The sequence below is a fragment of the Tachysurus fulvidraco genome, chromosome 23, assembly GCF_022655615.1.
Source record: "Tachysurus fulvidraco isolate hzauxx_2018 chromosome 23, HZAU_PFXX_2.0, whole genome shotgun sequence".
Classification (NCBI taxonomy): domain Eukaryota; kingdom Metazoa; phylum Chordata; class Actinopteri; order Siluriformes; family Bagridae; genus Tachysurus; species Tachysurus fulvidraco.
Window position 1 is genome coordinate 18,847,924 of NC_062540.1, and position 72,089 is coordinate 18,920,012.

Below are 72,089 nucleotides of genomic sequence, written 5' to 3' on the forward strand. Positions count from 1 at the left end.
GTCTTCGGCCGTTTTTATTATTACAAACCGCTAAGGAAATCTCTTAATCCTCCTGAAGAGGATTTCTGATTCTGCTCTCAGAGAGCTCTCGTCCATCCTCATACCTGTCACAGTCACAACCTTCACACTTTATAATGTTGGTAAATAAAAGATTCCCTTCACGTCAAAGTGTTTGCACCAGAACAACAGCTGGTCCATGCCTTCATTCACCACCAACAGCGGAAGACAGGCTTTTCTCACAATGTTTATTTCACGTTTGAATTTTCGAGTAAACTCTTTGTCAGTGTTCGAATGAGTGAAACTGTTTACATGAACGTTGACCAAACTCTTATCCAGAGTATCTTACAGAAGTACTTTCAAAAACATGACCTCATGCTGTTAGAAATAGTTTTTTTTTAAGTCTATATGTATATATGTATCTTGTTGAAGTACGTAATGCAAAGACAGATCTTCATTACATTTGTTAACATCTTATCTGTACCCTGTTTTATTCCTCTTTTACCACATCAGTTTATCAATTTTTATATAAATGTAACACATGCTATTTTTTTCCATATCATTTAACATTCTTGCTATCCCTTCTGTTATATCAGCTACAAACTTTGTACCATCAATAGTCTCTATTTGTTGTTGTCATCATCACTAGCGATGCAGCTAATTAGCTAGCTAGGCTAAACACTGAGACTTAATCCACTTTTTTAGCAGGCCAGCTTACAGAATTGACTGTTTATGGTTGGCTAATGTTACGTTCACTCTGCGATGACAAAGCCACCAGAGATCATTCATTTTTAACAAGTGCTGGAGCATTCAAGCGACATGAGTAACATTGAGAGTTGATGTAAGACTAGATGTGGGTGTGTCACATGGCATGTAGACAAAGAAAGTAAACTTTATGCAAATATGGAGCGACTCGGTGCAGCGACAACCAATGAGAGTGAAGACAGTGGGGTAGACGGAGTAGAACGTTTAAGAGTATACATTATTACCATAGCAACCGGTTGTAGGGTAGGAACACCTCCTGGAGACATCGTAGAAATATTTGAAATATCTGATCTCACTGATCATGTGGTTATGTGTGGTGGTGCCAGAAGGACAGGTTTGAGTATTTCAGAAACTACCTGGAAATCCATGCACAAAAATCTCTAGAGTTTACACAAAATAGTGCAAAAAAAAAATAAAAAAATTAACCGTAGATATGGTTTGAAACATCTTGTTGATGAGGAGAATGGTTAGGCTGGTTCGAGCTGACAGGAAGGATGCGTTAACTCATAAATAAATAAACACTATTTACGTCCGCGGTGAGCAGAAAAGCATCTCACAATACACAAAGTGCTAAAATGTGAGATGGATGGGCTACGACAGCAGAGGACACAGGAACTACAGTACATTGTGTTTTTAACTGCATCCTGATTATTTGATGTGGAAATGAACTCATGAACGAGCGTGAATAATTAAATGTTCTTATGAAAGTGGCCAATAAGGGTATGCATAAAGTATATAACGTAATATTAGCTCTGCTCAGAACAGCGTGGTCTTCATATTGTTCTGGTTCTTATAAGTGTGTTGACGGCGGATTTCACATCCAAGCTCAGAAACTTTGACTTGATCTGATGTGTCTTTTTACTTCCCAATATCACAGTGCGCCTATGGAGGAAGGAAGTGGCTCTTAACCACAGCCGCTCTTCCAGCTAATTTCTAATTTCTTTTTAACGCATCTCACGAGTGCAATCTCTCAGCCCAGATGCATTGTGGGTGTGTAAACTCCTAGCAACCCTTAAACCCATAACCCAGCAATGTATGAAGTAAGGGAGTGTCTGCGTCTCAGAGGGTTAGGAGATTCAAATGCATTGAGAATGCATTTAGAAGCAGGCTGAGATGCAGCGTAATGGGATTAACTGTTAAATGGATTTCGTATTCATTGTTCAAATCACTATAATGAGATAAATCCTTTAAAAAATGACAGTGCAGAGTGTCTGAGTCTGACGTCTCCACCCATCAGCTCCAATTATACCGTGGATAGCAACATTCGTATATTCATTCATTCATTCATTTTCTACCGCTCATCCGAACTTCTCGGGTCACGGGGAGCCTGTGCCTATCTCAGGCATCATCGGGCATCGAGGCAGGATACACCCTGGACGGAGTGCCAACCCATCGCAGGGCACACACACACACACACACACTCTCATTCACTCACACACTCACACACTACAGACAATTTTCCAGAGATGCCAATCAACCTACCATGCATGTCTTTGGACCGGGGGAGGAAACCGGAGTACCCGGAGGAATCCCCCGAGGCACGTGGAGAACATGCAAACTCCACACACACAAGGCGGAGGCGGGAATCGAACCCCCAACCCTGGAGGTGTGAGGCGAACGTGCTAACCATTAAGTCACCGTGCCCCCCAGATAGCAACAAACAAACAAAAACAATAATAGATAGTAAATAACTAGCATTACAAGGTACAAGAAAGAGAAGGAGTCTAGCTGGCTAACATTACACCGGAGGGTCGCTGGAGAAGATACATAAATAATAAATACACGAATATCACTCTTTACATCACACTTTTAACATTGTGCTTTTACAGGAGCTTGTGTTGTATGAACTAAAGGTCCCAGTCAGTTTTCCACCACAGGAAAGTCTTCAGGACCGAGACGTTTACACATTCAGGCTTCTTAATACCATGATAAGCTCTTATAAACGCTGTTACTGTATAACAGGAACTAATGGGTTTTGTGGATGTTCCACAACATTAAACTATACACACATTGAAAGTACGTCATGTCATTCGTTAATAAGTGGGAAAGAAGGAACTGTTGGGAATTTGCTCTGCTGTAAGAGAAATAAAACACTTCAGGGTCTGCTGATATCTTTTAAATAAGATATCACTGAAGTAATTAAACATATATACATACATAAACATACATAGCTATATAAGCTAACTAGTTAGCTACAGTAAGGCAGTCATCAGAAGATTCAGGATTATCTATGGACCTTCTGCCAGTTACGTGGTGAATGGGTTAGGCATAAACACTGTTCAGTATTATTTGTGTTTCCATCACAGGGACATTTTTGGAAGTCGGAAACTTCACTATTTTTGTTTGGCTTTGATATTCCAGGATCATTTTCCATCCTTCTACAAAGCTCAGCCGAGCTTATTATACAGAAGACACTTTCTTAATGTGTTTTTCCATTTTCTAACCTGTTCTTTGCTGCGGTGCTCTATATATGTTTGCCCTGTTGTCTTATTTATTGCCAGTCATAATTTGTGATGTCGTGATGTAAAGCTGTAAGGCCGGACGCCATGTTATCCAGGTTATTATGCTAGATATGTTTTGTTTAGGTCATTTAGGTCATTAGTTAGGACACAGTTATAATTTGTCATTGTTACGTTTCATGTAAGTTGTGTTAGTCTTTGTGCGTTAAATAAAAGCAGTGCACGCATTGAATCCCTCAAATATTTCTGAACTGCTAAATATGGGAGAATGACACATTACAACATTGATTGTCATGCATCAGTGGGACTCGTTTGGTACCACAATTAACAGATAATTGCTAAATTAGCATGATACCTAAACACAACATTGTGCTAGCACTATCCAGCTACATACTGTAGTGAGATGACATTAATGTCCTACACTAGCTGTAGCTATACAGTATAATAATGAGCTGCTTTCTAAGATTACTTCTGATCTAGCTAACATTTTTAATCAAAACTAGCATCCAAGCAAAAACTGCGGTGATACATAAAATTTGGAACTCATAAATACGGTATTTATCATGAACTTTACTGTTTCTTAGTGAAACCAGGACATGATGACTAACAATCCATCTGCTTTAATTAAGCACCATAGGTGAGGATTCATCACAATTCCCACTAGAAAGCCAAGACCAGAAAATCTCTAGAGTGTGAAAAATGGGTTGGTAGGGGTGTGTGTGTGTGTGTGTGTGTGTGTGTGTGTGTGTGTGTGTGTGTTCCCTCTGCTATTTCTAATTTCGTAGGTGAAAACGTTCTCTCAAGGGCCTACTGATACATATTGTCTCTCTAGACTTGTGTTTTTTCAGTTAAATGGTGTGAAAAGTCATAAATAGTAATCATTCGTGTATGCTACTTATTGTGGAACTGCATCGCCCCCTAGTGGAAGGTAGCATAAATGACAGCTCAAGTTTGGTGTGTAAAGTCAGACTTTATTTTGTGTCTTTTATATAAATTCTCTTAGCATTAATTATCTTAGATACTCTTAGCTAGAAACTTGACTACCATGTCTGTTCATTTATAATATTTATGTTAAACAAAAATGGCAAGTAAGCTACTTTATTTATGTGGGTATATTTCAGATTTGTAATATTTGCCTATTAGCTTACTGGCTTGATATGAGTCTGGGTGAACAGTTGTTCTTCACTAGACCTTTGCTAACCTTCTTGAATAGCATGTTTTTGTTTTTATGTTTAATAGTAATAAAACATGAGGAAAAAGTTAAGAAAGCTACCTAACGCCATAATTTATACACAGCAACTCTTTTTGATTAGGAATATTAGCTGGTTAGCTAGTTAGGTTTTAGCACAAGCTGTTCGCTTTCTCTTGGGAGGGAATCACAAACAGACTTTGTAGGATTTACTTCACACATGCCGCAGGTTTCAGGCTTAACATTATCAGTTAGAATCAGTCTACAATGATCCAGATGTATGTGTGAAATTCAACACAGCTGGACATCTAATCATTAAACGTTGCCTCGTCGTCATAATCGAGCTTTAACCCCTTTCAGTTTTGAACTTTAACAAAGAAAATATTATCAAAACAGCAACCAAGTGGAAAATCTTCGAATGATGTTCATCATTCCAGCACACTTCCACAAACTTGTTGAATCAAGCTGTTCCAGTTTTATGGTAATGCAACACTTTATTTATGTACTTTATTTTGTTTTTTTCCTTTAATTTGTGATCAGTTGAAAGTCAGAAAACACCCCCTTTGTTTAGATTTCCACAATGAAATTATTATTTCTTTCCATGTTTTTTTTTATTTATCTGGTTCACATTTGCAATGTAATTCTGTTCATTATGTCAAACAATTCTTGTCTTCCCCATTTTTTTTTTTAGATCAAATGCAAAAGGTGTGGTACTGTATTAATCACTGATTTGTGTGCATTTATTTATTTCTTTATTATAATAAGTAAGAATAAAACCCTATGAGGCATGGTGTTACAGGAAAATCATCATCAAAGATGGTACGTTGTGATGCAGCCTAATTTGGAGCACTTTACCAACAATTATCATTTGTAATTTATTTAACACACGTATCATTAATTACACTAAAGTACAACACTAATGACTTTTTAATTAATTTCATATTGCTATAATATTATAGTTGGATTTAATGTTAAGTTAGTTCCTGTTATCACTTACATTAGAGCAGCTATAGACAATCAAAATCCCTCAGATAAATTAGAAAAAAAATGAATCAACATCTTCAGACTAATTGGATTCATTCGACATTGCTGTGATGTGAGAATAATATTTTGGATTGGAAGTCTGGAAATCCCGATTTGGCAATTGAGTGCAATGGAATGAGGCATACCTGTAACAAGAAGGCAGGCAAGTTAGATTATGACGTGAGAATATAGCCATGTCATGTAAAATAATAATGTTTTAACGTGTCCTAGATAAGAATATTGACTGGTAATAAATGATTGAGACAGTAGACAAAAGACTGTTTCATAGTATTGATTTATTCAATAACACACACACACACACACACACACACACACACACACACACACACACACACACACACACACACACACACACACACACACACACACACACACACACAGCTCCCACAGGTCCTCATCTATCTCTCTCTTCCTCTCTGTCATCATCCCCAGGATGTGTAAACATCCTCTTGGATAAAACATGGCCACTCCTTTGCACGCCAGTTCCACAGCTCACAATTCCAGATGTCCATATCGACCCGAATATCACACCTGATACATCCGAAAATGTTTTAAAGAATAAATTGTGTGCTTTGTTCCCTTTAGCCTCTATGTAATCGATCAGCCATGCCATGCTTTGTGTCTGATGAAACCACAAAGCTAATGTAGCTAACAAGTAGAGGAAGCTTATAGACACTGTGGTTCACTTCACGTTGCACAAGCTTCATGTCTAATCATCACACTTACCTTAAATAGCTTTGCGGAGTTGTCGATTTTGTTTCCAACACCACTGAACACAATATAAAGTAAATAAAAAAGGATTTCTGTGGTAATAAATATTGTATCTTAGCCGTAAATCTTGAAGCCAGCTTGGAGCTACTGTAGAGAGCTCAGTTATGTAGGTAATGTCGAACTTTCAGTCAGTTTAGTGGCTCTTTTTTGATGTAACACACTAAACCAAGCTAGCTAGTTAGCTAACATACTTCACAGGCAGGGTTTTCTTTTGTAATACTAGGCAGTTAGCTTTATTATACAGTATGCATCAGTGCATGGTGCTGTAATCTAGCTAGTGTTAGTTAATGTAAAGCTAAATATCTTTTATAATCCTGCTAGTTTATAAACCAAGCTAAGCTTAACAAACTAGAATTTTAATAAAGTGTGAGGACCATGTTATACTTCTTCATCTCTGGGTTTAAAAGGCTAATAATTGTGACGTGAAAATCTAAAAATGAAAACGTTATATACGCTAATTTGTCTGTAACGCTAACGATCAACACAGATAAATAGTTTTCTGTCGCTGTGTTCTAGTTAGCATATGCTGAAGAATCAGCATTTCCTTCCCGCGTGTAAAGGTTAGATGGACGAATGACAATGACATGAAGGAGAGGTCATGCTCTGAAGTACTGAAGTGTTTAATAAATAACAGCATGAACAACAACAATGACACAACATATGCTTGTTTTCTGGATGTATACTGTATATACACATACATTTAATAATTTTGCCTGTATAAACTATATAAATATGTCATGCAGTCATCATAACTTAACAGACCAATAATTTACAGTGTGAGGTAGGGTAGGACATGGGGCAGGGTGCTGAAGATAGACCAAAAAAAAAAAAAAAAAGGAAGGCAGGAGTCTGGTATGTTGAATTGGCAGTACGATGCTTGTTTTGATTTGTTTTGTTTTTTTCGGAGTGGACGGGTGGAGGTTTGAACAAGCAATCAAAACAAATCCGCACTTCTAGAGAAAACATGTTGTTGAAATAGCTTTCTCTGGAAGCACAGACACGATTTGATTTGCTTAGTTACCTTGTTTCACTTGATTCATTTAGTGAATCAGATCACGAATCGGTGCATCCGCAATTTGATTTGTTGATTCACTTAAGAAAAAAAGTGAATATAAAGATTAATTAGTACTTCCACTGTTCGATCTGGATTTCTACGATTCAAAATGACTTGCCTGCATCAACGAGCCAATACTGTGTCAATCTGATTCAATGATGCACTTGAATGACTAGCAAGCCGAATCATGAATTATCGAGAACCGTTTCTCTTGATTTACTCATTGAGGAAACAAACGAGTCAGATCTTGAATCTGTACTTCCACGATTCAATGAACTGATTCACTCAGGAAACAGGATAAAGGACTAGTGAATCAGCGCTTCCATGACTTTCGACTGACCACACACACGCACGCGGCATTGATTCGGATGAACCTCCAGGTGACCTGATTCTTGAAAGATGTAAGCGCCCGGACATACGTGTGTGTGTTGGTGCAATAGGAGTTCCAGCGCTTGTTATCGATCCCACGGCATCCGGTGGTTCCCGCCTTCATCCCACGTTGGGTGGAGCCACGGTTTGTGACTCGGCACGTGGTTTCATAAAACATCTGCTTCTTGACCACGTTGTTGATGCGAACATCAGGCAGCACCGTCACTTCGTTTCCCGCTAAGTCTGTAGCACGGGTCATGTTACCCACCCAGTGATTTTCACTATCGCAGGCCGAATATTCACCACGGTTCTGGAAGTCTCGCACTTTCCGCCGTGTACGCGGACTCCGAGGCTCGGTATGGCCATCGAAGGGCACTACGTCGCTGAAGTGCACACGAGGTGATAGATAACGCCGCTTGTTGAACAGCTTAGGGTCAACTGTGGGGATGAGGTCATCGTGGGTCGAGTCCTGGGTTCCTGCGTTCTGTTTGGCTGTTTCCTGTGAGTGGGCGTTTCCCACCGTGTTGAGTGCAGCCTGGACGCTGATCAGGAAGAGCAGGACCGGCGTCGACGACCTCATGGGCACACGAGCTACAGAGACAGAAAATGGTGTAATAGACAAAGCAGATCGAACATCTATCTATCTATATATATATATATGATTTGTGTGTTCACCTGTGAAATGTTCCTGGTTGAAGTGAACGTCTCGTGGGCTCCTAAAGCCAGTGTCCAGTGCTGGCTGAGCCCCGAGAGCCTGCCATCAGGACCGGCCTGTGTGTCTGCTTCTCTCTGTAACACATACACACACATATTTATGGTACAAAACATGAACTTTCCCCTCTCCATTTCCTTCTTGGTTATGTGACCATATGTCATGTACCATATCCTAGAATACATATTTTGCTTAAATTATAAAAAAAATCATCCCTGTTACTAAGCAACCAACATCCTAACCACAGCTCACTAATCAAAGACATAGTATATCTATGTTATCACAGTTGAAAATGCAGAACATGAACACAAAGGTTAGTACGAAGGATTTTCTCAAAGATTGATCTTTACGAACGTGACTTGTGGCCCAATAAGGAAACACCACCATGACACTTGTGTTATGTCTGACTAGCAGCCTCCAGTCTGCTCTCTTTTTTGACATTTTCACACACGTCACTTTCTACAGTCACCCTATTTTTATAGTCTGATGCTTAGTTCACATGTATTAGTTTTATCTAGTTAATTGATGGTTTACTGCTGAACCAATACACAGTCAATCGATTATGGTGTCTATCTGTTTATTCTATTATACCACCAGAGGGCAGTAAAATACTTTAAATATTCTCTCTCTCTCTCTCTCTCTCTCTCTCTCTCTCTCTCTCTCTCTCTCTCTCTCTCTCTCTCTCTCTCTCTCTCACTCACACACACACACAAAACATTATGTAGTATTCTAAACAAATCAAAGGTTGCAATGATTAAACGATGGGAATTTCTGCTCATTCCAGTGATTCAAATCTCTCGGCTCAGCTTGCCAATAAGAGTCGACTCTTTCAGCTCATAAAATTATTTATCTTACTAGCTTTCGAGTTTGCGAAATTTTGCGTTCGTTAATTTATGTCTGAATATTTATACATCTTATACTATATTTAAATCGACAACAAAAAACTTAAACAAATTACATTACAATACATTCTGTGTTTACATTAAATGACTCTGTCGTGCTGTCATATAAACACATCCGAGTCCAGCACAAACCTTGATGTTCAACTAACGAACAATATGTTAAGAGAAAAGACATCCACTGAGCCCTTGCGACTGAAATGAAAGAAAAAGTTGCCTCATATATACACGTTCACCTAAAAGAGCCGACTAAAAGAATCGATTCGTATCGAAGAACGTATTACTACATGCTTACCACTCTCTCTCTCTCTCTCTCTCTCTATTCTATATAATCTCTCTCTCGATATCTTCTATATATGTTCAATATCTCTGTTTATCTTGGTTTCTATAAGATCTATATATCTTCTCTCATCTCTCTCTCTCTATCTATCTCTCTCTCTCTATTGTGTCTCACTCTATGTCTTGTCTTGTCTTTTGTTCATATCTTCTTCTATCTCCTATAATATATTGTGTCTAACTCTGTCTAGTCTCTCTATCTATGTATTCTCTCTCTCTCGCTCTCTCTCTTTCTCTCTCTCTCGCTCTCCTCCATGTTCTTCTTCTCCATTCTCTCTCTCTCTCTCTCTCTCTCTCTCTCTCTCTCTCTCTGTGTCTCACTCTGTCTCAGTCTCTCTCTCTCTGTCTCTGTCTCTCTGTCTCTCTGTCTCTCTCTCTCTCTCTCTCTCTCTCTCTCTCCATTTCTCTCTCTCTCAGTTTCTCTCTCTCTCTCTCTCTCTCTCTCTCTCTCTCTCTCTCTCTCTCTCTCTCTCTCTCTCATCATATCAAGTAAATTATTATTAAATTACAAAATTATTTAAAATAGTATTTAAATACATACTGTCTCTCCCTTACTGTCCATGCATTTTCTAGGAAATGTAAGATATTTAATCATTTTAAGATAAATTTATTTATTTCTGACTAAATTTCTATATTTCAGACCGCTACAGCTAACAAAAACACACCAAAAGTACAACATGCACTTATCCTCATCTGTGTACCATTGGCGTAGAAAGAAGTAAATATGATTTGAACAGGAGGTGATAGAACTACTGTAGCCACTTTTCATTCCTTGCATTGTGAATGCAAACTAAATAATTATAGATACCATAATATTTTGAAACAGATGATTATTTAGTAATATAATGTTCGATATGGGATGCCATAAATGACTGTTTTTGTCTTAAGAGATCCAACTGGTCAGAAGAAAAAGGAGTGAAAGCTTAGCACATCCGAAAATCATAGACTGTCTATACATGTGTGGTTTTGGTGCAAGTGGTCACCTTCTTGTGGTGTTTCCATGCAGAACATGTGCGGTCCGTCCAAACACACACTCACTTGAAGTTTGCAGGATGTAAAAAGTGGGGATAGTGTGTGTCTGAATTTACACTACGACGAGCACGGGTTACACTTTAACACTAAAATGTGTGCTCCATACTTCCCTCTGTAAACACACACTGGCTCACTCACAGAAGGTCAAATTGGTTTAGCGAATCTTTCTGACAGTTTGTTTCAATGCACACTCCACACTAGCCCTAAACACTACAGCCATCAATCACTGGACAAAAACACAGATACACACTGGTACAGCTTGCTTATTGTTCTCCTCTATATCAACAGCCATGTGGTTCATTTCCAAGGATTTATTATTTTTTGAAGAGGTTCAACAAGATGATGTCATCAAAAAGCAATAAGCAAACACACACACATGCACATGTTAAGTGCTGTGTCCCAAACCACACAGCAACCACACACATGCCAGGGGCAAAAATTTCAGTTAATAATAATAATAATAATAATAATAATAATAATAATAATAATAATTCATTTACATTATATTATATATCCTGTTATGGAATTTGGGAAGCTGTTCTAACTTTCTACATAACATTCATGGTCCAAAACATCACTCTGTTTAGGAAGTGATTTAGGACAGAGCTTCATAGCCATGGAGAGACTAAAACACACACATCCTGAACAATTTTGTTGATTTCAGCTTTTTATTCACACTAGAGGTATTAAGCTGTCATGTAGCCACAGAGCACAATATACAAATTATGCCAAAATATACGAATCCTTTATTAAATCTTTCCTGTATTTCCTGTAACTCTTGACCCTTGGACACTGTCTTAGGCTACGCCCAAAACCTCACACTGCCTAATAAATAATCTGACACCACAGAAGATTTTGATGCTTGTACTTACATGCAATTCTCACAATATTTTGCTATAATTTTTCATCATACAAATCTAGACCAACACTAATAACCAACAGACTTAATTTTGACCAACTAAGGTGAAAACTCAAGATTTAATACTTTGAAATTCGCTGTTAAAATGGACACTAATGCAAATTGACAACACATAAAACAGTTTAAAAGTATGTTCACACCAACAACCAAATAAGCTAAAATAAAACAATAGTAATACATAAATACATAATACCTCAAAGAATAACAAACTCTTTGAAATCATTATGTGATCTCAGAGTTTTAACCGTTTCCACCTTTAAGGTGTTAAAGATATTATACTATAGCAGATAACGGCAGCTCTGATAACACACACACACACACACACACACACACACACACACACACACACACACACACACACACACACACACACACACACACACACACACACACACACATTCATTCATTCATGTTCTACCGCTTATCCGAACTTCTCGGGTCACGGGGAGGCTGTGCCTATCTCAGGCGTCATTGGGCATCGAGGCAGGATACACTCTGGACGGAGTACACACACACACACACACACACACACACACACACACACACACACACACACACACACACACACACACACACACACACACACAAAACTTTCTGTCACCAATATAAAGCTATATAGCCACTACCACTAGCAAAGGCAATAGAAAAATTAAACATATTGAATGAATCAAAAGAAAGGAAAAGAAAGGAAAACTCTAATCAGCTTATTTAATAGATAAAGTCAAGCACAAACTACAAAAAAAACGTTAAATGTCAGATTTGAACTCTCCTGATGTACCAAATTAACTGGGTGTGTTATTAATCAGTATAGAAGGACATCTATATACATGGTGGTTGTGGTGGTGGTGGTGGTGGTGGTGAAATTCCATACAGTATATGGGCCTTCCTTTGGTGTGAGGAAAGGTCTGTTATAATATAAACTTAGCTAAATCCCTTAGAAAAGTTCTTGTTTCGCATTTGAATCTCGGCCATGAGCTTAATTTTGGTTTTGGTGTAAGTCCGATAGAAACGCCTGCTTCCTGGAGGTTCTTTATATGACAGAAAAAGACCCCAGGCTTTGTTTCCCACAGTATACAATGGAAACTTTGAACATAAACATGTCCATTTGGATGAAATGTACTCCACAGTGTAGGGCCAAAAGTTGTGGGCACTTGACCATCACACCCATATGTGGGCCTTTTTTATACTGTTCGAAAAAAAAGCCACAGAGCTGGAAGCACTCAACTGTAAAATTTTTTTTTTCCATGTTATCTTAAGTGATGCTTTGTCCTGGATGACAATGCCCCTGTGCACAAAGCACAGAGCTCCATGTTGACCGGGTGTGTGAAGGTCGGAGTGGAAGAACTCGAGTGTCCTACATGGAACCCAGACCCTGACTCAACCCCACTGAACAGCTTTGGGATGAACTGGCACACAGACTGAACCTCAGACCTCCTCACTCTTACAACATCAGTGTCTGATCTCACTAATGCTCTTTGAGCCGAATGATCACTAATCCCAGTCACGCTCCAACATCCAGTCAAAAACCTTCCGTGAAGGGAAGAGTGAAGCGTTTATCGTCCATATGGGTGTAACGATCAGGTGATGAATCAGGATGTTAATCACAACTGATCATTTCCACCGTTCAATTAACCTTCGAAACCCAGCAGAAGTATTCAAAGTCACCCATAGCAAATAATAAATGACAAAAAAGTATACAATAAAATGTAAAAAGGAAATATTTGTATACAGTATATGTTTCTTACATCCATCTGTTTCAACACAAATCTAAATGCTTGTTAAAAAACTCAAATCCTATCGTGGTAATACCTACACGGGGTTGCCAGGGTTATGATTTTTATGAAAACAAACATTAACAAAGCATTTTGTGGCACATGCTAGACGAAGGCTAAAAACTAGCTAGAGTTAGAGAAATAGCTAGCTGTGCTAGACGGCTAGTCTCCTGTATAATAAGCAGTGTTGTATACAGTACTAGAAAGCAAATACTTGAGTAAAAGTACAAGTCTCGTACTAGAAAAAGACTTTGGTAGAAGTGAAAGTTACCTTTTAGAATATTACTCAAATAAAAGTCTTAAAGTATCTGATATTTACTGTACTTAAGTATCAAAAGTCATTTTCTGATATTTAATGTACTTAAGTATTTGAAGTAAAAGTAAAAAGTTAAATTTCAGTGATTTTCTTCTGATTTTATTTTGTAGTAACGCGTAACAAAGATGCTTAGTGGAAATATATCGGAGTAATTATCATTACTAATTATAATATAATTCAATATTATTAATTATTAGTAATTTTCTTCTAGGAAATGTAGTGGAGTAAAAGTGAAAGTTGACATAAATATAAATAGCAAAGTAAAGTACAGATACGTGAAATTTCTACTTAAGAACAGTAACGAATTATTTGTACTCCGTTACATTACAACGCTGATGATAAGAGCTTCCTCTGTTTATCTAAGCTGAGAAGCTTGTGAATGATTCTACCTCAACAAACGTCACAGTGTTCACACTGTAATAACATCATTAGCAGTAATAAAATGCTAGGTAATTACAGATATGAGTCTTTATTGTTGCCACAAACATAGCGTACATGCTCTAGGTAATTAGCCCATGGCATCCTGTCAGCATCGGGTAAATTAACATCCTTCAGAAACATCAAACATCCTGCTACTGAGTGCTACGTCTCACACACCGAGAGCAGTGTGTTAACTGATTAGGTGTTGGGTGTCGACATGCTGCTTTTGCCAAAGTACACACGCTTGCTGAGGCGCTGACAGCAACGATGAGATTATGAAGTGGCGCTAAAGGCTGACGGCTCACTTCCGTCTTTAGGAAGAGAGACCGTGAGCATATTAGAGATCCAAATGGTAATAAAAACGAATCAAAACAAAATTAACAAAATTAAACGCCATGTCTCCGGTTACAACTTTAGAAACTGAAATCTGATGAAGTGTATAAAACAGCATGCTTTTGCAGGATGCTTAACTAAAGGATCACATCTTGTTAGCTACATAATTCTCACATTCGAAAAAAAACAAACAAAAAAAAACACGGAGACTCACTACATCTCTGGAAAAAACGTATAAAAAAAACCACAAAACAAACAAAAAGAAAAAGAAAAAAAAGATTTTGAAATTCTTTGTCATAAATGATCATTCATATAACATGAACATATGTTAAACAGCGCAGTTATTTGTGCTCAATTTATTTCTTTTATAATACAATTTACATACTCTGTATTTAGTAAAAATTTTTTATTGAAAATACACAAGCTTTAAGAATTTTTATCTTATTTGTCCTATGTAATCCTATGTGTGATATTGAACATGTAAATGTACAAAAGATCGGATTTTCCTCATGTCTAATCTTTTCTAATGAAGCACGTATTCAGACCGCTGCATTTGATCTAATACTATGATATTAGATCACATACTTGTGAAGTCCAGCTCGAGTCACACTGCCATCAACTCTTTTATTCAGAAGCCACACATGGAACACACATGACCATGCTGATAATTGAACGTCTCTAACGTGTCTCACTCCACGGTGGTGTTAATATGAGGCTCACACGAAAGTAGACACTCAGTACTAAACATTTGTAATGTTTCATCAGTATTTTCTGTTTTTCTCTAGAATACTAGGAACGATTTATTCATAAAAAGTTCCAAACTACTTAAACGGTATTTTTTTTCATACAGATGTTTCTATCTTTAAATTGAACAGTGATATCAAACCCATTTCTTGTTCATAAGCAGCTAAAATACGAAGCCGACGAGTTCGACCGCTAAAATGACTCCTGAAATGTCGGTAAAATTTTATATGTTATATCAGCCTCAAGATTGTCTAGAAAATCCTTCATTTATTTATACTGTTTGAAAATGTCCTATAAGATCTATCTATCTATCTATCTATCTATCTATCTATCTATCTATCTATCTATCTATCTATCTATCTATCTATCTATCTATCTATCTATCTACTCACATATACAGTATACACATACTAAATTAAAATTACAGTATGGAAACTTTCTGAGGCATTTAAAACGACTCTTTTAACAGGAACCACAAAATACATTGTATAGAAAAACCACAAGTCTTTTATTTTGCATAAAATATACCCTTGTGTGCTATAACTTATTTATGATTCTTGCAAACTATGTGGCTCAGCTTCTTTAAAAAGCCATAAAAGATCGGTCTTAACACATAAAATATGTGGTTTTCTATTGATTTGCATCTGGTAGTAAACCAAACCGTATAATATCCCGCCAGCTGCGTAAATATGCAGTAATAATGTTTTGCATTCCACTTTAAACCATATTTATTAAATTATGAAGAAAATCTGATCAAATTTTTTTGTTCTGATAAACTAAGGTATGTAGCTCAAAATATTACATTTATATTTTTTACCTTTTTTAAATAATTCAGGGATCACGTGCATAAATCTCTCTCTCTCTCTCTCTCTCTCTCTCTCTCTCTCTCTCTCTCTCTCTCTCTCTCTCTCTCTCTCTCTCTCTCTCTCTCACTGGCTGTGGTTAATAAAATCCTACTTGTGACTTGTGACTTTTGAGGTCAAAGCCATTATTAATACCATGTGTTATTTTAACACATGTTTCAGTCAATACACAGAGCTATTATTCCATAGCGATTATTGTGGCGACTGATGACAACTTAATATATACGTTTAAATGTTAATGCAGATGAGTCCAGAAATAACAAGAGGACCAAACTGTCGTACCCCCTTATGCGGTACGATCCGACATACTGTACGTGGCTTGCTATGCTCCCTTTTCTGTTTCAGGTGATACGCAGTGATTTTATTTCCGTCTGGATCTGTCTCTTTTTCTTCACCCTTGAGAAAAATTCAGCCCAAAATATCTTGACAGTAAAATAACTCGAGGGTGGCCTGATAACGTCGGCCCTGTCCGGATGTACGGCTCTGATTTTACAAACAGATGTTGATTCTTGTATTGCAAAGCGTTTTGATGACTGAGTCCATTACATGGAAAATGGAAATAAGTTAATCTACCATGTAAGATCACCAGCAACTATTAAATGGGTGATTAAGATAATTGATACGGGTTTAAGGCTTTCTAATCACTTAGGATAAAATATAACAAGACTTATCATTCTATATAATGAAATTTATGCAAAAGTTTAAAGTTCTAGGAAAATAGCAAGGAGTGACACAAATATCATGATGTATGATACAAACAGGCTCTGTAAATATAGTAACTGATGTAGATTTATGGTATTCATTTTTTATAGAAGGGGGGCATGGTGGCTTAGTGGTTAGCACGTTCGCCTCACACCTCCAGGGTTGGGGGTTCGATTCCCGCCTCCGCCTTGTGTGTGTGGAGTTTGCATGTTCTCCACGTGCCTCGGGGGTTTCCTCCGGGTACTCTGGTTTCCTCCCCCGGTCCAAAGACATGCATGGTAGGTTGATTGGCATCTCTGGAAAAATTGTCCGTAGTGTGTGTGTGAGTGTGTGTGTGTGTGTGTGCCCTGAGATGGGTTGGCACTCAGTATCCTGTCGGTGTATCCTGCCTCGATGCTCGATGACGCCTGAGATAGGCACAGAATGTCGGATAAGCGGTAGAAAATGAATGAATTTTTATAGAAATCTTTGTTTTATTATTTTACATAATTGTAATGTATGCGATTAAGAAATTACAGCATGTGTTGGTTTACAAAAAAATTATTACTGGGAAGCAATACAATGTAGTAATCTGCATACAGTAATATACTGTGAAGAATTATCTGGAATAATCTGTAACACTTTTAAAGGTCTTTACTGAATATACTGGTGGCTCAAGTGGTTAAGGTTCTGGGTTGTTGCACAGAAGGTCAGGGCTCAAGCCCCAGCTCTAGCACTTTACCACTGTTGGGCAATTGAGCAAAGGCCTTAACCCTCTTGCTCCAGGGTGCTGAGCAAGGCCAATCCCAATCCTCAATTGGGATAAGCAAAGAAAAAAAAAATCCACTCTAATGTATATGTGGTGATAATATAGTCTTCTCTCTAATTAATTTAAAAGCACAAAATAATCTTGCACAGTCCATGATGTACAGTATGGTTTGAAATTGAAAGCAGGTATTTATATTTGATATAAAGTCAAATGGACGACCAGTGGAAAAGATGACATTGCACCCATATTCTACCAGGAGACACTATTTTGGTTGTACTTTGTATGAACGAAATTATAACTGAAAACTATCAAGAAAAAAAAATTCTAGAAAATTACCTGGAGAAATTGTGCGAATTAGAGAAGAAATGAATAGACCCGGATAAATGGTACCATGATGGATGTTTTTTTTTTTTTTTTACCATTGTAACATTACAGCTTCGATTATTTTGCTTACAGATCACCTACATACATTAAATCCGAACTAATTTTACACTTTATCATTCCCCTACAATAATAGGTGAAAGTAATTGCCAATTGTAATTGCCTATCAATTAGCCTAATTTATCTAAAATTAACCCAGTATCTGTGTAAATTTCCTAAAATCTCATAACGGACGAGGGACATAAAGTGTAGTCGACACTCTAAGACACTCCAAAACCCATAGAATCTAAAGACATGCAGATGCGATATACTCTAAACTTTCTTGCTACATCGCTGTGAGATATGCCAGCATAGAAAAAACGAGAACGATTTGGAAAACCAGCCCCTGACTGTCTAAATCTCCTCTGAAGTGGTGCCAAGAACACTGTGGTCCAAACAAGACCTAAGGACACCATTAGAAACTATAAAGTGGCATATTAACCACAAACATTTCATGGTGCCTCATGTGATGCCCAACATACAACCTTACAGTTATCCAGATTCCATGAACTGATTCCATGAATCCATTTTATACCATAGTATTTGGTCTTGGGTGAACAGTCCACATGCAAATGTGATGTCTTGTACAATAAAGAAGTGAAGGGAGGGCATGTGAACCTGAAGCAAATAAACATTTGGTTTTCATTTTGGTTTGTAAGGGGAAGACTGGGACAAAATACAAAAGCTTGGATTTTCTTTCTACCAGTTTGTACCTCCGTTTCCATGTATTGCTCCATAGCATTTGCAGACAATCCCATGTTCCATTCATTCATTTTCTACCGCTTATCTGAACTTCTCGGGTCATCTGAGGCGTCATCGGGCATCGAGGCAGGATACACCCTGGACGGAGTGCCAACCCATCGCAGGACACACACACACACTCTCATTCACTCACACACTCACACGTTACGGACAATTTTCCAGAGATGCCAATCAACCTACCATGCATGTCTTTGGACCGGGGAGGAAACCGGAGTACCCGGAGGAAACCCCCGAGGCACGGGGAGAACATGCAAACTCCACACATACAAGGCGGAGGCGGGAATCGAACCCCCAACCCTGGAGGTGTGAGGCAAAGGTGCTAACCACTAAGCCACCGTGCCCTGCCATGGTCCCATGGTCCATGAAGTGGAAAAATGTAATTGCTATATTCATTCATTCACAAATTTCAAAAAGTAAGATATCTCTATGGCAGAGAAATGACAATACCAGAGAATCAAGAGCAACATGGACACAAAAAAAAGTGACTATAAGCAATGCTTTTTAGCAGTGTCACCGAGAATGTTGGTTGAATGTCAAGTCAGGAGAACATGTCTTATGGAAGGATTTCTAAGGGCTCGTAGTGCAATTTATATAATGTTATTCTAGTCTGGTGTATGAGCAACAATAATAAAGTTCTGAGAGAAGAATCAATCTTCTTGAAATGGTGGAATTTGTGTATAATTGATTGTCCATGGCGGTAAATTTGGCATATACTATTTCCTCCAGGATGTTTCCCCTACTTACTAATACTCATTAATCAGGACGTTCTATTACAAGAGACTTCAAGGTATAAGTTAAGTTGTTTTAAGGAGTTTAAGTTAAGTTAAGTTGACACTCCGAGGTGACTTGAAATTGTAATATCCAAGTAGGCCAGGAAACTTTATGGAGCATCATTTAAAAAAAAAAAAACGATTTATTTATAAAGAGCAACTCAAGTGAGGATGTTGTGAAGCCTTTCAGGTCTTGTTGGTGAGGTACTGTACATATCAGTGTCTTCTCATTCCATTATTCATTAAAGACAGAGTTTATGACTTTGGGCTTGCTATTTGATGCTATTTTGTTTACCTTCTTTCTTCAGCAGGAAGAATCAAAAGAAAGCTGGTATCGTAGCTTAGTTAGTCATAGCTAATGAACCAAAATTCTACCACACTGGTGTACTCTTAACTAATGGCTTAGAATCGATTAAACTTATTGAACTGTCCATTTATCCATTTTAGGACCTAGTCCATCCAAGATGTCCTGCACTTCATTCATTATATGATGAATGATATAGAAGGTAAAAGACAAAGGTAGATAGACATGGCCTAATGGTTAGGGAGTCTGACTCCTAACCCTAAGGTTGTGGGTTCGAGTCTCAGGCTAGCCATAACTGAGGTGCCCTTGAGCAAGGCACCAAATCCCCCCCACCCCAACTACTCCCCAGGCGCCGCAGCATAACTGGCTTCCAACTGCTCCGGGTGTGTGCTCACGGTGTGTGTGTGTTCACTTAGATGTATGTCACTAGTTGTAATATAAAGAGCACAGATGAAGGAACCCTTTTGGATAGGGATCACACAGTATTTTGGAGCCTGTAGGCAAACTTTGATGTATGATATGGAAGTCAAGGTAAAAGACTGCTGAATGGCAGAATGATAGGACTCACCTGAGTGAATGATTTGCGAATAACTTCTCTTTGAAATTCAGATAGGATTTGCTAAATAACGATATGTATGAGCTTGAAGAATGACTTGCTGAGTGACCGACCAAATAAACGGACTCACAGTACACTATATACACACAATATTCAGGGGATTGTAATATGGTTTGCTAAAGGTCAAAGATGAACTGTAACAACCATTCAACAGTCCACGGTTTATCTACAGTAGATGTCTGTTGGATTTGACAAAGGGTCAGCATTAGAGCACTACTGAAGTGGAAAGTCTGTAGGTGACATTTGTAACATAAAGCGTACAGAAGAAAGAAGCCCTTACGTTTGTTTTCAGATCTCACACAGTTGTCTGGAGCTGAGGTTATGGAAATGGATCGGCGAATCGCCGAACGATTATAGAATTTGCTAAGTGATTTTGAGAAGATTTGGAATATGTTTTGTGCAGATGGTTCAAGTTAATGCCGGGTGTTTTGGTTTCCTGGAAACTGATAAGTGGTAGCTAATGTGAATTAATAACAAATAGCAAGCTCGTTAATTAGTTTACTTGAAAGTGAATGAAGGTGCATCACATCACCGTGAAGTGCATTTGACTGAAACACATTGAATAAGAACTTGATTTGTGAATATCGACAGGGAGTAAAGTTTATGTTCCTTCCCGTGTTTGTTGGAAATACATGTCTGCCAGGCAACTATATAAAAAAACAAATAGCTCAGGAATTAACTCTGCTAGTTCCAGACGCCAGGTCTAATGAATTTTTGATCTCTGTCCAACATTTGTAGTATTCTGGAGCCATTAAGCAAACCTTAATTGCTGTCGTCATACAAGATGCCTTACATGTCAAATGACAAAAAAGTGGAAATCGGCAAATGACCTTCTGATAGAAAAAAATGGCAGAACTTGCTGGAATCATTTTGAAAGGACTTTAGTGATGTGCTAGACAGAAACTGTAGCCTTTGCAACAACAATTCAGCAGCATTAATAAATCTTTCTACATGTTCTCCATGAGTAGCTGACATTTTAACCTGACATTTTAACATTAAACCGGCTCCAAGATAACAAAATCATAGTGTTGGAAAAAATAACAATAAAAATCCCTAACTCCATCAAAGCGATACTAATGAACAAAAACTTCTCCCAAAAGATTAAGAAACAAAACAGAGATAAGAAACAAAATAATAATCACAGATTTTCTCAAACACCCTACAAGTCATGACCACCTTAACTTTGAGCACCGACCTTAACCAGCTCCTACCGCCCAAAGACGAGTGTTAAAATGAAGCAGCAGAAGAAAAAGAATAGCAAACAATCTAACAAGCTTGAGTCAGAACCAATAATCAGATCAGACAAAATGACAGGAAACAACAGAAAGAGGAAATCGACCAGATCAAGTTTGGAGCGGATATTTATACTCTAGGTAATGAGAAACAGGTCCTTCTAATCAGTCAGTATTGCGGAGAGAGAGAGAAAGGGAGCCCTGTCAGATGGATGGGTGAATGAATGCTTTACTGAAATGCTATAGTGTGAAGGGATGGAAAATACACTGAAATGAACCGAATGAACTGTTGTCAATAACTCTAGGAAGCCCGGGATAAAGAGTAAAAATTATACATGATTATACATCATTATACAAGATTCTGAACACTAAAAATAAATCTTATGTTTTCAATTCAGTTGAGCTTTGTTTGTCACAAGGCGGCTTTAGAGAAATCCGGATGTGAATGTAGATGTCAAACCGCACTCTGTTGAATGTTGACGTCTATTTCAGGGCCTTTTTACACCCGGTCGCTTCATGTGTTTTCTCTGATCCGAAATCTATCTGATTTGTTAAAACTGTACCATTTACATCAGGCCACATAAATGCGTCTCGGCGAATCGGATATCGATCCGATCTTTCTACTCCCGCCCAAAATGCAAATATATTTCACCTCATTTCCAGGGTAACTGAAATGTATCACGCGTTGGTGTATGCGGTTGCTAAAAAAAAAAAACAGAATTTACTGTTTACTGCATTTTCGCTGTCGGCAGCAGTGCATTTTAAGACCCAACGAGACACCTGGGTCAAAGATCGAAGCCAGCGCTGGTGAGAAAATATATTTGTTTCTGGCGTGATGCATGACTCGCGAGTCACTTGCGAGTGACGTACTTCCGTTTGGGAGGAGTATAGCGCTGACTTATGTGGAACAACCACATGCATTTACACCTGTCCAGGTTCATCTGAAACGCGTCCCAGACCACCTCCTGAAGGGGTTTGAGCGATCGAGCATTTACACCTGGTCTTTTTACCATCGGATAGCTATCGGTTCACAGAAAACGCGTGAAGTGACCAGGTGTAAAAACCCCCTCAGTTCTAAAATCTGATTGGCTGAGCTGTTTCCTAAGCCACCCTCAATATTTTATACATTTTCTATTATTGGGCCAGGATTTAAACCAAAAAAACTGCTACACGTTTTTGCCAATCTTTGCACATCTTGTTACTTAGCAACAAAAGCATACTGTTAATGTACAACTTTACATCGTGGAAGAACACGATTTACATTGTTTACACTTAATCATGATAAAAACACTGTAATAAACCATTTATCCACTCAGCCGATCATGTGGCAGCAGCACGACACATACAGTACAATCATGCAGATACATGTACAGTAAAGCACTTCAGCTAACCAAACATCTGTATAGTGGACCAGGGTTGCTGGAACCAGATGTTCTAGTTTGAGTATTGACTAATCTCCTGGGATTTTCACACACAACAGTCTCTAGAATTTTAACAAAATAGTGAAAAAGAATCCCATGAGTGGGTCTGAAGACTGCAACACTGTTGCTGAGACAGAGTTCAGAGAAGAATGACCAGACTGTTCTGAACTGACAGGGACTCTATATGGGGATGTGATAGCTTAGTGGTTAAGGTGTTGCGAACTCAAATCCCGCCAATGCTGGGCCCCTGAGCAAGGGAATTAATCCGCAATTGCTCAGTTGTATAAAATTAAATAAAATGTAAATTTCTCTGGGTAAGGGTGTCTATGAAATGCTGTAATTGTAAATTGTCTATACATTAAACATTGGTGGATGGGTTCCACTTCTGCCAGCCAGGTTCTATCAGGTTCCTCTCCTCTCAGCCAGGACCAGAAATCTGAGGCTATCCTGAGCACAGACTAACCCTAGATGTAGAATGATTTTTTTCTGCATAATCTCAACTCTCCAGTTTGGGTTTATGTTTAAGTCTGTTTGATATGTCTTTTTTTTTCTTTATTTAAGTGAATGAAGTATGATGTCAACATTACCTGAAGCTTTTGACAGACTGCATACAGAGCTAATGATGCAAGAGAGACGATAAAGAATTTTCCTTCTGAAATTCTGGATATTTCTGCCAGAAATTAGAATGAACAGAATTTTTAAAACAGATCTGTTATTTATTTATTTATCTATCTATCTATCTATCTATCTATCTATCTATCTATCTATCTATCTATCTATCTATCTATCTATCTATCTATCTATCTATCTATCTATCTATCTATCTATCTATCTATTTTGATTTACTCACGAAATGCACAGATCAGAGCGGCAGCTGACAAATAAAATATTAAGATATTTGACCGCTTTTCTGACTTTCCTGCTAATTCATATAAAAAGAAAGAATTTACTAAAGTCCAAAAAAGTATAGTTTTAATACATTCATAATGAAGATGATTAAATTTATTATACTATATATAGTTTTGTTTTAAACATGTAATCGCCTGACATGTGACCACATCTCCGTTACTGAATTCTGCATCAATGCACCAGGGTTAATAAACTTTACATGTAAGCTGTTATTCTGTCTGTAGACTATGTTGATCTTTGGCCGTTATGTTGCTTAGCAATCAAAGTTTACTGTAGACCATCTGTTTATTTAATACGTTAAATTACTTATTAAACAATGGATTTTATTACATTGCTTTATTGTTGCATTAAAGTAAACAAAAATCTGCACATACTGTATAGACTTGAGAAACTCACATTCATGTGAATATTTTCAAATAAAAATGCTTTACTGCGTTAAAAATAGAGATTTAAGGTGTCATGTTTATATATGTTCCAGGTGGGCGTGGCCTGATATTCTAATGAGCACAACTGACATCCCGACATCTGCGGCTAGACCTGCTATGCCGCTAGACCTGCTATACCACAGAACTAAAAATAACTCGAGCAATAAGTATCAGTATTGGTTAACCCTGCATGTATCGACATATCCATTTACAGAGTTAACAATGCATCTGCCCCGCCCATTTTAAAGCAGAAAGTGGTAAAACATCATGGCACAGTTCATGTAGATGTTAATGGGTCACCAATCATCGATATACTGTGCTGCAGATTGTGGCCCAAATAACAAACAAACTTCAACTTCATTAGAAAGTGCTCACGGGTTTATCTTGGAGAAGCCAGGCTTCTCTGGCAGCTCTATCAGTTAGGAAAGTCCACAGCCTGTGGAAAAGTTTAAAACAATCCATAAATCAAGTGCACTTGACTTCAAATGAATATCTGGCATGTTTGTGCATGCTTGGGGATAATAGATGTCACAGGCCATGTTAAAACACAGTTACCCTTCCTTTGCCCTTCCCGGATTTTCTTACACAGTGTGCAGGTAGAACGTCAAAGAGGTTGGTTTTGTGGCAGATCTGGGAACTGTATTGTGACGCTAATGCACTGTTCATCTTAGTATTTTGTTGTTGTATGAGTTTTTAAGTGACTGAAATTTTCACTCTGCAGCTCTGCGTTTGTTGATGCCTCATTGCTCAAAACATTATGTTTTGTCTAAAAATGTCTATTTGTGCCTTATTTCTGACACCTTAACTTTAAAAAGTTGGAAATGTATGTATGTATGTATGTATGTATGTATGTATGTATGTATGTATGTATTTATTTATTTATTTATTAATATTGCCGTGGCTAAATTGCTGTAAATGTCAAGTTGTGTCATGCTGAATAAACCAAGCAGTAATAACAGCTGGTGAAAAAAATAAATAATAAATAAATAAATATTCTGTATATGTATATAATATATGTGGGAAAAATATATATTTTAGTTTCAGAAAAAGTTTGTAGTTTTCAGACTCATTACAAAACTATTTATTTATTTATTTATTTACAATATACAGGGATTTCTCAGGCAATCCTGCAAATCTGTGCATCACATTTATTTCTATTATTCTATATATTTTTTTTTATATATTTCTGTATAATCAGTTTCTTATATAACGGTTGTTACTGAGCATATTTAATTTTAAAAGGAAGTAAATATAAAGTATGATACACTTTAAACATTTTAAAAATGATAACAATAATATCCTGTTACATTCCAGCTTTTATCCAATAAAAGTGATATAAATGTAATATAAGTAAGGATTATTAGTTATTAAGTTTTTGAGTGTGGAGTATTTTTATGTAGAATTACCAGAATAATTTTTTCTCTCACGGTTCGGTGAAAATGTAGACAAGACCGACTGAAGATTTCCTGGATGGTCGGCTGCTAAGATCGTTGAGATGTCTAACAGTGAAAGCAGATGGAGGATGGTGGAGTTTATAGTTAGTGCTGTGATTCAGTCGTCCCTCATGTGTAATCAGTTTCGCTCGGCACTAAAATACTGTGTTTCTGCAATTTCATGACCTCTGCCTGAAAAAATAAACATTGTGAAACGTTTCCGATTGTGACAATTGACAGAAATTAGCTCAGGACCATGATAAGGTTATGGGAATGTTAGCTTTTTGTTTTCACATTATCAAGCTGCTGCAATCATTAGCAATCACAATGTAATCAACACTGCAAATATTATCAGGATCATATGAGCTGATATGATCCTGATAAGAAGGCAGCTAGACAAATCAATTCCTAGTGGGAATTATCCACCACCCGGAGAACCGTCCTAGTGATCCTAACAACACGGTGTGGATTGGGAGCCATATTGATGAGCCTTAAACAAGACTGAAGATTCTGTAGTTTCCTAAGAATAATCATAGGGTTCCTAAAACTATTGTAAGGATTCTAGAACCACACTGAAAACCTGCAGATCAAAAAAAAAAAATAATAATAATTTTCCCATCACACTGATGATCCTGGAACCACCTGGAGAAGATATTGTAAAGAGCAAACTAGAACGACGCTGAAGACCCTAAAATTAGACTGATGTTAAAATAACTGAACCGAGGAACTTAGATCTGCAAAGAGGATCCATAGACCACACAGAGAATCCTCCAATTGCAACAAGGATCCTAGAACTACACTGAGAATCATAAAACTACCTTGAAGTACCTAAAAACGAAGAGAATTACTGCACAGATGAACCAAGGATCACAATGGGAATCCTAGATCTACACCAATTAATCTAGAACAACACCGTGGATCTTAGAAACGTACAGTACCAAGGAGAATACAGCTGCTACTGTAGAACCATCTTGAGCATCTTAGAATTGCACAGGAGAACCTAGAACTGCACCAAGAACCCTACAACCACACTGAAGAACTGCACCGAGAGATGCAGAACTGCAACAAAGATCACACTATGAATACTAGAACTGCACTGAAAGACCTAGAAATGCGCCAAGGATCCAAGGACCCCACTGAGAATCCTACTGTAGAGCATCCTAGAAATAGACCTAGGAGAAATAGGATCCTAAACCTCCACTGAGGATCCTACAAGCACATTGAAGTATCTAAAGCTCAATTAAAAATCCTAGAACTATAATGAGGATCCTAAACTCCACTGAGGACCTTAGAACTATAATTGAGGATCCTAAACACCATTGGGTGTCCTAGAATTGCCTCGATACTCCTAGAATTACTTTGAGGATAAGGAAACCACATCCCAGAGCTACACTGAAGATCCTTTTCTATCACATCTTACAGACAGATTTAACGTTCCAACATAAACAGGGCTGGAAACAAGCAGCCCCGGCATGTTAAAGCATCAGTATGTGTATGGAAATGCGATTATGTTTCTTCTTCCTCAAGAGTCCCATAGTAACTTAATGACCAGTGAACCTCAAAAATAACGGTGTAACACCCCGTTAATATGAACTGTTCTACATGACCTAGAAAAGCGGTGCCATGACATACATGCTAGGGTCTGCTGTTATAATTACACATGATTCTGTTCCAGTGGCATCACATTAACATAACTCTGAAGTGCAGAATAACAGCTTATAGGAGCCTTACTCTTCCAGACCTCAGCAGAAAGCATGACAAATCTTATAAGCGAAACCAGGAGGCATTATCAGAGATAAACTAGTAGTATACCTTGGTTAAGATTCCTCAGGTATAGTTCCTGATGTTAAAGTTCTTCGGTTTAAGTACATTGGCTTCAATTCCTGAGTTCAATGGCTAAAATGTCTACGCTGTACTATATTCTATCTAACATCAATTTCCTAGGATAAATTTTGGATTTGTAAATTACTGGGTTAAACTTCCTTACCAGAAGGTCCTTGGAAAGTTCTTGGACTTAAATTCCCTGGTTAAAAATTCTCAGCTATATTTCATTATCTGAACTTCCTGCACTAAAGTTCTATGACTTTCTCAATTCCTAATATCAAGCTCCTTGGCTAAATATCTGAGATGTAAATGACTGGGTTAAAACCCATCAACTAAAGGTCCTGGCTTAGTTCCTGAGCTTACGTTCCTTTGCTGAATTTCCTCAGCTGTAGTTTCCAATCTAAATTTCCTAGGTTTAAGTTCCTTTGCTGAAGGTGTTTATCTGTAGTTTCTAGAGATCTTCAGTTGAAGTTGAAATTCTAAGCTACATTTCCTAATCTGAGTTTGGTGTAAATTAGGTATGAATTACTAGACTAGCTGAGTTAAGTTTCTCGATTAAACTTCCTGGGCTAAAACCCATTCGTTCGTTCATTCATTCATTCATTCATTTTCTACTCGGGTCACGGGGATCACAGGCGTCATCGGGCATTGAGGCAGGATACACCCTGGACGGAATGCCAACCCATCACAGGGCACACACACTCTCTCATTCACTCACACACTCACACACTACGGAGAATTTTCCAGAGATGCCAATCAACCTACCATGCATGTCTTTGGACCGGGGGAGGAAACCGGAGTACCCGGAGGAAACCCCCGAGGCACGGGGAGAACATGCAAACTCCACACACACACAAGGCGGAGGCGGGAATCAAACCCCCAACCCTGGAGGTGTGAGGCGAACGTGCTAACCACTAAGCCACCATCCCCCAAGCTATAAACTCTTTGAACCCGTAGGAAAAATTTTCCTAAAATCACTATTTTCTGCTTATCCCCGAGTACATGTTACATGATCATGTTTGCGAACGTTTGATCAAATCGAACCTCGAAAAATAACAGCAGAAGTAGCGGGGGAGTAAAAGACCTTGAGCATTACATGGGTGCATTTTCCAGATCGCTTTACAACCTTGACATTCAACCATGTACTCATGTCAGTCTAGTTGTTGTTCGGCTAAATGCCACTGCGCTTCACAACGATGAGTTTACCATCTTTCAGCACTCCTGCTCACATCTGCTTCTTTAATAACGACCTTCTGCTGTCTGCACACTCTGTATTTAAAAGTAAAAAATAATGGAGGTAATTTTTTTTCCAGCTCGTGTGTGATCTGGCATAAAGAAAAATACTTCAATTGTATATAATGGTCTTATAAAACATAAGAAATGTTAGTAGCTACTAAAGTAAAGTAGCAGCAGTGATATTACAGCATGGTTTGCACAACACACACACACACACACACACACACACACACACACACACACACACACACACACACACACACACACACACACACACACGATCTGCACTGACATAATTCCATCTGGCCCACACATGCTGCTATAAAATGTACATTAATCACGGTTTATATAAGTAAAAGAAGTACTTGAAATTTTTTTGGTCGTTTCTGGTTGCCTGGTAATTTGTTTAATTTGACTTGTAATTTCTATAATTTAGAATCCATTTAGAAACTATTAGCAATATGAAGTTAACACATTCATAGTATAAACAAATTTGAATTCTATGTGATTGTCCTCACACAGACGATTCTTTGTCATTGAATTCACACGTTAAAAATATTAATACATTTTGTTACAGTGGTGAGCTTTATTCTGTTACCCCTTTATTCTGTTACCCCTATTAATCCAAACACTTCTGTTAATCCACACACTTTTATAAAGATATAAGATAAGATATATCTTTATTCATCCCACAGTAGGGAAATTTCTTATCAATCCACCCACATCTGTTAATCCACAAACTTGTGAAAATCCACACCCTCTTATAAATCCACACACTCTTATTAATCTACACACTTCTGTTAATGCACATACACCGATTAATCCACATACTTCTATTAATCCACACACTCTTATTAGTCTACAGACTTCTGTTAATCCACACAATCCTGTCAATCCACACCCTTTTATTAATCCGCACACTCTTATTAATCTACACACTTCTGTTAATCCACACACACACACTGATTAATCCACAAACTCTGATTAATCCACACATTCATTAATCCACACACTTCTGTTAATCCACACACACACTTAATCCACAAACTCTGATTAATCCACACACTCGTTAATCCACACACTTCTGTTAATCCACAAACGTCTCTTAATGCACACACCCTTTTTAATCCACAAACGTCTGTTAATCCACACACTCTTATTAATCCGCACACTCTTATTAATCTACACACTACTGTTAATCCACACACACACACTGATTAATCCACACACTCATTAATCCACACACTTCTGTTAATCCACACACTCTTATTAATCCACAAACGTCTGTTAATCCACACACTCTTATTAATCCACACACTTCTATTAATCCACGCATTCTTAATCCACACAATTCTGTTACTCCACACCTTTCTATTAATCTGCACATCTATTAATTCCCTCTTCTGTTACTCCACACACTCACTCCATATTACTCTTCCTACATCTGTTGCTCCCTCTCTTTTTACACACTTCTCTGTTACTCCACGCATATCTGTTACTTTTTTCAAATAGAACAACAACAAAACAACAACAACAAAATAAGTTCCGGGTTAACACGTGTTAGTCATCTTCTAGCTTGTTAGGTGTCATGCAATAATACAGAACTAGCTAACGGGTGGAAACAGGCTATAACCAATTTGTAAGGTATATGGGATGAAACCAAACATAAACGGATGATTCCTCTGATGACAAACGTGTCTTTTTTACTTTTCAGGTGCATTTCAGCTGCACAAACATTGCTACACACACACACACACACACACACACACACACACACACACACACACACACACACACACACACACACACACACATGCTTTAGTCTGTGAAAAAGAAAGTGTGTGTGCATTTGTGTGTGTGCATGTGCACTTCCAACATTGTTTGTGCAGCTGTAGCACACCTGTGCGAAACATTAACTTTCAATCATCATGATAATCAGTGCATATAGCAATGAAATGACTATAACCGCTAACAAAATATTATTATAATACTGATTATTATAATACTGATATATATATAAAATGCACAGTGGTGGTAGTTTACACCTCTCAGCATGTGCTCAATAACACATACACACACATTTTATATAAACAGGTTACAATCTGCTAGAAAAGGTTTCAGTGTTCCACACAGGCCTCGGGGCCTTTTGTAATCGCTTCTTAAATAAATAAGACGCTACTATAACAACACAGACACCCGCACACACAAACACAAACACACACACACATACAGCTGGGGGTGAGTCAGAGAGTGTAACAGGATTTTAAATGGATTAAGGACTTTGCAATCCATCATTAACTAAAGGAAAAAATACAAACAATTTAGTGTGCATGGATCTGTCCTATAATAATGCACCTTTATGTGGTGAAAGTATAACATGTTCATGTTCCACATGCTTAAAATTGGAGATAAGTTCATCTTTTCTAATAATTGTAAGGAGGAAAATAAAACACGAATACGGATCACGTAAAAAGAAAAAAATAAAGGTGAGTGGAAAAAGACAAGATATCATTATTCTGTAGTTTTCTATTAATTCATTATGTTGTCTTTTAATATAAAACGTATTATGCCTTGATCCAAACATCCAGGGATCCAACCCGGGATGCTGGAGCAATAAGCAGTGTGACACATCACACACGTTACAGGACAATTGTTTGATAAGATCCGATGGAATTTTCCATCCGTTAGACCGTCCTTAAAAATATTCTTGTTTGCAGTAACCCGACCGACCCTGTCAATATAGGACCGACTCAATTTTTTATTTTTTTGCTTTAAGTCCGACCGACTTGCCGGTTGTAAATTTGCGTTAAGACCGACCTATTATATTTTATATTTTAGTAAGTATTGTAAATATGTAAATTGCCTAGGCCTACATACAAACGAAGGCTATGTTCGTTCTTTTAAAAAAAAACCCGTGACGTCATCTATGTTTACACTATCGGTTACCGGATGTCACACTACGGCCTGTGCGTTCGCTTCGTCTCATTCTCTCATTCACTGTCAGAGTCGACAGTTCGCGTTCGGTAATGATGGCTGCAGCTGCAGTAAACAAAATGTTCTCGGTCACCGTTCAAAGTCATACGGGTTCGGGCGCCATAATACATCTAAAAAATTTATCAACACAGCTCGACATCGCTTTAATTTGGCACAAAGTTCTGGAAAAACTGTCCAGCATCAAAATAAGGTTTGCAATGATGCGCCCGAAGGCACGGGTTGAAGACCCACTCAGTGACATCATGATTTTTTTTATTGTTACTGCAAACCAAAATATTTTTAAGGATGGCCTTAGTAACCCGAACTGTTACAGACATCTATATCTACTGATCATCATTTATTAAATTATTTTATTATATAAAAACAAATGTTTTAAATAACAGAATGATTTGATCAAATGCTTCAAATTTTTGCTACAAAGTACTTCCATATGTCTTTTCCTCTAAATCCTGTCCAAAATGAATTGCTCAAGAACACGGTGCATGTCATTTAACAAAAAACAAGTACAATGAGACATAGCTGAATAACTCATCTAGATTTGCATGTTTTATATGATTTAAAAAACAAACAAACAAACAAACTAATAAAAACCTGTGTGTCCAAACCAAGTGAACCAATCCGGAAGGTCATGTTTCAATCGCCCTTCTTTTATCTTCATACTCACTTATAAATGTCCATGTATTATAGCCTAATAAAGCCAATGCTGCTTTACTGTAGTCCTGATACCATTTAAAGTCCATTTATGAATCAATATATGCAATTAGACGTTCACTTCCTGTCGGAAATACAGCGCTTGCAGATAGCTGAAAGCGTTGGAGGGATAAAAGAAATAAATAAGTAAAGAAAGAAAGAAAGATATCGAATGAGATGAATTAGACGAGAGTCGCTCGCTTCAGTGTGCTGTTTCACTGAGGGGAAGTTGGAGCTGATTGGTCAGCTGCTGAAAAAACATATTATGATGTCATTATGGACAGGGAAGTGTATCCTAGTTGTTAGGAAAGATTCTTGTTTTAATCTGAAATAAATAAATTGTCTCTATAAACCTTGATGTAATGAATGTGACTGAGTCACAAAATCCTGGGCAGTGAGTAAACACAGATGTATGACAGTTAGCTGCATAAATAGTCTGAAAATAAGGATCTTATTTTTTATATTTCAGTTTATTATCAATTACAAGTCACACAAGTCACTTCGCTTCTGTTAAATATTAGAAAGAAATGCACTTTTTTCTGAAAACACCTCTATATCTACAACTCTATAATGCTAGCTTATTGCTAATTATAAATTAAGAGAAATATCTTAGAATTTATTTTCTGCTAAGACATAAGATAAATTTCAGGATACACAGTGACATGACAACTCGAAAATTCTAGCACCTGAACCAAGTCAGTCTCGTGCTAAATCACATCATAGCATATGAAATTATCTTAGGATACCAAGAAAACTAGTAAAAAATGTTGTAACAAATAAGGCAAGTAACGCAAAAGCTTCTGTCTTTGCTCTGATACAAACACACCTATACATAGCTAGCTCCTGTGGGGAAAAAATTAGCTGAATACAATAGCTAAAAATGAAATGCTAACTCTTGAGTCACACACACTGCCTTTTAGGTAATGTTGTGTCACACTTAGCTTGATAAATATGCAACATTTTCTGCTCACTAGTTTCTGTATTTAAACAGAGTTTGTACAGCTCTTTCTATGAGGTGAATAATTAGCTAACTGACTAAATGATGGCAAGTAATGCTGCCTGTTATGTTAGCTAGCTAAACTAGATACCAGTGAAACTTCTGGAAGACTGTCAAAAGGAATATGAAATGTAATTAAAACTTATTTTATCAGACAGACATATTTAGGAAGCCTCCAGTTTGTTAGTCAGAAGGTGTTGAGTAATTTTCTGTGAGAATTTTCTATGAAACAACTTGCTTATGGCTGTAATTATTGACCTGAAATGAGGCGTGTCATGGATATCACTGGTATTACATTTTTGTCGTATTATGTATTTGACATGTAACTGTTGTCTTTTTTGGTGCTATTTCTCCTGTTGTATATATTTGGAACTGATATTATCTCATATCTTTCTTTATTTGTTTCTTTTGACATTCTTAGCTAAGTAAAGAATAAATAAACTGTTGTGACAAAACTGCTAACTGACCTTAATTTCAATCATGCTAATATTAATATGTTTCTTTAGTAACGACAGTTACGTGACATTTTATTGACAGATTCTCCACATAAATATATTAAATTTGTGTAATTATGTGTTTATCTGTATAACAGTAAACTACATAAGTAGACAGAAAATTAGGATCTTAGTTAATATTTCAGTTTATTTACAAAAGTCTTAAATTTTACCATCTCTTCCGTTAAAGATTAGGAATGGTTGCTAATGTTATCGATAAACACAGCTAACTAAAGTTAGGGAGAAAATCCGCCACCATTTTAATCCAGTAAATAACTTCAAAAAAGAGCGTGAGCAAACAGAAATCAGAATATTGAACGTTTTGTCATCCATTACCTTTGTGATGTGATGTTTTCAGTGCAGAGACATTCATTTAAGAGTCATTAAAGAAGTCTCCATTGTCAGCACTTTGTCTGATTAAATTCAAGTATGAGAAAATAAAACTAGACAGTTGTAGCTGCTTTAACAGAAGTGTTAACTTCTAGAAGCTACAGTACATAGTACCTTGTGCGAAAATGCTGTCCTTAAATTGATAAAGAATATAAGAGTTGTGACTTTGCTGTGGTATAAAAGAAATAAAACAGTTAGGGTGAATGAGTTTTGTTTAAAAATAATCAACTTTGAGGTTGAAACAATAATTCGCTTTACATCCCAACAACTCATCGATGATTATTTTTCCATAAACCCACGACCTTGTTGTGTTTTATTATTAAATGTTAAATAATTGATGCGAAACGACAGTTGTTTATCTTCCCATTTATCGACATGAGGGTACAATTGACTAAACCAGGTGTGAAGTACAATTTCTCGCCTCAGTGAAGATGAAATAAATGTGAGGCGTTTCTGCAGTGGATGAATGTAAACAAGGATTTCTGAACATGTAACAGCATTCGTTCAAACGCCCGTGCAAAGCGGGAAATCGTTCTGTGTTATACAACAATGCACCTTTTTATTTAACATTATTGATCCTTTTTATGCCTGTTTCTGTCACAATTATTCCCACACTGTTGAGAAAAAGTAGCAGGGATATAAAACTGTTTTATTTAATCAGGCCACTTAAATGGCGTACGTCTGTTTGTAATTATAAAACCAAACCAAAGCAGAATAAAAAAGAGGAAATTAACCTCATGAATACATTACAAAGTACAGTACAGCAGGAAGTGTGAACTTGTAAAGTTGACTTTATTCTGTAGATTAATCTCTCCACTACAGATGTTTCGGAAATTTCATGCACAAACTATTTCATGTGCCAAACTATACTAACTAGATGACATGAAGCACAATCGTCTGATGCAGGAAAAAGTGAAAATGCCTTTTTAGGGGTTTTCAGAGTATGGAGTGAAACATTTGGTCTATTCTGTTTCTGTTCTGAGGTCTGTAAGGGCATGATGGTATCTACATATGGTAGTGATGGTGATTTATGGGAATACTGTAATAATGCATCTCTCTCTCTCTCTCTCTCTCTCTCTCTCTCTCTCTCTCTCTCTCTCTCTCTCTCTCTCTCTCTCTCTCTCTCTCTCTCTCTCTCTCTCATGCTCATGTTGTGAGTAAACGTCTCCGGCTCAGTAGACTCTCAGTGAAGTGAACTCTGACTCAGCTTGGAGGCAATCTCATCCTAAACACATGTCTGTGCTACAAACCACACACACACACACACACACACACACACACACACACACACACACACACACTGCAAAACCAGCACCAAATACACAAACTCCCTACCGCTGCTTTTGTTGCCAAGAAATATCAGGAATTAACACAGCAGTAATTTATATCTAATCTGCTATCCGCTTCCTTTCCACTTTCGCTACATTAAATTTTTAGCGCTTACAGTATAAACCAAGAAGCAAAACCAAGCCATGGCTTGGCTAATATAATATAATATAATATAATATAATATAATATAATATAATATAATATAATATAATATAATATAATAAGGAACATTTGTTCAGAAATGTTTGGAGAAATGTGTACACACTTATTGAAGTATTAGCATGCTGTATAACTTTTACTTTAACTTTTTTAAGTTTAATATTGGCTGAAGTAACGACCAGAACCTTCCAGAAGATAAGTCACTAAAACAGTATGTGCTCATAAACACTTTTCTGTTTGATATTGTGTGGATGTTTGGAGATTAGCGCAGTATTTGCTTGCGCTCAGATGAACATATCGCTTAAACTTTAGCTTAGCATAACATTGGATGAATCAACCACCTGCTATCCTGTAACAGAAAATTATTACGCAAAGAGCAATAAAAACATTAGCCACAGCATCGCTAATCTGTACAGTAGATACAGTATTATTACTGAATGACGGACTGTTTAAACGTGAAGTGGAAGCCGGGTGAATGAAGTGGACTGTTACTCCCCTGAGAGTGTGTGTGAGCATCCCAGCTGCTCTCATTAGGCCTCATTACGTCTCATTACACAGCGGCGTGCTACGCTGCATGAGCACATATCTACAGAGAGAGACCTTTAACTCAGGTTCAATGGGAAACCCGAGAAGCCTCATGAATAATAACAAAACACATCATTGTATAGGAGGAGAGGGCCACTGTCCATCTGTTTCCATACCTCAGATCACTGTTACCCTGTATACCGTCCTCCCTGCTTGCTTTTTTCTTCCCTAATTCAATTCATCAAGCTTTCTTAACATGACTATATATACATATACTGTATTATATATATATAAAATGCTACAGTGTTACCAAAGTTGCCAAATAGTCTTTCTTTCTTTCTTTCTTTCTTTCTTTCTTTCTTTCTTTCTTTCTTTCTTTCTTTCTTTCTTTCTTTCTTTCTTTCTTTCTTTCTTTCTTTCTTTCTTTCCCCCCCATGTATTCTGTCCATAACATTAAAAAAATGTCTGCTACAGAATTCCATCTTTTTTAGCACATGCTAATAGCTCTAATGTAAGGTGATATGAAGTGGTGTAAAAATATCAAAAGTTTTTGCTTTTCATCACAATAGTTTTTAACAATACAACATTTTAACCCTTGGATGAAAAAAATATTAGTTAAAAACGTGGAGACAATATACAATACACTTTACTTTTGCAGTCATCGTCATGAGGGTGGATTTAACCGATAATTAGGCTGTTTTTGCTACACAAACCTGGCAGGCCTGCATCGGCATCCTCTATTAAAGGCTTTTGAACGTTATTCATTGACAGAATTGTCTCAATTTCTCAAATAAACATAACACGTCGTGTTTCTCTAGCATTTCCAATGTGTGTTACGGTTACAGCAGTGTGTATTCAGGGAAATTAGTTGAGTTACGCAACCGTTTAAGTTGATTTGAGTTGTCCTGCTTTCAGATCCACCAATATTTGGGTTAATTTTTGGCAATATGGCTTCCACTCTCCACTCTTATTCTGCAGCTTATAAAATAGCACTTGATCCAGCAGATCCCAGAGATCACTCTGCGTCTTCTTTTTCATATCATTTTCTCTGACATTTGCTCATGTACACAAACGAATGTAACTCGCTGTTTCTTGGTCTGAATCAGAACTCGTTCCTTTCTTGAAGGTCCACGTGCACTATGTATCACAGTACACATTATGGCGTGCTCATGGGGGATTATCGAATGCGTGTTTTTGGCGCGTTGAACTTATGGTAACACTGTTGCTAGGTAACGACAATAGAAGACGGTTAATAGCCGGAGTTGGCTAGCTTGAATCTTCTGATGTTATAGTAGATAGAAAAAACATTCTAAAATGGTATAAAATAAATATATTGAATTATAAAATTTCTATTAAAAAAAAGAAAAGGAAAAGGTGCAGTGGTGGTTCAAGCCTCAGCAATGACAAGCTGCCACTCTTGGGCCCTTGAGCAAGGCTCTTAACCCTCTCTGCTCCAGTGGTGCTGTATCATGGCTGACGCCTTCAAAGTTGGGACATGCGGGGAAAGAATTTTACTGTGCTGTAATGTATATGTGAATAAATAAAGCTTTTTATTCTGTTGGACATTAGAAAGAAGAGTTGTGTCATGAACTTTTGAACTCTTCAACAGGTAAATTTAATCGGATTGCCATAAAATTTATACTGAGGATATTTGATATAGCGGGGGATAGGAGATAGACGGCATCGTCTGCTGTTATTGGGACGAAATGGGATTTTTTTCTACTCTATAAACCCTACAGTAATTCCCGCTCACTTGCAGAGAAACCCCGTTATTCCTTACAGATGTTGGCTGTTAGTTGAGCAACATTTTATTTTCTCAGGCAACAAAACTATCAAAGCCAGCTTTTTTTTTCTCTCTCCACAGAACATCTTGATGATTATTTATTACATTTCAGATACGTAAGAGAGGCCGCTCAGGTTCTCAGGACTAAATCTTGTCGACAGAAATATAATTTGACAAGTTGTCTTTGAATTGAATAAATGCAGATCATGGTGGTCTCGGGCTAAGTGATCAAATCCAGACTCAAGTATACACACATTTGACTGTTTTGGTTTCTGTATATGATGTAAAGTGAATTTGCACTGAGATTTATCCTTTATAGTGAGCAGGAAGCGTAGTGCTTGTAGATATTCCTGTTTTTTGGCTGGAGTGGCATCTACAAATATTATTAAATAAAATAAATAAATACATTGCATTTAAATTAAATTAAATTAAATAATTCATAGATAAATATGTTTCATAAATATTTAATATAAAAAATATATATTTTTTTGGTAGGGTACTTTGCTTTGATGTAATTACTTAAATTTGACTAAAAAAACATTGAGTAAACTTTTAAAAATTAAATGAATTATATGATTTGTTTATTTTACCTTTTTGTGTGTTAATCAGTATGCACATGTCTATAGTATATAAATATATTTTTGACACATCTCACTTTTAATTTCCTCAAAAAGAATCCTCATTTATACAGTAAACCAATTTAACCTTATGTTATAAAGTACGTCTTTATAGATTTTCACCAGGAATTTCGCCGAGTCTACAAAGTGTGTTTATTTTGCTTTCTGACATTTATCATGTGTAAAATTAAAATAAAAATCGCATCATTATAAACAGATGTACTGTATGTTTAGGATGAAGTGTGAAGAGAACTTTGGCCTGTTTTGTTTTCTCAGGCAGCTTGACTGTGAAATCCAGACTGATGTACAGTGTTTAGGGACACTTCTGCTAAACTGTCATGTTGTATGATGCTAATTTATTATCTTTAACTTACATAAGACATCTGCTCAGTTTCTCAGGCTCTCAGTTCTACATAAATATCATCTGATAAATTGGATTGTTAATAAAACGGAACAAAAGCAGGTCTTGGTTTGCAGCTAATGTTTAGCCGAACGAAATTAAACGGTCAGGAAGAGTGAATTAAATCAGAGGAGATCTGAAGATTAGAAAGAAATCGAAAGGTTAGAGGCAGAAAAGCGTACTAGGTGAGTTAAATGTAAAAAAATGTAAATACAAATAAAGTTTTTTTTTTTTTATCCTTTATCCTTTACAGATGTAGGATGGAGTTTAGCAGTGACAGAAGACTCAGAAATAATTCTAGTAATAATAATAAAATAATGAAAATAATAATAATTATAAGACATTTCTAAAGCCCTTGTATTTTGGTAACTTTTGGAAAAAAATATATAAAAAATGTTTAAAAAATCCATTGAAATAAAATTTCAGAGCATAAATATTCCAGTTATTATTATTATTATTATTATTATTATTATTATTATTATTATTATTATTATTATTATTATTATTATTATTATCTGGATTTTGTTCTACCAGTTGCCCCCCCACCATTTCCTAATAGCAAGAATTATTTATAGGTTTTCTTTTATTTATACTTCTTCTTTTTATTTCTTAATAATCTATAAACATTAAACATTCATCACATACATTTTTTTGTCTTGGGTGTTCTGTTAAATGTGTTGTTTTTTTGCAGCATTAAACACCTTTTTCCATTTTTCACTGATTCCTTTCACTATTTTTTCTTTTGTTTAGTTACTCGTACATTTTCATTGTCTAACTGAATTCTTTTAACCTTATTCCATTTCTATTAATTTTTTTCTATGATATCTGTGTATTTTATTCTTAATATTTTCTTTTTTCAGTTACTGTTCCTATGTATTGAATTATTATTAAACTGTTTAATTTGCACATTATTTACTTCAGACTGTTGCACATTTTATGCGATGTGTTTTAGATATAATATATATATAACTATATTATTATTATTATTATTATTATTATTATTATTATTATTATTATTATTATTATTATTATTATTATTATTATTATTCAACCTTTGGCTAGATTCCAAAGCTGCCTCTGATGCGACCCTGTACTTGTGCCAATGGGTTACATTTGGTTATTAGATGACACAAAGCCCACGGTGCTGATTTTGCCCTGGCTGCTTATCTGGTGTCATCCGGCTGACATGTTAACCCTCGACTCCGCCCAGCTCAAAAAAGCTACGAGCGTGTAACATGTTCCATGTCTGCAAAAACGAGCCTCTCTGGTTGTGTAACATGATCAGCACGTATAGAAGCTAAACGAGAGAAAGACAAAAAAAAAAGTGTGTGCGAGACTTTGGGGGTGGGTTTTTTTGGGAGGGGGCAGGGGGTTAGGGTAGGATTTGATGGTTGATGTTTCGGGGATCTCTCCCATAGGGATGGATGAAAAACTGAAAAATGTTTGAGAAGATCCAACTTTACCTTACAAACCCCCCCACCCCACCCACAAACACATACACACACACTTAAGCACTTAAGTAGTGAAGGGAATTTGTCCCAGACCACAGTTTATTCTTGTTTAAGCTGTGGAATTTTATTCCAATTAGGTGAACAACAGCCCAGCTTTACACGCCTCCTTAACAACGCCACCATTTGCAATATAAATCAATCAACATGTCACACACACACACACACACACACACACACACACACACACACACACACACACACACACACACATGCTGTATGTAGCAATATTCTTGCGATATTATCATATTATTTCCTTTCTCACATTACAGGTCTTTCAGCTTCACGTACTTAATGACAGACAGGTAGAGAAAGCAGCCAAAAAACACTGTCCAGGCACACACATGAACACACGTACACACACACACACACACACACATGCACAGAACCTCAGCGAGGAACAGATCAGCCGTCAGCCCTTACCTCAGATCTCTCAGACCTCTTCTCTTTTTCCTCTCATGCAACTTTTTAAAAAACTAAAACAAGTCCCAAAGTTGATTATAGTCCAGCTTGATTATTTATATATATTTTTTAATACTTATTCTTTTTTATTCAAAAAAATTCAGAATCCTGTTTTTGCTGTGTGCTTCTTTCTTTCTTTCTTTCCTTCTTTCTTTCTTTCTTTCTTTCTTTCTTTCTTTCTTTTATAAATAATCTGATTATACAGACTCAGCTCTCTGTCTCTTTAGGAAAACTGATGGCTGTGAAAGTTGCACTCGTACATTTCTCCTCTCTGAACTTGCACGGAGTGAGCCAGCAGGTCCTAATGCCAACACTTCTCCTCCTCCTCCCTTCTTCTCTTTTCCCTCCCTCTGTTTCAGCTGCTCCTCCCCTCCACAGCTCATCATATCACATTGATTAAACTCTGACAGAGTTTTATTTTGTTGCTTTATACACTTGACACCGGACAAACCCAGGCTTTTTTGTTCTTTTTATCTCAGTATGAGTAGCCTGAAGACGAGAGGATAAAAATAAAGACAGAAAGATGGATCAGTGTCTGAGGTCTGCTGTTTAAAATGCTTTTTCTCCTCACGTTTAGGGTCAAAAGTGATTTAAATGTAGATGCCTGAAGCACTAGAGTCACTTCACTAGCACATGTTATATCACTTATGTTATAGCACATGTTATATCACTTCTGTTATAGCACATGTCATATCACTTCTGTTATAGCACATATTATATCACTTGTGATATAACTTGTGTTATAGCACATATTATATCACTTATGTTATAGCATGTTATATCACTTATGTTATACTACATATTATATGACTTAAGTTACAGCACATATTATATCACTTATGTTATAGCGTGTTATAATCACTTGTTATAGCATGTTATATCACTTATGTTATACTACATATTATATGACTTAAGTTACAGCACATATTATATCACTTATGTTATAGCGTGTTATAATCACTTGTTATAGCATGTTATATCACTTATGTTATACTACATATTATATGACAAGTTACAGCACATATTATATCACTTACGTTATAGCACATATTATATGACATGTTATAGAACATGTTATATCACTTCCGTTATAGCACATATTATATGACTTATGTTATAGCACATATTATACAGTATGACTTATGTTATAGCACATTATATCACATGTTATAGAACATGTTATATCACCTGTGTTATAGAACATGTTACATCACTTGTGTTATAGCACGTGCTATATCACATGTTATATCACGTTATAGAACATGTTATATCACCTGTGTTATAGAACATGTTACATCACTTGTGTTATAGCATGTGCTATATCACATGTTATATCACGTTATAGAACATGTTATATCACCTGTGTTATAGAACATGTTACATCACTTGTGTTATAGCACGTGCTATATCACATGTTATATCACATGTTATAGAACATGTTACATCACCTGTGTTATAGAACATGTTACATCAATTGTGTTATAGCACGTGCTATATCACATGTTATAGAACATGTTACATCACCTGTGATACAGAACATGTTACATCACTTGTGTTATAGCACGTTATATCACTAATGTTATAGCACATGTTATGTCGCTTATGCTATAGCACATGTTATATCACTTATTCTATATAGCATGTTATATCACGTGTGTTACAGCACACGTTATATTGCTTGTATTACAGGGCATGCTATATCGCTTATGTTATAACACGTTATTTCACGTGTGTTACAGCACATGCTATATCACTTATGTTACAGCACCTTATATCACTTATGTTATAGCACATTATATCGCTTATGTTATGGCACGTTATATCACTCATGTTATAGCATACATATCCCTTACATTATAAGCCGCTTCCTTCTTTCATAGAAGTACCGAAAGTTAAAAGTTTAAATAAATAATTTAAATAATGTCCGTCTACAGCAGTTTATAGTCAAATAGAAACATACACAAATCCCTACAGCCACATCCAACATCTAGTGGAAAACCTTCCCAGAAGAGAAGAGTGGAGTAAACGAAATGTTCAACTAACACATATGGATGGTCATATGCAGTAGTGTATGTCAGTAAGATATAGAATTCCACATATGCACTACATTGCCTTTGACTCAAAGTACACAAAGTACCACCGTTTTTCTGAGGATGTAATTTGTACGATTATATTTGGTAGAAAAATCAAATGCTGGCTTCAAGTTCTGTTAGTGATGCCATGAAACTCTCCTCTAATACGGTCTAATGCCCTGGTGCTGTTTACAGAGAAGCAGACCCATATCATGATCCTCCTTTACTTCTCTGCTGCCCCGTGTGTGTGTGTGTGTGTGTGTGTGTGTGTGTGTGTGTGTGTGTGCGTGTTCTTTCACAGGGTCAGGTAATCGCTAATGAGGTGGATGCGTGTGCAGCTTTTGTTTATTGTAATCGATCGACGTGTACAAAGACCAAAGAGACACAAAACTGGAATCGTGAAATTTGGCAAAGACTTGAATCAGGTATGATTACGATAACAATAGACAAAAAAAAAAAAAGCTAGACACAGTGTTCAAAATGATGTGACTTAAATACAAGTGCGAATTAAAAGAAACTTGAACCACATACAAAGCAGATACATGACTTGAGACATGACTTGAAGATGTGGTAAATACAGCTTAGAAGGTTGTGAGCTCAAATCCCAGGACCCACTAAAGTGGGCCCTTGAGCAAGACCCTTAAACCTGAAGTGTTTACTTTTATACACGATCTGAATTAGGGGCCACATTTTAGTGGGACCGAAGGATCTAGATCCAGTTCGGGCGGTGGAATCAAAATGGCTCATATGAAGTTTTTAATCAGTACAAACAAATGAATTATTTTATTATCTGATGTAAAATGAGTCAGGACTCTGTTGGCTTTCTGTACGAGACGTGTGTTTTTCCCTCTGTCGATAACCTCACACTGAATTTTAGTGGTTGAAGATAAACACCTTAAAATTTTAGATGCTTATGAACAACCACTCATGGTGTCTCGGAGAGCAGAAATAGGTTTAAAATCACTGTTTACTTCAAACGTAGAAACATTTCTGTGAGAAAAAATCCATTTTTAAGAGCTTGAATATCATGAAAACTGTATATTACCCCGAGTAGGCTAGAAAACAGAAATACTTATAAAACACTACAGATTCTTCAAACCTTTTGGATCTTAACACATTGTGACACTGTGTGACTAAGGAATTTAATGTTGAACAGCGACACAACAAAAACAGACAGACATTAACTCAGGTAAAAAATGACTTTCTTTAGCTTTTTTATTCATCTGTTGTTTAATAAAGTTCAATTCAATTCAGTTTCAATTTCAAGTTCAATTCAATTAATTATTATTTGAAATATTCATTCATTCATTCATTCATTCATTCATTTATTCATTCATTCATTTTCTACCGCTTATCCGAACTTCTCGGGTCACGGGGAGCCTGTGCCTATCTCAGGCGTCATCGGGCATCGAGGCAGGATACACCCTGGACGGAGTGCCAACCCATCGCAGGGCACACACACACTCTCATTCACTCACACACTCACACACTATGGACAATTTTCCAGAGATGCCAGTCAACCTACCATGCATGTCTTTGGACCGGGGGAGGAAACCGGAGTACCCGGAGGAAACCCCCGAGGCACGGGGCAAACTCCACACACACAAGGCGGAGGCAAGAATCGAACCCCCAACCCTGGAGGTGTGAGGCAAATGTGCTAACCACTAAGCCACCATGCACCCCTATTTGAAATATAATACAAAAAAAATTATATTATTCAAAGATTAATATAAGACATATTAAAATATGTTTGTATTTATCCGTAATGAGCAAGTCTGAGGTGACTGTGGTGAGGAAAAACTCCCTTAGATGAGAGGAACCAGACTGAGAAGTGAACCTCATCCTCATTTGGGTGACACTGGAGGGTGTGAAATCCCTGTGAACAACACAAAACTTCTTCACTGCTTCCCATGATTGCTACGCAGTTTCTTTTAAAATTAAACCAGGTAAAAATTTCTGAGAATTTATTTTTTGGACTGTATTTATATCCACAAAATGTATTTAAAGTATCTGAATATTATTTTCCTATTTTCTCAATTCTGCTCTGATTAAACTTATGCTTATGAATACATTCCTTTTGGTTCTTATTTATAACTATAAATTCAAAAGGTACATGTTGAAAATAAAGAAAAAACCAAACCAAACTGCATTTTACTGCACAGTATCATTATGTTTTGTCCTTCAATGTAGAGTTTGTACTTATCCCCTGCACCGGATATCATAAGACTGGAAATTATTATGTGGTTGCTTTTAATCCCTTGTCTTCAGTGTGTTAGCTTTAATGTACTGATCTATAAAGTGCTGTCGCACCACACCCAGCGCTAAACACTGAACACACATTGCTCATGTTACACAACACAACAAAACCTCTCTACGTCTGCGTTACATTACTGACTGCTGTGTCAAAGAGAGATAGATAGAGAGAGAGAGAGAGAGAGAGAGAGAGAGAGAGAGAAACAGGATTTGGAGATATACATCACTCTAAGATATCAAAAGGTTCATGAGCAACTGAATTGCATTAATCAGTGCAACAAAAAAAATCGCTTGGTCAAAAAGACTAAGAAATAGTCTTTTTTAAATCACTCGAATATAATAAAGCTCGGGTTTGAATGCATATTGTAAAACTGTGTGCTTTATTAGCAGCGATGTTTAGAAATAAACCCATTACATTTACATTTACTGCCAAATGCTGTAATTTTTTTTATTTAATTGTATTTCTAAATGTAGAACTGAACCCGAGTGGTGTTCTGTTATTGGACTTCTGTGCTAGTCACAGTTTGTCCATAACAAACACCATGTTCAAGCATAAGGGTGTCCATCAGTACACATGGCACCAGGACACCCTAGGTCGGAAGTCGATGATCGACTTTGTGGTTGTTTCATCTGACCTCTGGCCGTATGTCTTGGACACTCGGAGCTGTGGCCGTAAGGTCTCCGGTGCCTGTCGTGGCGGCAATCCGCGAACCCGGTGGTGGACCCCAGAAATGAGGGATGCCGTCAAGCTGAAGAAGGAGTCCTATCAAGCCTGGTTGGCTCGGGGGACTCCGGAGGCAGCTGATAGTTACCGGAGGGCCAAGCGAGCTTCAGCCCGGTTGGTTGCAGAGGCAAAAACTCGGGTCTGGGAGGAGTTCGGTGAGGCCATGGAGAAGGACTATCGGTTGGCCTCAAAGAAATTCTGGCAAACCGTCCGGCGTCTCAGGAGGGGGAAGCAGTGCCCTGCTCACACTGTTTACAGTGGGAGTGGGAATCTGCTGACTTCGACTGGTGACATCCTCGGACGGTGGAAGGAGTACTTCAAGGATCTCCTCAACCCCACCAACATGTCTTCCATTGAGGAAGCACAGGCGGAGGGCTCGGTTGTGGACTCGTCGATCCCCCAAGCTGAGGTCACTGAGGTAGTTGAGAAGCTCCTCAGTGGCAAGGCACCGGGGGTGGATGAGATCCGCCCTGAGTACCTTAAGTCTCTGGATGTTGTGGGGCTGTCTTGGCTGACACGCCTCTGCAACATCGCGTGGCGGTTGGGGACAGTGCCTCTGGACTGGCAGACTGGGGTGGTGGTCCCTCTGTATAAGAAGGGGGACCGGAGGGTGTGTTCCAACTATAGGGGGATCACACTCCTCAGCCTCCGCGGAAAAGTCTATGCCAGGGTACTGGAGAGGAGAATTCGGCCGATAGTCGAACCTTGGATTCAGGAGGAACAATGTGGGTTTCGTCCTGGTTGTGGAACACTGGACCATCTCTATACCCTCGCCAGGTTGCTGGAGGGTTCATGGGAGTTTGCCCAACCAGTCCACATGTGTTTTGTGGATCTGGAGAAGGCATTTGACTGTGTCCCTCGTGATGACCTGTGGGGGGTGCTCTGGGAGTATGGGGTCCGGGGCCCTCTGTTAAGGGCTGTCCGGTCCCTATATGACCGGAGCAGGAGTTTGGTTCGCATTGCCGGCAGTAAGTCAGACTTGTTCCCGGTGCATGTTGGACTCCGGCAGGGCTGCCCTTTGTCACCGGTCCTGTTCATTATTTATATGGACAGGATTTCTAGGCACAGTCGGGGGCCGGAGGGAGTCAGGTTTGGGGACCACAGGATTTCGTCTCTGTTTTTTGCAGATGATGTTGTCCTGTTGGCTTCTTCAAATCAGGACCTTCAGCATGCACTGCGACGGTTTGCAGCCGAGTGTGAAGCGGCGGGGATGAGAATCAGCACCTCCAAGTCCGAGGCCATGGTTCTCAGCCGGAAAAGGGTGGCTTGCCCTCTTCAGGTTGGTGGAGAGTTCCTGCCTCAAATGGAGGAGTTTAAGTATCTTGGGGTCCTGTTCACGAGTGAGGGAAGGATGGAGCGGGAGATCGACAGGCGGATCGGTGTATCTTCTGCAGTGATGCGGTCGATATACCGATCTGTTGTGGTGAAGAAAGAGCTGAGCCGCAAAGCGAAGCTCTCTATTTACCAGTCGATCTACGTTCCTACCCTCACCTATGGTCATGAGCTTTGGGTCATGACCGAAAGGACAAGATCCCGGATACAGGCGACCGAAATTAGTTTCCTCCGCAGGGTGGCTGGGCGCACCCTTAGAGATAGGGTGAGGAGCTCAGTCACTCGGGAGGAGCTCAGAGTAGAGCCGCTGCTCCTCCACATTGAGAGGGGTCAGCTGAGGTGGCTCGGGCATCTGTTTCGGATGCATCCTGGACGCCTCCCTGGGTTGGTGTTCCGGGCATGTCCAACCGGGAGGAGGCCCCGGGGAAGACCTAGGACACGCTGGAGGGACTATGTCTGGGGACTGGCCTGGGAACGCCTCGGTATTCCCCCGGAAGAGCTGGAGGAAGTGTCTGGGGAGAGGGAAGTCCGGGCATCCCTGCTTAGACTGCTGCCCCCGCGACCCGGCCCCGGATAAGCGGTAGAAAATGGATGGATGGATGGATGGATGGATGTATTTCTAAATAAGTATACAACAACAACAACAACAACAACAACAACAATAATAATAATAAGAATAATAATAAGTATACATTTAAATAAGTACTGAGTAGGTAAAGTTTTGAATATACCTAAATAATATAATATCTGTTATTTATGACTCGTTCATTTAGTAAATTCATTTTAGCTTTGTAATATCTCATTTTTTTTTAATGGGGAAAATGTGTATATGATGCTCTATAATGGAGTGGCAGTGGTCCTGGGATAGATACAGCACAGTGGAATTATTTTCTTGGCACATCCCAGCTTAGGATCAGAGTGCAGGAGAAGCTATGATACAGTGACCCTGAAGCACAGACATTTAAGGGTCTTGCTCAGGGGACCTTGAACTTTTACCTTCTGATGAACAATCCAAAACCTTAACCATAACTTGAGCCACCAGTGCTTTAGTGTCCGAATATCGTGAATATTTTTGTGTAATATTCATAATGTTCTCCTCATTGAAGCAATTTCCAGAACTTTCCTGCACTGGGAGAACTCCACAGAGATGTCGGAAATCTCAGGATTGTAGACAAATTGCAAATTTACTTCAAGAATGAATTAATTCTGATTCCTATTTCTGAACGGTGCAGAAGGCATCGATTACTAACATGTATTAATTAATAGAAAGCTGTACACTGTTTATTTTTTGGTTTGATTGTTCAATAACCACTTCTTATTTAAATATCACCGCATCTTGTTTTGCTGACTTTTGTTGTTAGACATGAGGCGATTTAAATATGTGTTACTGCAGGGTTGCCAGATCGTTCTGGCAAAGCCCGCCAATTTGTCCCTCTGTATTTAAACACATTGTTTACGTTAATAATTCTTTCACTGAGGTCTTAATTTGATCTTATATTATTATGCGTTGCCAGAAATCTTGATGATTTAAAAATAACCCAGTTGTGTGTAGAAACTATGCACCTGGCAACACAGTGAATAGTGAAATACGTTGTGAATACACGCTAGAAAGGCAGAGTGCAAATTACACCTAGCTACCGCAAACCAACCAAGGTTTATTGTAAAGAACACAATATGCACTCAGCCTCACTTTATTCTTTATTCACCACCATTTATTTATACCAACTTTCTGTGAGTGCGTCCCTCAAGGACAAATGTATGAGCAGGAGAAGAACGCTTAACACGTTTTCAGATCCACGGTGAACAAATTTATAAATTTTCCACACAGATTTTTATCAATTTTCTAAATAAGTGCTGCATTGATATCTGGGCAAATCGATTTAGTATTGCAAGCTTATGGCATCATAATAAGTGTTACAGCTTTCAACCAATCCAGTTTAAACCCTTAACCTAAACTCACCGATACACTGGTAATGCACAGTCATTATAGTTGTAACACATAGTTATAGTTGTAAGCCCCTCCTTGAACCGCCACCTTATTGTGGTGGAGGGGTTTGCGTGCCTGAATGATCCTAGGAGCTATGTTGTCTGGGGCTTTCTGCCCCTGGTAGGGTCTCCCAAGGCAAACAGGTCCTAGGTGACAGGCCAGACAAAGAGCGGTTCGAAAACCCTTCAATAAAAATATACAGGAAAAAAATCAATAAAAGCTGCATCTTAAATGACATACCGTACAACACACTTCGCACTTGTCGGACATCTTTTTTTTAGTCATTATTTTTCCAAGCGAAAGTGCCTGGTAGCCTGCTATTTTCAGGCTTTGAGTGTAAAATGCCATCTGCTTCTACTCAGCATCTACATACCACACACCCTTCATATGAGTGAGTGAAAATATCTGAAAATATGCCACTCATGCAAAGATGTACGCAAGAATTTCTGTTACAGCATTACACTAAACCTTGAACAAACTTACACTAGCTTTACATTATTTACATACTAATATAATAGTAAATTAATAAAAATTTCAATCTCATGTTCCACTTGGTGGACACGGTGGCTTAGCGGTTAGCACGTTCGCCTCACACCTCCAGGGTTGGGGGTTCGATTCCCGCCTCCACCTTGTGTGTGTGGAGTTTGCATGTTCTCCCCGTGCCTTGGGGGTTTCCTCCGGGTACTCCGGTTTCCTCCCCCGGTCCAAATACATGGATGGTAGGTTGATTGGCATCTCTGGAAAAATTGTCCGTAGTTTATGAGTGAATGAGTGTGTGTGTGCCCTGCGGTGGGTTGGCACTCTGTCCAGGGTGTATCCTGCCTCGATGCCCGATGACGCCTGAGATCACGACGCCCGTGGCCTGAGAAGTTCGGATAAGCGGTAGAAAATGAGTGTACGAATGTTACACTTTACGTTCATCTTTATTAACCAATCTTAATATCACTAAAACAATGCTAATATTTTACTAATCTAACTCTAAATGTTAACATAATGCTAATATAAAAACTAACATTATATTATATTTCCACTAGTTCTAAGGCAATTTTACACACCCCACACGCTAGCGCTGTCTTATCTTCTGTCGAATATTAAGCTAACTTTTACTCAACCTCATGCTAAAGTAATGTAAATTAAATTCCTTGGATTCTCCAGTATGACACACTACTGATCCCTGACTGTCAAACTATACAGTAAAACACCCACACAGTGTTTGGCTCTTCTTCAAACGGTGTGTGGGTGTCTCAGAGCAACGCATTCCTATGATGGCAGAAAATAGAAACCACCGATCTTCGCCGAGGTTACACATGCTAACTCTGTGAAGGAGACAGATCATTATTTCCTGTTCCAGCTGGCCAATATTTATTTAGATACTCGTGTTTGAATAAGAGTGACCATGCCAGAGCTAAGTGGATGAGGGATTTTTAATAGAATGGCTTTGATAGTAGAAGCTCGTGTTTTCCTGTTCACGCTAATCCATGTATGTATTTGTACTCGTCGAGAGAAAGTGGTTGGACAGGTTGTCATGTATAATAATGGGCATGTCTGCTTGGCCTGATTTCACCCTATTCTTCTTGCTCGATGTTGACGTTATGCTTGATTTCCCACATGATTAAGCCAACCCATCACAGGACACACACACACTCTCATTCACTCACACACTACGGACAATTTTCCAGAGATGCCAATCAACCTACCATGCGTGTCTTTGGACCGGAGGAGGAAACCAGAGTACCCAGAGGAAACCCCCGAGGCATGGGGAGAACATGCAAACTCCACACACACGAGGCGGAGGCGGGAATCGAACCCCCTTCCCTGGAGGTGTGAGGCGAACGTGCTAACCTCTAAGCCACCGTCCAGTTCAATTTAATATTTGTTTGTTTGTTGCTACAGTAAATCTTTTTATTCGAAAGTCAAAGCTTTCCATTATGTTCTAGCATCTTCTGCCTGTTTCCTTACTGTAAGTCAGTATTTCACTATCTGTTGTGACTCATTTCAAGTCTTCGATTACATCTTTGAATTCTTGTATGAAATTACTCTCTACACGCTCTGTCATAATATCCATCACCTGTCATTTTCTACCGGACCGAAGGCGTGGTTGCTGCACAAACTTGCCTAATCCTGACAGACATTCAAATTAAAAGGGGTTGTTATTGCAGTAACAACAAAGTTGTGTTTTATTATTTAATTGCTATCCGGATTTTGGCTAAATGCCTTTTTTTAATGCTTGGGTGAAATTATGATCTTAATCTTGCACTGTACTTCGTATCACTGTTTTCATCTGCAAACCCATCGTCCTGTCTGTATATGTGTGTGTATGTGTGTTTTTACATCATCCAGGTGTGGTGACACTGATGTTTTGATGTTTTCCCCTCATGGGCATGTTGCCAAATAGCTGAAGGCAGTTTAGGGAATGTGGGAAGATTCCAGGTTGAGGACATGGCAGATTCGATTTCTTTTCTGTGATCATTTAAAGTTTAAAGTTAAACTTCTTTCTTTTTTTTTTTTTTAGGTATTGTTCGCATTCGTTTTTTTGAGGCTTTGCTTTCATTTTTATTCATTCATTCATTCATTCATTCATTTTCTAGCCTGTGCCTATCTCAGGCGTCATCGGGCATCGAGGCAGGATACACCCTGGACGGAGTGCCAACCCATTGCAAGGCACACACACACTCTCATTCACACACACACTCACACACTACAGACAATTTTCCAGAGATGCCAATCAACCTACCATGCATGTCTCTGGACCGGGGGAGGAAACCGGAGTACCCGGAGGAAACCCCCGAGGCACGGGGAGAACATGCAAACTCCACACACACAAGGCGGAGGCGGGAATCGAACCCCCAACCCTGAAGTTGTGAGGCGAATGTGCTAACCACTAAGCCACCGTGTCCCCTGATTATATTTTATGGCAAGAAATATGACAAACTTTCATTTAAAACTGTAATTAATACTCTTTTACTTTTGAGTCATTTTAATGCTAATGTTAAGATACGAAATGAAGTTCCTTGGTATAAAGAGATCATTTATATATATATTTATATATATATATATATATATATATATATATATATATATATATATATATATATATATATATATATAAAAGATATTTGATTGCTTTTATTATTTGTATATATTTTGTATAACACAAAGCAGCTTTACAGAACATACAAGATATAGAAAAAAGAGTTTAAGATTAATATTAGTCTTATATTTAAATGTGTTTATATTTATCCCTAATGAACAAGCCTGAGGTGACTGTGGTGAGGAAAAACTCCCTTAGATGGAAGAGGAAGAAACCTTGAGAGGAACCAGACTCAAAAGTGAACCTCATCCTCATTTGGGTGACACTGGAGCATGTGATTATAATCTGTTATAAACACCAGAGAGTGTTATTATGAATAATGTCCTTTCTACAGTCAGATGCAGTCTGATAATTGTGCATTGATGAGGAGGTCGTTGTCCTCAAACACCACATGGAGTCGGCATCTCCACTGGAGCTGCTACATCGCTAGATGCCTCAGGATCCTCACAGTGTATATAAATGTGGAAACATATTAACGATTACACAGTTACACCGAGGGGGAAGAGCTCATAGTTTTGATCAAATGAGATGCCATTCTCAGTTCAGAGCATGGGATCTGAACTGATGCTCTGATTTTTTATTTGAAGAAGCCGTAAGGAGCTCCCATGAGCACCACAATATTTAAAAAGCACAAAAGATATATACCAACATTTATAGTACATGAGACTGTATAGAGATGTTATACAGTATATATATATATATATATATATATATATATATATATATATATATATATATATATATATATATATATATATATATAAACTCCTCATACGAAATACAGCTTTACTGACTCTAATGAAATCTAATGATGTTGGATTTTATTTTCATTAAGCACTGAGATTTAGCACATGTCTGATTATGAGTGTCAATCTGATCAGTCCAGAAAATTCTGGATTGGATATCAGAGAAAAAAAAGAGAACCAATATGACAACATTTTGCTTCAATTAAATAAAATTTCTTGCAGTGTGACGTACCGTAATGTACAGTAACGTTAAGTAAGTCACATGATAATAACCACAGGAAGTAGTTAGCTAATTGGAAATATTACTGCACTGTAATATTAATTTTTAATCTTTTTGCAAATAAATAAAAATGAATGAATACATTCAAATAATATTTTGGAACCGGAAAAGAAAAAAAAAGCATAGTGTGGTCTGAAAAACTATTTATTTAGAAAAAAACAACAACATTAATCACACTTCTACAATTACACGCAGAAGACACTTTATTAGGAACATCTGTACACCTGCTTATTCATGTATTTATCCAATCATCCTATCCTGCAGATACGGAAAAAAAGCCTGTGTAAGTTTTCAAATGAAGCGTCAGAGTGTGTGTGTGTGTGTGTGTGTGTGTGTGTGTGTGTGTGTGTGGGGGGGTGATCTCAGTTACTCTGACCTTAGCTTGGTGGACGAGCTGGTTTGAGTATTTCATGAACTGTTGAGCTTCTGAGACTTTCACACAGCGGTCTCTAGAGTTTACACAGAATAATGGAAAAGCATCCTGAGAACGATAGAATTTTGGAAGGAAGAGGGGGAATAGCTAGGAAGGAAAAGGGAACTCAAATAAGTTAAACATTCTTTACACCCGAGCAGAGGAGAAAAACATCCCTGAAAGCATGGCATGTTAAAATTTGAGGCAAAGGATCTTTAACTGTACATGAGGTTATAACCTTTGTATCGCTGGTCTCACTACAGCGATACATCTAAGGAACACTGTTGTGTCTGATATACTGTACTCATCCCAGTGGCACACACACACACACACACACACACACACACACACACACACACACACACACACACACACACACACACACACACACACACACACACACACACACACACACAGACAAAACCATCTCAATGTCACTCCTTTGCTAAGAATGATCCACCTCCTACATAACATCTGGTTGGCGGTGATCCTCTTTCCACTGACGGACAGGATAAATAAGAGCTGATTGTAACCGTACACCTTTAAAGCTACTGGATCCGGTATGTGAACTTGCAGAAAAGAAAGATTCTAATAATAAAAGACTAAATGTGGCTTAAAGGCTTGGTGTACTTGGTATACTTTTAAGAAGATCACCAACAGACAGCAACGGTAAAAGCTTCTTCATACTGATTTTTTCCCGCCTTCGTCCTTCTCCATTCGTCCCGTCGTAGTGTTTACTCTCCCTCTCTCATCTCCTCTCTGGGTGGATGTTTGCTCGGCCTTGACAGGACAATGGCGTCTCTGAAGTGCCGTGCAGTGGGAGGATGGTGCTGAGGAGTAAATGAGTGAAGAGGAGGGAGTGATATTTCACATTTTCGCTCGGCCCTGTGTAGGAGGCTCAACACGAGCACTCGGAACTTAGTCCAGTATGAGAAGTAGAGACTTTTAACATAGTTTGTATTACACATCATATCTGAAAAGTGCGCTTGCTTTAAAAATCCCTCCTTTGCTGCTCACTCCATAGCAATTTTGTTTTCTATCGCCTGAGGCTGTTTCTACATATTTAGTAATATCGGTGTTTCCTCTTCACGGCCCTGTGTACACAGTTATTGCTGTCGTTCTGTCTAGGTGCTTTGGTTTTGTTACTTTCATTTAAAACATTTGTATGCACTGTATCACAAAAATCATACATATTTGCATAAATGTAAAAATATATATCTATCAATTTAACCTAAAGCTCCTATGCTAATTTTTATTCTTACATTCCAGCATTGCTCCTCTATACACAGAGCACGAGTTTACAAATGCACTTAAATATAAAAATATAAAAAATATTTTAAACAATATAGGCAAATAACAAACATCTGGCAACCGATCAGACAAAGTTTTTCAGGGTGTGACCTACACTACTAATATTACTACCTTGAAATCACGGATGCTTTAAAAATATTACACAACAAGTAATAAGGAGCTAATAAGCATTGCCATGTGCTGTATATATATCATGCTATCTTGTATTCTTCTTCTTCTTCTTCCCTTCTTCTTATAAGTTACTTTACTAGCTTGATACTAGAGATTTACCAAAGTCTCATTCTCAATTCTGATTTTTCAGAAGCTCTAACCTAATTTCCGGGTGCGAGAAAAAAACATACAGTTTTATTCTAACACACTGATATTAAATAAATCAACTATTCTATAGTGGTACATTTACATTTACAGCATGTGACAGACGCCCTTATCCGAGCGACGTACATAAGTGCTTAAATCTCTAACATTGAATACATTAATGCTGCTCACTAGGTTACATACTTAAGATACCATGAGTTTAAAACATGTGTTCAAAGTTACAATGAAAAAGTGTTAAAGGTTTTATTTATTTATTTATTTTTTTAAATAATGCAAAAAATAGGAAAAGAGAAGTGCTAGTTGAAGTGTTTCCTGAATAAGTAGGTCTTCAACCGCCGCTTGAAAATAGCCAGTGACTCGGCTGTCCGGACCTCTAGGGGAAGTTCATTCCACCACCTTGGTGCCAGAACAGAGAAGAGTCTTGTAGTATACTTGCCTCTTACCCTGAGAGATGCAGTCGAGCAGTGCTGGTAGATCGGAGGTTTCGGGGTGCAGTGTGAGGAATGATGAGGGCTTTTAGGTAAGACGGAGCTGGTCCATTTTTGGCTTTGTAGGCCAGCATCAGTGTTTTGAATCTGATGCATGTAGATACCGGAGGGATCGCAGCAGGGGGGGTGGTATGGAGAACTTTGGCAGGTTGAAAACAAGCCGGGCAGCTGCATTTTGGATCATTTGCAGAGGACGGATTGCGTTCATAGGTAGACCTGATCAGTGAGTTGCAGTAATCCAGTCTAGAAATGACAAGAGACTGAACAAGTACCTGAGCAGCCTGTGTGGACAAAAAATGGCCGAATCCTTCTAATGTTGTAGAGAAGAAACCGACATGAGCGAGTCACATTAGCAACATGAGAGGAAAAGGACAGTTGATTGTCCATGGTTACCCCAAGGTTGTGAGCTGTGGCTGAAGGGGAGATCAGCTCATTGTGCAAGGATATAGCAAGGTCATGACCTGGGGATGAATCACCTGGGATGAACAGCAGTTCAGTTTTGCTAGGATCGAGCTTTAACTGATGAGCAGTCATCCATGATGAAATGTCTGCCAGACATGCTGAGATGTGATCAGAAGCTGTGGTATCTGAGGGTGGGAAAGAGAAGATAAGTTGTGTGTCATCAGCATAGCAGTGGTAAGAGAACCCATGTGAGGAAATAACTTCACCAAGAGAGTGGGTATACAGGGAGAAAAGAAGAGGACCAAGTACTGAGCCCTGCAGTAAAGTACATAGGAGCTTGTAACGCTGATGCTGTACATAAACAGATAAAATCGTAGAATTGTTTCAACTTAAGAAGGCAATCATTACATATTTATGGAAATAGTCTCAGTGCAGTGTAACGTGCAGACGTATAGTAAAGCTCTACATGTTTGGTTCTACCGTAGGAGCGTCTTTCGAACAGAAGGCCTCACTATGACATGACAAGCTTCATAAAAAAAAAAAAAAAAGATTATTATTAACTTCCCGCGACCAGGTCCCGGATAAGCGGTAGAAGATGGATGGATGGATGGATTATTAACTTCAGAAGAAAGGAAACAATTGAGTAAACAACAGTTTTTTTCTGCTATCATGTAAAATGTGATAATAAACAAATAAAAAATAATCCTTATAGGAAAGTTATCAACTCTGCGGTTCTAGATGCATCACATTCCCTCTCACTGATTATTTTCCTATAAGAGCACAACCCAAGTGCTTTATTATTTTCCTAGCATTGTCAAATACAACTCATAGCTAAACAGTTCATGAGTTTAACACTGACGTAAGAAATAAAAGAAAACTGAAAATGAAAATGAAATAATGCTCAAATCAGATTTCAGTATTGGCTCTTTAATACGCTTTTTCCACCTGTGAAACGCGGCAGCTGTCGGCTCTCTCTCAAGGCTGACTTTGCACGGTATCCTTTGTTTTATTCCAGGCGTGTCATAAACATTTCCTCCAGTGTTTGGCAGCGTAACTATGGCGACGACGCTGACGCACGGGGCTGATGAAAGCTCGGATCCGTCACACCTGTCCGTAACACACGAGCATGTGGAGGAACCAGCTCATCATATATATACATTATGTGTGTGAGTGTGTGTTGAGTGTGTGTGTGTGTGTGTGTGTGTGTGTGTGTGTGTGTGTGTGTGTATCCCACGTAATGTTGTGTCGTATTGCTGCAAACCGTATCGATCGAGCTTCTCATCCTGGTGATGATCAATCAAAACAGTGCTTATTGAGACTGAATCATCTGTATCAGTAACCTACGTACTCATGATGAAATGAACTGAGACAAATATGTTACGGTAAATATGTTGGCAGGTAAGTGACTACAATACAAAGTGTTTTTTTTTTTCTTTCTTTCTTTTTTTTGGGCCGTACTGGATTTGAAAAGGAAGGGTTTTTCAGAAAAAAACTCGAACGAAATCTTTTTTTTTGTACCACAGCTTAAATGAAACCTGTTACAATGTCCCACCAGATCAACGACGGCTCAGCTTCCTTCACTCGACCACTAACTTCCTTCAAAACACAAGAAAACCTTTTTCCAATCAGATCCGAGCCACATCTGAATGTGGTTCAAATCTGATTAGAATTTCTACTTGTAAAATCAGTCTTAGTGCTTTTTTTTTCCATTTCTGTGCTTCCTGTTAGACGTCAGACATTTGAAACAAGAACCACATCCTAAATGAGAGCCAGCATGAAAAGGGAAAGTCAGGTCAGTCTGGATGAATTTACTTAAAGATTCAATAATACATGGAAAAATCAGCCATGTTGGTTGCTTGCTAATCAGTAATTGTCCTCAGGTACAAAAATAGGTATAAAAGTAGGTGTATACTTCATCAACCTTCACTGAATCCACTGCATTTGCAAGGCAAGGCAAGGCAAGTTTATTTGTATAGCACATTTCATACACAGAGGTCTTTCAAAGTGCTTTACATAGAAATTAGAAAACAGTTTATAAATAGAAAAAAAAATTATATATATATATATATATATATATATGAAAAATAAGAAACACGATAAAATCATAACAAAAACAAATAACAATTAAAGAAAATAAATGTGATTTTAATAAAAACAGTTGGAGTAAAAGTGATTTGGATAAAAAGCAGTCAGAGTGAAGCAGCACAGCACTTATTCAGTAAATGCAGAGTTAAACAGATGTGTTTTTAATCTTGATTTAAAAGTGTCTACTGTTGAAGCACATCTGATCTCTTCTGGAAGCTGATTCCAGCTATAGGTGGCGTAATAAATAAATGCTGACGCACCTTGTTTTGAGTGAAGTGAACCCTTGGTATCTCTAACTGACCTGATCCTAATGATCTGAGTCGTCTGCTTGGTTTGTATTCAATTAGCATATCTGTAATGTATTTCGGTCCTAAGCCATGAAGTAATTTATAAACCAGTAACAATACTTTAAAATCTATTCTAAATGTAACTGGAAGCCAGTGTAAGGACCTGAGGACTGGGTTTGGTCAATTAAGATCTGTTCATGTTACCAACTTGAAGACAAATCTGTTTTTCTAAAAGAGTCTAAAAGAGCAAAATTGACACATGTTGTCTGGACGGAAGGACCGCCACGGTCTCTCTCCTGTCCTTCATAGTGAAATCAGATTATTGTGGTGGTCTATCATCTCTGAGTGTGTTATTGCTTCTACAACAATAAGCAGTCACAATTCTCAAGTCAAAAGAAAGGATGGGAAAATTCACAGAGAAAGGAAGAACTTCCTAGGAAGAACTTCTTATTTGCCAAAACTGGCAAACATACAGTATTGGAACAATGTCCCAAGACATCCATATGTGGATGCGGTCCATTTTTTAGGTAGAGCTGCAGTCAAGACCACCACTGACAAGTCCAAGACCTGGACTAGCCAAGACTGAGTCAAGACCGGTTCTTAATGAGTTTGAGGTCAAATCCAGATCAAGATCAAGCCCAAATAAATAATGAGACAAGATCAAGTCCAAATAAAATTTGAAAATTGAGACAGGATCAAGGTCCAGACAAAAAAAAACATCAAATCAGGACAAGGAATATGAGGAATTTTTACTTCATTTGTAGCCTCTGCTAATAAGATCCTTTCCGAAAGAAAGAAAGTCTTCTGTTTAAATATTGTGCCTTTTTTCTTACAACTTCTTTTTTTCTTTTTTAGGACGAAGAACATATTTCTCAATACCATCTAAAACTGAGACAAATTACAGTACAAATACCAATCATTTACAAATCCAGGTCAAAAGAGAAATAATGCGAAACCAGACTCGAGTCTTACAGCCTATAGCTTCAGGGGACAAGTGAGTTCTCATTAAGGAAAGCCACATTCAAACCTCACAACATGTAGTGAAATAGAATCATAAAATAAAGAAGAAGAATAAATTAATTAAGTGTAAATAATGAAAAAGAAAAAATATACTTTATTTCATATATATATATATATATATATATATATATATATATATATATATATATATATATATATATATATATATATATATATATATCTCTACAAACAAATATAAATATCCTAAGAAAAGAATTTCAGTAAAATGTCACTAAAAATAAAAATAGTTATACGAGTGGGAAAGAGAAGAACGTATATGGGGAAAATGTGTAGATGGATGCAGAACTTTCATATATAAATGTAGAACTTTATGACTGTTATAAATAATAATAAAGTATACGCATGCCGATGTGTGCGATTATACTGCAAAAAAGTGTGCATATGATAAATTCTATAATAAAAGTAACCTTCGATTTACGAGCTCTTTCACACAATTCTGATATTTCTAGATATTATTGGTACGGATGTCGGCCGTCAACATTGTCATCAATCGGATCCGAGCAGAAGTGTGTACCGAAGCTTGTAATGTGAACGGAGCTTTAATCATAGAATTTGTGACAGAGAAATCGTTCATTCATTCATTTTCTACCGCTTATCCAAACTTCTTTATCTCAGGCGTCATCGGGCATCGAGGCAGGATACACCCTGGACGGAGTGCCAACCCATCACAGGGCACACACACACTCGCATTCACTCACACACTCACACACTACGGACAATTTTCCAGTGATGCCAATCAACCTACCATGCATGTCTTTGGACCGGGGGAGGAAACCGGAGTACCCGGAGGAAACCCCCGAGGCACGGGGAGAACATGCAAACTCCACACACACAAGGCGGAGGCGGGAATCGAACCCCCAACCCCGGAGGTGTGAGGCGAACGTGCTAACCACTAAGCCACCATGCCCCCGACACAGAAATCAATCAGATAGGATAGGATACAATGGACACTGATGTGAATTGCTGATTTAATATGCAGGTAAACTCACTTATAGCTCTTTAATATCACGCACATCTTGGACTGCATACACGTGTTGAAACTCCAGCATTGTCAGAACACCACATACAGGAGCTACAGATCACAAAGGCTGCTATTTCCTCTCTTGGCTGATTTCCAGTCCTCAAATTCATCCAAGATGCCTTCAATTGCAAACTGCACTTTCTCAGGAAAACTGCATTGTTGTGTGTAAGAGGCTGGAAGCATGAGTAAAATATCTTAATGCCAAAACCCGGCTCTGTTCTAAAACAATTCAAGAGATTCAAGGGATGCAAGAAAGCAGACCACACCAGCTCTGGAGACTTGTTTTTTATTTATTTATTTATTTATTTTATAACGGGCATAAGAGATTCATTTGAAAATAATAGAAACTAAAAAAAAATATCTGAGAAACTTTGAGCTCTTATTAGACTTAATATCTTTAGTGTCCCAAATGCTGGATTGAACAGAAAGCTTTCCACCTCCAATATTTTTTATGGCTCGTTTCATATGGATTTAATCTAAGCATGTGAGAGATGGGGTAATCCATAATGTTTACCCATACTGCATTGCGTCATTTGGGTTCCGTGCTGTATTGTGTATGGGAGTTGGACTGATTTTCATATGAATTTCAGTGACATTTATTAAATGTCAGATTTGAGCTGTAATAGAAAAATAATTAAAGAATTTTTAATGTTTAATGAAATTTTGGTTACTAGGGTTACCATCCTTTATGTTTTTTTAATTCCGCTAACAACACTTCAATTCATTGTGTATTCATTAAAAACAATTATGTGGACATTTTCTGACTATTGCCATGTTTAATGTTACGTGGAACATCCAAGAAAGAACTTCCTGGTATCAGTTAGAGCTAAGAGTTGGTCCTGAATCTTGATTTTTATTCCTGTAGCTCTTTCGATCCCGAAAACTTTCCTGCAGTGAACAACTTTATGTTCAACTTTTACAAAGCACTGACACTGGAAACTCCTTTAAGCAATGTTAAATAATAAAATATAGAATTTTGTGGAATGTCCAGCAAACACTATGAAGTCCCTGCGAATGAAGTGTTAATGTTTTGCACTTTAGCAAAAAACTACACTTTTAAAATCAGAGGTTCCTTTGGGTTGAGTACTAGGCTGTTCAGTAGAACCTTTACTGTACAATAGAACATTTTCTCAAAAATATATCCATTCTACGTAGAATTTTCGGTGAGCGATGATATTTTATATTTTAATATTAAAACAGTTGTGTAAAAATGTGTACGGTGAAATCAGTGCCATTAGTTTTTGTAGTCGTATCTCTATGTAATATTGATATAAGAGTGATATTTTAAACCGGTGTGTTTAGAAACGAGATCAGACAGTTGATTAAACTGAATAATGATTCAAACTAAAATGATGAAAAACTACAACAAGAAGGTGGAGTTTTGCTTTAATCATTACTGTAAATGATCTTTTTAACAGAATGTTGTTGCTTTGTTGAAATAAATGTATTTTTAATCTGCTGTATTTTCTTGTCTTAATTTGGATATACTACTACTACTACTACTACTACTACTACTACTACTACTACTAATAATAATAATAATATTCTATATAAAGGACCATTCTGGGGTTCCCTATATGCACTCTTAAAAATACAGATGCCATGAACATTCAAAAAACATTTCGCACATACTATACAATATTTCAGCAGTTTGCTGTTTTTATTTTTTTTTTGCACAATTCTATATATTATCCCAAGGACCTGCTGCTAGGAAACTGTGTTCATTCTAATGTTGCTGCACGAAATATTGTTTGAACATTCAGTCTCATCATACAGTATTTACACCGGTCGGTCGGCGCTGTTTCTGTTTACTGTTTATTGTCTTTTGTGTATTGTACTTTTTGTATTGTCTTGTAACTTTGTGTCTGCACTGTCTTTTGTCCTGCATTGTCTTGTCTGTCTTGTCCTGTACTGTTTGCACCAGGTTGCACAGATGCACTTTATGTGGCTAAGACTACTTACATGTCCTTAGCCCTGTCTTTGTGTTATGTAGCACCATGATCCTGGAGAAACGTTGTCTCATGTCACTGTGTACTGCAACAGCTATATATGGTTGAAATGACAATAAAAGCCTCTTGACTTGACTTGTTGTGTTGTAGAAAAAAAACATTTTTGGTTCCCCAAAGAACCTTTCAGTAAATGGTTGTAGAAATAACCTCTTTTATCTTAGTGTTATAAAGATTTCAATAGTCTAAAGAACCCTTTTTCACTACAGAGAGAACCTTTTGTGCAATAGTAACCTTCCATGAATGTTGAAAACAAACCACTGAAGAACCATCTTACAATTTTAAGTCCTATACAGAACCAGTCAGAGCATGTACTGTATAGTGTACAGAAAATCAGTCAACACAGAATTCTGCAGTGATATATACAGTAGATATATAGTATAATAAAAACAAAGCCCAATTAGGTCATTAGGTGAGCTAAATTATTCGGGGGGAAAAACACCCAAAAGTTTTAATCTGGTCATGTTCATTTTATTTCTGCATAGAATCAAATTCTGCATAGAATCATTAACCTGTGAATGTGAATGCTTCCCTCTGAAGCTAACAAATACGAACAAATTATAGGCAGACTTTTAGAAAAAACTAGACATGCACGGTTGTTTAACCACACGCTTAACATGCTATTGTATTATTAGATGTGTCATGCTAATAATAGAACATAAAAAAGCTGGCAGATTTAAGTGCGGTCATGTCCTACAGAAACGTTTAGCCCTGAAATATTCAAGCAATTGTAAAGAATTACATACTTTCTCCCTGTCTAAATGCTAACCACATTGCACTATACATTTCTCTAAACATCCGCAAACGACTACGGGCAATCGAGTGGAAGACTTTTTTCTTTGCTTCCTCAGAGAGAAAGAAAGAAAAGGCATGTGGTTAAAGGGCAAATGGCTGTGTGTGAATAAGAAGTCCCTATTTGCCCTGCAGGAGTCTGTGGGCTGACATGGCATGTCAGGAATCTTGTCTAATTGCTGTCACTTTGACTCGGCTTGTCTGTTCCCATATCATTAAATATGGCTGAATATGAGCACTCTGTATTACTCATGAAAATGGAACAAGGCACATTGACACACTCTGAAAGATTAGACCAATTATAAAAACTAGCCATGTGTTCATTATTCTGAAATGAGTAGAATTGTGTAGCAGCTAACCTTTAATCATGAGAATATTGAACATAATGGCTAAGCATTTACCTGGAACACAATGTCCTGGTCCATAGCAAAGATATGTTTGATGTTTGTTTTTTTAATGAGGCTTCTTTAATAAGGTTTCGTTAAAGACATAAACATAGCTAAGATGTTTACAGTAAAACGTTAAGCATGGTGCTGACTGCATAGGAAATCATTACACACTCACCTTGAACATCTTTGCTAAGCTATACAATGAAATTCAGACACTGTTTACATTGTAGATGAATCCTGCTAACAACACGCGACTAGATCTATAATGCTAATCCTAGTTGCTAATACCCATATGTACACTCTGTTATATCTTATATTATATTACATCAACATTCACAGTTGCTATACAAACTATAATTTCAAAAACAGAAATAAAGGGATGTCAATTTGCTTAACTTGTCATGTTACAGTAAATGTCATATTTTTAAATTATTAGTTGTAGTATTTAGCAATATATTAGTTGTATGGAGGCCGTTATTATTCATTTACTATCAAATCTGTGCTTAATATTGGTATTCACAACATTTTTTTGTGTCATTTCTCCCATCAGTGCTTGTACACTGTATAAAAGTATTCAATTGAACAGTTTAATGCTAGCTAGATAAATTATTAGCGTCAGTCATTAGCTAGCTCCGGCAGGCCTCTGTCTTTCCTTCTCAAATCAAAAGCTGGAGCTTCAATGCTAGCTAAGCTAACAAGTAAGAGAATTTAATATGTAAAAGGTTCGAATTAGCATAGCTAAATTGTGGAGTTGTTAAATTTAATTCAGACAATGTTTAGAAGTGTCATACTAAAAAATGTGACTACATCTATAATAGTAATTCTATACCTTTATCAACATTCTCAGTAGTTATCATACAAAATATAATTTTTAATAGGGAATCAACCGTTAATCTTGTCATGTTCATCATATTCATAAATGCTTACTGTTTTTTGCACTGTGTTGATTTTTCTCAGTAGATGCTTAGCCGCAGTTAACATTTAAAGTTTTAAGTGTAATACCAGGTATATAGAGCCCTTTCTTAATCATTTACTGAGGTAAAAGTTGACATCCATAATGTTTTTGTGTCATTTTTTTTTTACCATCATTGTGCTTTAACACAGCCTTTATAAAGGTATTAAAACGAACAGCTTCATGCTAGCTAGATACATGCTTATTAGCTCTCATTTGAAATGACTATTTTCAGTCATTAGCTAGCTTTTGCAGGCATTTGTCTTTTTATATCAAAAGAACAAACTGGAGCATAAATACAAATGTTTAGCATTAGCATAGCTATATCATCACATACTCACCACACGCTGCTTTGTAGAGTCCTTCGGTGACTCTGTTAACAATATGTCGAGGATTGTCAATTTAAAGGGACAAAAGGACGTCACTAAAATAAAAATAAATAAAAATCGTTTGTTTAATATTCAGAATATTCAGTCTGGTGTAGGGATTCTTGTGGATATGAGTGTGTTATTCAGAATCTGTGCAAATCATGTACAAACAGATAAAAAAAAAGACATGAATGCTACATAATATGCTACTTTTACCACAAATGTTCACAGAGGATCTGATTCAGACTCTAGGTGAAACTAGGCCACTGGTTTATTTACAATTCACACACTATATGCTGTGACAGAGGCTTTAATATGAATACAGATATGGATATATGGAGCACTATATATACGCCGATACACAGATTATAGGTACATGCCGAATAAAGAATTAAAAATATGTGTACAATTTGCTCTTGTTGCTGCAAACACACACACACACACACACACACACACACACACACACACACACACACACACACACACACACACACACACACACACACACACAAACATACACACACACACACACACACACAGAGCAATTGTAAACTGTGGTGTCTTTACCCTCTGCTATACTGCTCACATTACAAGGATTAGCAATTAATACAAAGGTAAAAGCTAGCAAACAATGACCTATGTAATTGATCCTAAGATGTCCCCTCCCCCATTCCCCCCCTTTTCTCTAATAAATATACATATATTCTAATGAAAAGAAAGACAGCCAGAGACAAACATGCCATTACTGTCACAGACGTGTGAACCGAAGCCATAAAACTAAAATGTATGCTGTTAAATAGACAAACAGCTGTTTAGTTTCATGACAGGAAGCTAATCTAAAGATCAAAATGTAGAAAGACGACTCTGTCGAAACGCAATGTTTAGCCTGGAGCTATAAATCCACCTGAAACATAGTTGTCATGCCATCGTAGTAAACATCATAAATGTCTGTTTGTCTGTCCATCTATCTATCTATCTATCTATCTATCTATCTATCTATCTATCTATCTATCTATCTATCTATCTATCTATCTATCTATCTATCTATCTATCTATCTATCTGTCTGTCTATGAACCTGGCTATCTATCTATCTATCTATCTATCTATCTATCTATCTATCTATCTATCTATCTATCTATCTATCTATCTATCTATCTATCTATCTATGAACCTGGCTATCTGTCTGTCTGTCTGTCTGTCTGTCTGTCTGTCTGTCTGTCTGTCTGTCTGTCTGTCTATCTATCTATCTATCTATCTATCTATCTATCTATCTATCTATCTATCTATCTATCTATCTATCTATCTATCTATCTATGAACCTGGCTATCTATCTATCTATCTATCTATCTATCTATCTATCTATCTATCTATCTATCTATCTATCTATCTATCTATCTATCTATCTATCTATGAACCTGGCTATCTATCTATCTATCTATCTATCTATCTATCTATCTATCTATCTATCTATCTATCTATCTATCTATCTATCTATCTATCTATCTATCTATCTATCTATGAACCTGGCTATCTATCTATCTATCTATCTATCTATCTATCTATCTATCTATCTATCTATCTATCTATCTATCTATCTATGAACCTGGCTATCTGTCTGTCTGTCTGTCTGTCTGTCTGTCTGTCTGTCTGTCTATCTATCTATCTATCTATCTATCTATCTATCTATCTATCTATCTATCTATCTATCTATCTATCTATGAACCTGCCTATCTTTCTGTCTGTCTGTTTGTTTGTTCATTTTTAATTGATTTTATACTCCACCATTCCTGAATGCTCGATTGTGATTGGTTAAAGGAATTTGATTCATTTTCTATAACAGTAGCTATAACAGTAGTGCTGTGTGTGTGGTTTTTTTTTTATATATGGGATACAATTTACAGGTTAATTAAATGTACACCTGATGTCTGGAAATAATACTCCTGTGTACAATCTCCAGCAAAACTCCAGTCTAACTCTGGAAAACACACATTCTTTCACAGTCTTTCCTTTCGGATAATTCTGTACCATTAATTTCAATTACCATTAAAAGCACAGCTTAGAACAGTTGAAATCAACACTATCGTGTACAATCCAATTTCTGAGTCTGACACTGAGCTTAGGTGGAGAATTTTCTTCTTCTTCGATGCACAGAGGACTGAGGACTTGGACCGAAACACAGGAGTTTTGTGAAGTTAGATCATTTCACTGTGCTGGATGAGTTTAAACAGAAAGAGTGCTGATTGGTTGCAGGTGGTGTGTGCTGCTTTCCCACTCACACACACACACACACACACACACACACACACACACACACACACACACACACACACACACACACACACACACACACACACACACACACACACACACACACCATGTGCTTTAATTCAAACATTTCCTGAAATTCTTGTATTTATGGGATCGTGTGTTATGTCTATTTGACTTTACTCTGCTCTCACAGATCATGGTATGTCACAAATCACAATTTCAGGGATGCAAAAATCCCAAACTGTGCTAACAGAAAAAGTTACTTGTGCCAAATAGCACACATTCGCCCTTAAATTTTCCCTGAAGTGACAGGTCAAAGCCAAAGTTCAAAAATTGTTTGTGAGAAATCTTCCTGACCTCAAATGTACTCAATAAGCCAAGAAGACAGTGAGGTGTCCTTAGTTTTGCAAAGCTAATGTAGCTACATAATAATTACTACTACCACATGACATGGGTGTAGAACCGGCCAGCTGATGGTCATTACAGTATGTGAACAGCCATGTTGGATAACCAGAGCCAGATTTTCCACTTTTCCGATCTTCAGATCCTTAGCTCCACCTTTATATTTGATGGCATTGAAACAAAAAGCATTTGTGGAAATGAGGCGAGGATGAAAAATAGTTCCACTTTGAACGTCTTAAACACAAACAACTAAACTGATATAAAAATAAAGAGATTGAAGAAAAATAACGACACTTCCACTGGATAGATAGATAGATAGATAGATAGATAGATAGATAGATAGATAGATAGATAGATAGATAGATAGATAGATAGATAGATAGATATACAGACAGAAACTCAGGCAGACAGAGAGATAGATAGATAGATAGATAGATAGATAGATAGATAGATAGATAGATAGATAGATAGATAGATAGATAGATAGAAACTCAGGCAGACAGAGAGATAGATAGATAGATAGATAGATAGATAGATAGATAGATAGATAGATAGATAGATAGATAGATAGATAGATAGATAGACAGACAGACAGGCAGGCAGAGAGATAGATAGATAGATAGACAGACAGAGAGATAGATAGATAGGTAGATAGATAGATAGACAGACAGACAGATAGACAGATGGATAGAAAGACAGACAGTCAGAGAGAGAGATAGATAGATAGATAGATAGATAGATAGATAGATAGATAGATAGATAGATAGATAGATAGATAGATAGATAGATAGATAGATAGATAGATTTGTTAAAAATCCACACAGGATTGCAAATAAAAAAAAATGGTTGTGATTGCATAAGTCTCACCCTGTTGCTATAAAACCTCTATATTGGTTAAAGGCAGTTAGATTCAGGGGTTTTGACCTGAGCATGTACATATACACCTTATTCAGGTTACTGTCATGTTCTCCTCCATTTCAGCCTGGATTTCTTCTGGGATCAGTGGTTTCCTCCCAACTCCCCAAAACACGTCAGTGGATCAGCAGCACTAAATAATCCCTCGGTGTGAATGAATGCATGCATATGGTGTGTGTTCTTTATTCTGGACCCTCCACGACCCTGACAGTGATAAACTGAAGATGAATGAAGGAATGTAAGCACTTCCTTTACTTCTAAGTTACATTAGCTACGTATTTATAATTGCGTCATGCTATTTGTTTTAAATGAGCTTACACGATGAGAGTAAGTTATTTATAACTCTAATTAAACTATGGTTAAAGTCGTAAATAGACTAGATTAAAACAAACAAACAAAAAAAATAAAGTAAAGAGCTATGAGAGTGTGTGTGTTACTGTCAGTAGATTTATATGCAAATAATCACAATAAACTCAATCAGATCGAAAAGCCTTCATGTACAGTAAACACCTCGATTGATCCGATTGAGCTCGATCCCCTTACTGGGGTGTTATAGATCTGAAATAATTCAGTAAATAGGACAAATGTAGCCAAAATGCTCAAATCCCATTATTGTCTCAATGGGTTTCATAAACACCTTTGTGGTGTGACCCTTAACTTTAGCGGCGTGAACGCACATGTAATAGGATATTTGTAAACGGAAGTCGTGGCCTAATGGTTAGAGTCTGATTCGTAACCCAAAGGTTGTGGGTTCGAGTCTCGGGCTGGCCATGACCGAGGTGCCCTTGAGCAAGGCACCAAACCCCTCAACTGCTCCCCGGGCGCCGCAGCATAAACGGCTGCCCACTGCTCCGGGTGTGTGTTCACGGTGTGTGTGTGTTCACTGCTGTGTGTGTGTGCACTTTGGATGGGTTAAATGCAGAGAACAAATTCTGAGTATGGGTCACCGTACTTAGCCGTATGTCACGTCACTCAATATTTTGAATCGGATTCACAACGTTTTGTTTATACTGTAGATATTCTTATTCACAACACCAAGAAGAGTTGCTTTAATACAGAATCTAATTACTGTTATCTCAAGTTTCAGCCAATCAGAGTTTAGAACGAAAACTATCTTTTTTTATAATATGACACAATGAAAGAAAAAAAAAAGGGTTAGTATAATGACTGCTTGCTGGTCTTGTGTTCACTTTGGTATGCATAATCCAGTTAAACTCACGTAACAGTGACGTCTGAAGGATTTTCGAGAATAAAAAAAAAAATTATTCTCATAAAGCTTGGAATTCCGGGTAACTCTCCGGATGAGTCATTCATGCCATGTCAGGGGTTTAAACCTCTTCCAGGGTTGATTCTTCGACTTTTCCATCGCCTCGTGTCACTTCATTACTGTAAAACACTGAGATGAACATACTCCAAAAGTGCTTCTCTAGATAAAACACTCTCTAGGTTGAAAAATAGATAAAAGAGAAACAAGCAAATAACAAAATAATAATAGCTACATGGATTGTGAGTTATGAGTTGCTCATATTATTATTACTTTTTTTTTCTTGGCAAAATAGATTCCCTTAAGATTCCCATAAGAAAAAGACACGTCTTGTATTTGACCCCTGTACCGTCCACATTAAAATGGGAACTTAACAAAATACAAAACTTATTGGAAAAAATGATCATTGTTTGCGTTACTGAATTTTGTACCCATGACTCTAAAACGTGTGTGATTAATTTTACGGGAAGCAGACGCACACGTCCAGCAAACTGTAACACTAATCAGACCCTGTTGTTTTCTGCACTCTCACTATAACGTCACTTTCTGACACAAACTGGGATTTTCTGTGGGTTTGGTTTTGCATGAAACAGTAATAAGTTCGTTTGAGGTCAGAATAAAATTGCTGGACATGCTGGATTATCATGCCTCGGTTTAGCATATTTATATTAAAAAAAAAACACCATCAGACCCCCTCCCACACCGTATCTCTAAAACTCCATTAATCCATATGTCTTGTTTATATTAAGTCCTCTCTTTCAGCCAATGTTCATTGTCTTACTCTAAACCTTATGTATGTTAAGAGCACTTTCAGTGTTCTCCTTTGTCTGGCATGTTATGCTGATTTTAATGTCCCTGTATCGCCTGGGAAACATCTTGTTATTGAGATGTTCCTGTTTCTTTTAGTCGACTCTAAAGAACGTTAGTCGGTGCAATGAAGATCTTCTGAGGATCTGATCTGATCTGATTGCTATTCTCCTCGTGCACCTACAGTACTATACTGAACCCGGGCCGTTATTCTCCTGCATCACGACATTCGCTGCTTCATTGTGTTGCGGTTGTTTGGAGTATTTCAGAACTTTGTCTATCTCCTCTTCACGTTGCTGATGACTCTGTTGCATTCATCTCTTTTACCACTTCTATCTGGCTCTGTTGTTGCTCCCTGAGGTATCTGAGCTCCCTGACATCACAGATCTGCACAGACAGATAAATTTAAATTTACAGCAATTTTCATACAGCTGAATAATTGAGGGGGATTGAACTCACACCCTTCATGGGATTGAACTCACACCCTTCCGATTGGTAGTCCAACACTTTAACCACTAGGCTACCACTCAGTGTCCGGTCTGGAGTAAAGAAAAAAGACATGCTTCACTACTGAGTTTTTACAATTGAGTGAAATTATTCTCATGGTGTTACATTGGTAAATACTTATGTTATCACAATCCTCCATCCATCCATCCATCCATGCATCCATATTCTGTACTGCTTATCCTTCACAGCGTGCCACAAGCCTGGAGTCTATCCCAGTGGACTACTAGCAACTGGTTACTTGGCACAATCACACGAAAACACACACATTGAACAATTTAGAAATTCCAGTTAGCTGACAACTGGATTGGGGGGAGGGGAGATGCAAACTCGACACGATGGGAATCAAACCACCAATCGTGGTTTGTGTATCTTCTGTAGGTGAGTGTGGATGGATGAATATGATGTATGGATGGATGTATGGATTGAT

The 72,089-nt window shown here is 37.6% G+C and overlaps 1 protein-coding gene across 1 annotated transcript; it reads right to left on the bottom strand.

Annotated features, from left to right (window-relative positions):
- Positions 1–6,829: 6,829 nt before the first annotated feature.
- ngfa (nerve growth factor a (beta polypeptide)) lies at positions 6,830–41,440 on the bottom strand. Its single transcript, XM_027159191.2, has 3 exons — positions 41,106–41,440; positions 8,324–8,437; positions 6,830–8,239 (listed from the first exon to the last, which is right to left on the bottom strand). The coding sequence occupies exon 3, from the start codon at positions 8,226–8,228 to the stop codon at positions 7,593–7,595; it is 636 nt and encodes a 211-aa protein (XP_027014992.1). The 5' UTR covers positions 8,229–8,239; positions 8,324–8,437; positions 41,106–41,440; the 3' UTR covers positions 6,830–7,592.
- Between the last annotated feature and the right edge of the window lie 30,649 nt (positions 41,441–72,089).

Bases quoted from the DNA above. Each gene is read 5' to 3' on its own strand.
- ngfa (XM_027159191.2), bottom strand. From the start codon at position 8,228: ATGAGGTCGTCGACGCCGGTCCTGCTCTTCCTGATCAGCGTCCAGGCT.